The 55,270-nt window shown below is 35.4% G+C and overlaps 12 protein-coding genes and 1 pseudogene across 15 annotated transcripts; 11 read left to right on the forward strand and 2 right to left on the reverse strand.

The window, feature by feature from the left end:
- Positions 1 to 2,690: 2,690 nt before the first annotated feature.
- Positions 2,691 to 3,980, reverse strand: LOC114723697 (uncharacterized). Its single transcript, XM_028909924.1, has one exon. It carries the CDS (start codon positions 3,671 to 3,673, stop codon positions 2,891 to 2,893), a length of 783 nt encoding a protein of 260 aa, XP_028765757.1. The 5' UTR covers positions 3,674 to 3,980; the 3' UTR covers positions 2,691 to 2,890.
- A 3,627-nt stretch (positions 3,981 to 7,607) lies between these two features.
- LOC114723708 (40S ribosomal protein S25) lies at positions 7,608 to 9,481 on the forward strand. The gene is made up of 4 exons (XM_028909937.1): positions 7,608 to 7,703; positions 7,807 to 7,881; positions 8,057 to 8,191; positions 9,136 to 9,481. Exons 1-4 carry the CDS (start codon positions 7,701 to 7,703, stop codon positions 9,247 to 9,249), a joined length of 327 nt encoding a protein of 108 aa, XP_028765770.1. The 5' UTR covers positions 7,608 to 7,700; the 3' UTR covers positions 9,250 to 9,481.
- Positions 9,482 to 12,034: 2,553 nt separating this feature from the next.
- LOC114723707 (uncharacterized) lies at positions 12,035 to 13,055 on the forward strand. Its single transcript, XM_028909936.1, has one exon. It carries the CDS (start codon positions 12,060 to 12,062, stop codon positions 12,951 to 12,953), a length of 894 nt encoding a protein of 297 aa, XP_028765769.1. The 5' UTR covers positions 12,035 to 12,059; the 3' UTR covers positions 12,954 to 13,055.
- A 920-nt stretch (positions 13,056 to 13,975) lies between these two features.
- On the forward strand, positions 13,976 to 14,869 carry LOC114723699 (uncharacterized). The gene has a single exon (XM_028909925.1). The coding sequence runs from the start codon at positions 13,976 to 13,978 to the stop codon at positions 14,867 to 14,869; it is 894 nt and encodes a 297-aa protein (XP_028765758.1).
- A 1,260-nt stretch (positions 14,870 to 16,129) lies between these two features.
- On the forward strand, positions 16,130 to 17,002 carry LOC114723700 (uncharacterized). The gene has a single exon (XM_028909926.1). The coding sequence runs from the start codon at positions 16,130 to 16,132 to the stop codon at positions 17,000 to 17,002; it is 873 nt and encodes a 290-aa protein (XP_028765759.1).
- Positions 17,003 to 18,493: 1,491 nt separating this feature from the next.
- On the forward strand, positions 18,494 to 19,175 carry LOC114723698 (uncharacterized; annotated as a pseudogene).
- Positions 19,176 to 20,547: 1,372 nt separating this feature from the next.
- LOC114723696 (uncharacterized) lies at positions 20,548 to 21,609 on the forward strand. The gene has a single exon (XM_028909923.1). It carries the CDS (start codon positions 20,578 to 20,580, stop codon positions 21,547 to 21,549), a length of 972 nt encoding a protein of 323 aa, XP_028765756.1. The 5' UTR covers positions 20,548 to 20,577; the 3' UTR covers positions 21,550 to 21,609.
- Positions 21,610 to 25,499: 3,890 nt separating this feature from the next.
- LOC114723701 (uncharacterized) lies at positions 25,500 to 26,336 on the forward strand. The gene has a single exon (XM_028909927.1). It carries the CDS (start codon positions 25,500 to 25,502, stop codon positions 26,334 to 26,336), a length of 837 nt encoding a protein of 278 aa, XP_028765760.1.
- Positions 26,337 to 29,784: 3,448 nt separating this feature from the next.
- On the forward strand, positions 29,785 to 34,240 carry LOC114723704 (glucose-1-phosphate adenylyltransferase large subunit 1-like). Of its 2 annotated transcripts, none has more exons than XM_028909929.1 (15): positions 29,785 to 29,862; positions 30,246 to 30,496; positions 30,659 to 30,781; positions 31,192 to 31,362; positions 31,622 to 31,714; positions 31,804 to 31,887; positions 31,968 to 32,023; positions 32,293 to 32,386; positions 32,589 to 32,774; positions 33,028 to 33,108; positions 33,269 to 33,355; positions 33,428 to 33,532; positions 33,611 to 33,717; positions 33,863 to 33,923; positions 34,053 to 34,240. In XM_028909929.1, coding segments are annotated over exons 1-15 (1,602 nt in total). In that variant the 5' UTR covers positions 29,785 to 29,861; the 3' UTR covers positions 34,155 to 34,240. The 2 variants fall into 2 exon arrangements, with proteins under 2 accessions (XP_028765762.1, XP_028765763.1); XM_028909930.1 differs by lacking the exon at positions 29,785 to 29,862 and adding an exon at positions 29,884 to 29,906.
- Positions 34,241 to 35,736: 1,496 nt separating this feature from the next.
- Positions 35,737 to 37,916, forward strand: LOC114723705 (protein RER1A). 3 transcript variants are annotated; one of them, XM_028909932.1, is made up of 4 exons: positions 35,737 to 35,834; positions 36,282 to 36,646; positions 37,120 to 37,300; positions 37,450 to 37,916. In XM_028909932.1, exons 2-4 carry the CDS (start codon positions 36,297 to 36,299, stop codon positions 37,501 to 37,503), a joined length of 585 nt encoding a protein of 194 aa, XP_028765765.1. In that variant the 5' UTR covers positions 35,737 to 35,834; positions 36,282 to 36,296; the 3' UTR covers positions 37,504 to 37,916. The 3 variants fall into 3 exon arrangements, with proteins under 3 accessions (XP_028765765.1, XP_028765767.1, XP_028765766.1); XM_028909934.1 differs by having other exon boundaries at positions 35,761 to 35,834; positions 36,286 to 36,646; XM_028909933.1 differs by lacking the exon at positions 35,737 to 35,834 and having other exon boundaries at positions 36,180 to 36,646.
- A 212-nt stretch (positions 37,917 to 38,128) lies between these two features.
- LOC114723703 (alpha-L-arabinofuranosidase 1-like) lies at positions 38,129 to 44,982 on the forward strand. Its single transcript, XM_028909928.1, has 15 exons — positions 38,129 to 38,190; positions 40,217 to 40,355; positions 40,430 to 40,484; positions 40,571 to 40,761; positions 40,849 to 40,983; positions 41,072 to 41,212; positions 41,296 to 41,365; positions 41,470 to 41,615; positions 41,706 to 41,804; positions 41,894 to 42,333; positions 42,431 to 42,487; positions 42,585 to 42,777; positions 42,884 to 43,027; positions 43,164 to 43,255; positions 44,802 to 44,982. The coding sequence occupies exons 1-15, from the start codon at positions 38,129 to 38,131 to the stop codon at positions 44,980 to 44,982; spliced, it is 2,145 nt and encodes a 714-aa protein (XP_028765761.1).
- Positions 44,774 to 51,399, forward strand: LOC114723706 (adoMet-dependent rRNA methyltransferase spb1). Its single transcript, XM_028909935.1, has 11 exons — positions 44,774 to 45,530; positions 46,133 to 46,180; positions 46,273 to 46,431; positions 46,531 to 46,577; positions 46,815 to 46,971; positions 47,065 to 47,126; positions 47,237 to 47,444; positions 48,173 to 48,262; positions 49,225 to 49,367; positions 49,470 to 49,596; positions 50,263 to 51,399. Exons 1-11 carry the CDS (start codon positions 45,057 to 45,059, stop codon positions 51,253 to 51,255), a joined length of 2,508 nt encoding a protein of 835 aa, XP_028765768.1. The 5' UTR covers positions 44,774 to 45,056; the 3' UTR covers positions 51,256 to 51,399.
- Positions 51,400 to 51,667: 268 nt separating this feature from the next.
- Positions 51,668 to 54,199, reverse strand: LOC114723709 (isoflavone reductase homolog PCBER). Its single transcript, XM_028909938.1, has 5 exons — positions 53,926 to 54,199; positions 53,314 to 53,448; positions 52,749 to 52,986; positions 52,445 to 52,648; positions 51,668 to 52,225 (listed from the first exon to the last, which is right to left on the reverse strand). The coding sequence occupies exons 1-5, from the start codon at positions 54,106 to 54,108 to the stop codon at positions 52,059 to 52,061; spliced, it is 927 nt and encodes a 308-aa protein (XP_028765771.1). The 5' UTR covers positions 54,109 to 54,199; the 3' UTR covers positions 51,668 to 52,058.
- Between the last annotated feature and the right edge of the window lie 1,071 nt (positions 54,200 to 55,270).

Here is a 55,270-nt window from a genome sequence, read left to right on the forward strand (position 1 = left end):
AACGGACGTGCTTGTCGAGACAATTAAGAATTGAAAAAATATTTTTAAGATCTGCCCAGAGAAAAAGGAGCGAAGCAATTACTTAGCAAATCAGTAAGTGGTCTAAAGAATCTGTGGGGGGAAAATGGAGAATCAAAGCGACTCTTCTTTATTAACCTTTTCTTTGGCCAGAAACTTTTCAACATGTTAGGTCACCTGCCACCAATAAATTATGCACAGGTGATTTTCCGTCAAGAAGCCGAAGCTTCATGGTAAAAGCTATATACTACTTCCTCCGATCCTTATAACTTTAATTTTTATTTTAATTAAATATAAGATTTCAATCCACTTTTCACTCATATTGTATATTTTTTAAGGTAGTTTTTCTAATAATGATAGTTTTAGACAATGCATTTGATTAAAAATATTTTTAGAAAAGACAATATCTATTTATTACAAATAACTAACTTAATTTATTTTCTTATTTTCTTCAAATTAGTCAACTAATTCTTATAATTAAGATTGGAGGTAGTATGTAAGGCTGTGGAATAAGAAATGTAAGGTTTTATCATTCCTTTGATAGTGTTTGATTCTTCTTTTATTTTACTTCAAATAATTAATCCATCTCTTATTCCTCTAACCTCAATTACAATAATTATGAATGATCCCTACTGCGCAAGTTTTCCAGAGCTTTATATTGTATGTTTATATATGTTGCCTTTTAGCGGCAGAAGAATATCAAATCACTTTCACGTGGTTACTACTTATCCATATGGAATGTGGTTCTTTGTTGTGGGCATGTGAGGGCAAAGAGAACTCAGAATATATATCAAAAAGCTGAGAGACTTTCAGATTCCAATTACGCCAAACTTGAAGATTTGAGCACAAACAAGTACACAAGACACTTTTTATATATGTTTATGTTTTAGTGGTAAACAAACATCTGCTCCTCCTTCGTTGTCCTCCAACTTTGATTCTTACAGCACTCAGCAGAGTTCTCTCACCCACCAACTGTTTCTGAGTTTGGTGCTGCAACTTTATGTCTCACCAGGACGATTGGTAGAAGAGAGAATAAGATGAACGAAAATTACAGAAAGACCAAAAAAAGGATCAAGTTGGGTTACCAAAGCCACAGATTATCATCCATATACATGGATTTACAAGTTTTAGTTTGTTCGGGTCACGCCCATGAAACTGCTGCTATAGCAACTACATAACAAATGTCTTGCACTTGTTGTTTGAGTGTGAGTTTAATATAGAATGGAAGGAAGTTGCGAATTATCTTATAGCCTGATAATATGAAAGCTCCTCGCTAAATGACAGATTATGAGTTCGGACCCCAGAGAAAAATGAGTGGGATGGAGTTAAGAATTCAACACTTGTGTTTACTAGTGACCACAATTTTTACTGGTCTAATTAAATCAAAGACATTAGGAAAGAGAAGGAAAAGGGGTTAGCGTGAGACAGTGAAAGAACTTACACACACAAATCCGCGGCCTCTTTCTTGTTTCCCTCTGAATGTGGTTTCAGCTTCTTCCTTTTTGGTTGAAGATGGATTTGCTTTTACAGATGGGACAAGAACTGCACCGTTCCAGAATCCTCTAATGGAATTGCTTTCCTTCTTCCTACTTGCCTTCTTTCTTTCTTTTCCTTTTTTCTTCTCCTTTTTTTTAATCATTATGCCCGCTCACTTTATGTTACAACGAAGGAATGGCATCCATGTGTATTATGGACAAATTTCATTAGATTTTCTTTCCACCTAAAATCACAATAGAGATTTTTTTTTTGGTTAATTTCTTTTTAAATACATGGATATATACATAAATACCTGACATCAGTAAAAGAAGCTTTATGATAATACTCTTGAATTTGAAACGTTGTATTAATCAAGCTTATTATTGGGATTTTCTTTTCTTTGGTTCCAAATCAGGCTGACTCTGATCTTAATATCATATTAGAGTTGTACATTAACCATACTTAAAAGACTTGTCACTTACACCAAAATATTTTAAATTACGCCGAAAGGATTTATCATATATTACTATCAATTTTCTAATCATGTGACTATCACACACCTAATAAATACTACCTCTTCCGATCTTTAATATAAGAACCAGTTAAAATTTAAATTTGGTTTTAAATATATAATCTCAGTGTACTTTATCTCCCAAATTTGTAATTCATTCTCTTAAATATCCCAATTGATTACATATGTTAAGGGGTTGCTATCTAAAGGTAATTGTCATGAAAAATGATACTTTAAAAAAATCAGCTCATTTGTTACAAACAATAATTTGACTAATTTTTTTAAATTTATTTAAATTAGTTAAATAGCCCTCAAAGACCGTAATACCATTCACACATCTCGTGGTTGAACAGGGAACACAAAATTAAGATTACAACTCCGGTTAATCTTTTTAAAAAATGTTTTTCTTTCTTTATCCCTATATAATGGACTATTTATTTTGATAAATCGAGATAGATAATTTAAAATAACTGGAAAAAAACCTCAAAGTGAGTGATAAACCTACTCAAACCCAACAATTAGGAGAGCATTATACCGTCTATTTAAAGCAGAAACATTATGACAATAGGGGATCACCTTGAGTAAAGTATTTTGAGTATATTGTAGATTGGAGAAAGACAAACCTTAATACTTAAATTTGCAGCGAGGGAAAAGGTGAAATTTAGACTAGATCATGCACGTGAAATTATAAAGACAAACTGAGCTGTCTGGGCAGGGTACTAAACTTCAACCTTTACAGCCGATTTGATTCATAAACTGTTCAAACCATCTTGTTCATTTCTATTACATCTATATCGTATTTATATAATGAAAAAGCAGAAAGAAAATCATAAGCAAGTTCATCCCAATTACAGTAAGCAATATACACAGTGGTGATGCTGAGTTTTAAGCTACGTAAGACTCTTCTTCCATTCGCAGCCTCTGTTGCCTGGCAATGAAAGCCTCTATAGTGAGACGAAACTCCTCATTGCTCATACCATCCTCTGGATACGAACCCTTCTTCCTGCTATTATCTGTCTCTGATCTTCGAAGCACAGGCTTGGATTCCTCACTCCCCATCACACTGAGTAAATTCCCACTCTGACACCTTCTGTAAACTGTCACTTCCATGCTCCTGCTGGTGGTGTCCTCTGTTTTCTTGCTTTTATTTTTCTCTGCTCTGATTATATGCTTGGGGCTCTGATTTTCTCGGTATTTGATCTGATTCCCTTCAAGTCTCCCGGTGGTTACTATCTGCTTTTCTGAGGAATTATTGGGTAGATCTTCATAGATTTCTGGGTTCTTCATGCCATACTCTGTTTTCAAGCTTTGTTTCTCCAGGCTCCTTGTGCTGTTCTGGACGAACTCTTGGTAAAAATCAGGCTCTAAACTTTTTGATTCAGAGTTCTGAGCTGAGAACTGACCGGAGAGAGTGAAGAGCGCGACGATTATGACATTTCCAATCAGAAAGACAAACCGAGGGTCAACTATGAAGACTGAAACATCTCGAAAGTACTCGCTGGAGTTCTTGACGGCGATCGGAAGCTGGAAAGAGAGCCTCGAAATCAAAACCAATACAACACACACTTCAGCAAACCGAAAAAAGCTTGCAATCTTTTGAAGCTGGCGATGTTTATGGATTGCCTTCGCCTTCTCTGCTCTAAGGTTGTAGGATTTGATTGAACCCATGTCTGTAGGAAATTTCAGAACAAGCCAGGGATTATTTTCCAGGAAGGGATTGGACTTACAGGTTTTCTCACTCAAAAGGGACTGGGCATTTGCTGGTTTCAGCAGGAAGGATCATATATTCGGAAGGAAAGGATTCAGAAACTGCAGTTATAAAAAGCACTGCAGCAATTTTAAGGCTTGAAAGCATGGAATAAAGTAAAATGAAGGAACAGAGTGAATAAGAAATGGAATGTGCTGTGTGTTTGAGAATGGAAGAAACAGAGTTCCTCTGTTTTCAAAGTGGGAAGTAGCAGGATGCTCTTGTTCTTATTCCATATTGGATTTCTCCGAATGGATGCTCACGGGTTTTATTTATAGAGACAGCAGGGTCTGTTCCCTTTTACTTTTTTAATAATATATTCAATTATCTACTTTATTTTTCTCTTTTTGTGTCAATCAACACTTCCTTTAACTAAGTTTGATTAGCAAGTGTTTAGAAAAATTTAGAAGCATGTCTAATAGATTGCTTTCTCTTAGATAACTCAAAATTCACTTAATTATCTATTTATTCATTTAAACCTCCAATGGAGATACTATTTGATTATAATGCTTTCTATTTAATTCAATACATTCAAATTCTAATTAAAATATTATTCAAATTTAAAATTAATTACTTTTTTTTTTTTCATTTGAGCCTTTGATTGGAATTTCATTTAATAATGATGCTCCCATTTAATTCAATATATTTAAATTTTAATGAAGATATTATTAAAATCTAAATTAATCATTAATTTTCTATTTGACCTCCAACTGAAATCTTATTTAATTATAATACTCTCTATTTAATTAAATATATTCAAATTTCAATCAAGATATTATTTAAATTTTAATAATTGAATATATTTAGATCAAATAATGTCATACCCGATACATTTTTAAACAGATTAAGTATTATAAGATTTTAAGAATATAGTTGATAGTTGATAATTGATTGATGGTTAATAATTGATAATGACAAGGATAGTTAGAATTTATACCTCGAAAAAGTTGTGTTTTTTACTTTTCAATTGGTTCCATCTCAGAAAAATGGAGGCAGATATTTTGCTCGAACATTTAGCCTTTTTCTATTTTTATTTTTATTCTGAGTCCTTTGGGTAAGATTCCTCTATTTTTAGAAGAGGGAACTTGCATAAAGCAATGAAGAATAAGCGGAATTAATGAAAACAACAAATTAAAACGTATATTGATGATCTAATTTTAGTATATTTATAGATGGAAAGGCACTATGTACTTTGAGGTTTTTTCTCAACAAAAATTGTGTTAATTTGTTCCTTCACGAAATTTCATATTATGTTTATTTTCATGGCATTGAAAGTCCAAGGAGAGAGTTTATTTTTTTTTTGAAAAAAATGAACTGAAAGGATGATAATCCATCTTTCTAATTTGATTTATCAATTTATTCAAAATTACACATTATTTTTAACTTCTTCACTAATTAACCAATGATTAAAGATTCCTTTTGAATAAATGAAAGATGTTGCGACTCCTTTACTTTAAACAACTGCCAAGAAAAAAATGGTTGTAGGGTCATGATGGCTCCAATCCTTTTTATTTGCTTAAATGGCTACGTATTCTAATAATAGAATGGTTCTAATGTTGGTTTAGGTAATTGAGGTACATAAAATAAATACCATAATCCCTCTTGCTAAATGCCCTAACTATTATCTCCAGCACTCCAAGTTGTGGAACAGTGTACAGTAAATCATCTTAGCTTATGAATAATTAACTATACAAATATATTTATGTTTACCCTCTATATATAACTACAAGGTAAATTCTCATAATACATACACATATACTATTTCCAGTTCTTAATATAAGATCTTGTTTAATTTTTATTTTGGTCCTAAATATAAGACCCCAATCCACTTTGTCTCTCATATTTATACATTTTATTCCAAAGTAACCATTCTAACAATAATAGTTCTAGTCAATACACTTGATTAGTAAGGATATTTTAGGAAAAACAACACTTATTTAGGATAAATAACTAAGTCAATTTATTTTTTTAATCTCTTCAAATTAATTAACTAACTCTTATAATTAGGATCGGAAATAATATTTTATAGAGAGAGTTTTTTTCTCTCTCCCTCTTCAAATGTCGAGGGGACTTAGGTAACGCAAATCCGGGTCAATTGACAACCTGCTTTGATCAGAGAAAGTTAAAAGTTACAAAGGTTAGCGGGGAAAAATGAAAAAGGCGAGGTGGCAGTTTGTGATTGGAGGGCATGGCAGGTATACTAAGATAGAAACCGCCAGTACTCGCCTCTCTGATTTGAAATGCATTTCTTACTTAGTAAGAAAATGCCACGTACTCCTTTTGCCTTTTGCCGCCTTTATTTCTTTGAATTATAATATAATATATTCCTTCGGCACTTTGAAAAAATAAAGAGCCTTTTAAATGGTCCCTCAGCCTCACTAACTCTTGTGGCTTTCCCCCAGCATTAGAAGACCCCACGGCAGCCTAAAAAGGATGAAGCTTTTGGATTCAGGCGTAAGGTGGCTGATACAGTTTTTAAAATTATTTTTGAAAGAAAAGGGAAAATCCAAAGGCCTCAGAATCTGTACATTTATCTCTCAATTTCTCTTGTGGATATGGTTTCTGCTTCTGAATTATTGAACCTAAAATCATTCCCACATATACTTTTTTTTTGTTGCCTACCCAGTTCACCGGAGCTTTGTTCCGACTAAATCAGGATCTGACCCGTGTCGCGTACCTGGCTGTGGTGGGTGAGTCTTCCAACGGAAATTTCTGCATATACTGAAACTCGAATTCAAGACCTCGCTTAAACGATACCAAACCGCTTACTACTTGAAGCAATCCTCGTTGGTCATTCCCACAGATACTTGCTTAAACCTCAAGGAGCGCTAGCGTGCGGAATTGAAAGGGCCCACTTTATTCGTTTCCCTGTAGCAACCGAACTAGAGTCCTGCATATCCATGCAAGCAGCAGCCCAATCATCTCTCATCTGGTGGCCATATATTAACAAATAATATTGCTCTTTCACTTTGGTGTTTCCTGGAATTAGCTTCCTAATCATCCAAACTTATTAGATCTGAACTATTCAGATCTAATTTAGATTATCTAAATTTAAGTTTTTTAATTTTTATTTAGTTAAAATAATTATTTTAATGTGTATAAAATCTAAAACAAATGCAATCTTTTAATTATTATTTTTTAAGAAATAATTTTTTAATTAAAAATAACTAATTAAAAATTTTAAATCTATATTATCTACATCTAGATAGTTCAAATTTAATGAGCTTGGGATACACCCAAACTACGTTTGTTTTTTCCTAGTGCTTCGCTTTAGGACTTGGATTCTTTTTTCTAAATCAATAATTTCTGATTTATTGCATCTAACTAATTCGTGACTATTGAAGATCAAGACTCATTGTTTTTCTATACAAAAAGAAATTGCACGGAAGAGAAGAGAGAAATATATGTGGATGATATTGGCCAAAAAACAAATATGTGGCTGAAGGTAAATTGCCGCTAGACCTTAGATTTGGGATTCTCTTTCTTTTTTTTTTTTTTGTTGGTTTTTTTACCAGCTTAGATTTCGGATCCTCTCCATGGTTGACAGGATCTTAAGCATGATAATGGGGCCCCAATGGAACCCAAATAAATACTCACATGGGCCCCATGTCCAAGTTATCTGATAAAAGAAGCTCAATTTAAAAGTTAAGTCCAATAAGAAATATCTCCCCTTGGATGAGTTCTAGCATGATAATGGGCCCAAAGTCGAGCCCAAATAAACAATATGGGGCCTGTAGCCCAGATTATTTCATTGGGCACCTTCCCATATACCAAAGCGGCAAAGCCCATCTGCTCAAGAGTCCAATAAGGTAGTTTGATCAGCTGGCATCTCTGTCTTATAAGAAAAAACCCTAGTTCACTCTCATCCCAGACGCCTCCCTATATCGTCGCTAGCTCTGCTGCTTTCGCCTCCGAAGACAGTTTCCGTCCGACGCTCGAACCGCTTCGATGGTAAATCGTAGTTCAATCTTCACTCTCAATTATCGCTATCCGGTTACGCTTTTATACGTTGCCTCTCTTTTTCTATAATGACGCGGTCGGTTTTCGCTTGTAGGCTCCCAAGAAGGATAAGGGTCCTCCACCTTCCTCCAAACCCGCCAAGTCTGGTGGTGGCAAGCAGAAGAAGAAGGTCTGGTTTTCTTGTTAATGCTTTACTCCGTTTTGTCTTGAAACAACATTGTTGGATGGGGTTTGGATCGACTTGTCTTTGTTATCCTTAACGAATTGGAGCCTTCTTTTCTTTTTATCTATTAAATGCTAGAGACGGGTTTGTGTGATACTAATATGGAGTTTATGATTAACAGAAGTGGAGCAAGGGAAAGCAAAAGGAGAAGGTGAACAACATGGTGCTCTTTGACCAGGCCACCTATGACAAGCTCCTCTCTGAGGCACCCAAATACAAGCTTATCACTCCGTCAATTCTCTCTGATCGTTTGAGGGTATTGTTCTCTTACTGCTTTTATCCTTTGAGGCGTTATATCATTCATATCGGTGAGATAGCTTGTATAGATGCTATTTGGTCCATTATTGGTATTGGTTTTGGTAGAACCTCTGAACTGTCATCCATATACCCCTCCGGTCCTTAATGTACTCTTATATTAAGGACAGGAGGAGTACTATTTTTCCTGTTTACGAACGATTCTTCTGATGAACAGTTCTGGAAGATTTGATCTGTTGTTTGTGATCTACTAACAAGTTCCTGAGGATATACATATTTATTCCCTCAATAAAAATCTTATTGGTTGAAGTCCATTAGTAACTATAGGTTTTCCCTCTTTAGCTGCTAGTTGCTAGAGAGGTTGTTGATGAGAATATCCTGATTTTATGGAGTGATACGCTTTATCTAGTTAGGAGCTGCAAAAGACTGAGTGAGCTGCGAATATCAAAATGGTTAGAGGAAGTTTATAATTTGGTTGGAGGAAGTCAGGGCTTTAGTGACTTTATGTTGTCCACCATGCAGTATGGTTTGTTGGATTAGGTTTAACTTCACTCGCGGTTTTGGTCGTGAATTCAAGATATAACGCTTTCACCTTTTTGCTATTCTATACTAGTTTAACGTCTGACTCTATGCCCACACGTGTTTTCACAATGCATTGAAATAAATGGCATTGAAATGTATTACGTACTAGTTGTGATGGATGCAATCATTGGTTGATGGTTGGGCTATGATATCAAAATCAGGGTTAACGTATGTCATTGTGTTAAGCTTGAACTACACTGAAAAATTACAAATCCTGTTGCAAGAAATTTATGCTTTTGATAACAGTTACAGCCCCCTTAACCCACATGATCATGAACTATATTAAATCATTACTGGCATCTTCATTTTTTGCTGTGGATGATTGTCACTCACCTCTTGAGCACAACTATATGTACTTCGCAGATTAATGGATCGCTCGCAAGGAAGGCAATTAGAGAATTGATGGCGAGAGGTGCAATCAGGATGGTATCCTCACATGCCAGTCAGCAGATATACACTAGGGCCACTAACACCTAGATGTATCTCACATGTTTTTTCTTATCTCGTAGTAGTCTTGGTGGATTTGGCCAGGAATTTTTGTTTTCCATTTGAGACAAGTTCTCGTGTTATATTTCATCAGCGCAGTTCTTGATATTTACTTAGTACATGTTTTATTTATTTAGATTTTTGCTGTGCCGTTTGCGTCGCATTGAGTGAAATGACTTTATATTTTATTTTGGCGTCTATTTTAACGAAGTTGGATCACCAATGTCGTAGCGGTAAATTTCTTTTGCTATTTATTATTGAGTAGTGGCAAGTGTCACCGCTTAGTTTTGGGTAGTTAATGTTAGTATGCTGTTTCCTGAGGTACATCGCCATAATTGCAAGCTCCCAGCAGAAATTCGTAATTCTCGGGGGAAATTGCTTAGAGTCAATTGATAATTAAGGGGATGTGTGGATGAACCAAATAAGAAATGTGACGAGAGTTTTGTCAGTTTTGTCTTGATTTATGATTTATGCGAAGTATTGGCACCTTCCAAGCACCTTAATTCTATCACCGGTGTGGTTGGGTAAAGCTGATTTTAGTTAAGGTTAAGAATAGTTCCAACTGTTCTGAGTGGCTTTACATATTGAGCTTCCAAATTTATTTGCCAGGCGGCGCTTCCCGCCTTTCTGCAAATTTTATCAGGCTTAATTGGAGCAAAGCCAAATATTTTTTACATTAATTGATATTAAGCTTTTAATTTAAGGTAATGATTAAAATCATAGTCATATCCTCACATTATTGTGGTAAAGGTGTTTGCTTTGATATCAACTAAATATGAAAACCTTAAAGATCAGAGAAGGTTAGTTGTTGATTATAAGCCTCTCTCGAATCTCGATATGTATTTAGGAGACCATAAATTTTTTCTTCCAAACATGAATCCATTGGTTATTGGAAAAATGACCAAAAAAGTAATGAAAAATTACTAAATATTAAATAAGAAATGTTAATAAAAATTCGTTGTCATTTGTAAGTTTAGTATTGTTTGTATCAAATAAAGTGTTGTTAAAAAACTTAATTAGAGATTTAGTAATTTCTTGTATTTTTTCCCTATTTCTCCCTTTTTTCGAGTTTTTATTTTTTTTGAATTATGAGTCGCTTAATTTTTTTAGAAAATGAAATGGTGGAATGTAATTTATTTATTATTAAGATAAAACTAAAAGATTATTATACTCAAAACTGTCTTTTTATCTTTATATATAATTTACAATTATAATTATAATTTGATTGATTTTGATTTTATTTAGAATCATGTGGAAAAAGTAATTCGCTCGAGTTACGCCATCAGCTAAATATTATCTCTCTTATAAATTAATAAATTATGAGTATAAAAATGAGATACAATCTGTGTATCAATTCTCGTATAGACAGTTTCATATTTTTCTGCCAGATATATCATATCCGGTCTTTAATATAAGATCCATTTAACTAATTTGATTAGATTAAGGAAGTTAGGTAAGTTAGTTAATTATAAGAAAAGTGACACATTTTTCTTAAAACATCATAATCATCTTTTTAAATATCTTCTCCTTTTTCTACTTGATTATGGTTGAGGAAGTATCCATAGAGGTAATTTAGAGAAAATTAATAAATATGAAAAATGGGTCTTATATTTAGAACTAAAATCAATTTAAGAATTAGATTCTATATTAAAGACCAGAGGAGTATATACTAATTTATTCTTTTTTTTTTTTGGGTGGGCGCTGGACAATGTATTCGTTCATGCGTTAGTTGCGTCACCCAACATTAAGTATTAACAAGCTAGTTTCACGGTGGCGCGCAATGTTTATTTTGCTCTGTCGTCTTGTTCATAATCTTTATACCATTTCTTTGTCTCACTCCCATCATCTTGATTCTCCTTGCCCTTCGTTCTTTTCAAGCCCATCATCATCTTGCAGCAATCAGAATGAGTACTGCGGCATATATCTACATCTACATCAATGTCCTGTGGTCCTGTTCTTTATGGATTCTTCACGCACTTTTTCCTTTTTCTTTCCAAAATGGCCGATGCTTTAGAGCATTGAAACAAAACAACAAACGTTGGAAGATGGAACATGTTATACTTATGGAGTGATCTCCAACTTGTGTTTGTGTTGTCTGCCAAACTCGCTTGATTCTGAACGGACGACGCCAGAAGAGGAATCGATGCCGCCAAAGCCTCGATTCATCCTTCCCTTCCAAATTTGAAGGTTCGGACTAGTTGTTTCCTCTTCATCTCTTAACTAACGGATTATATACACATGCTGGAATCTCAAGCATTGTGCGTGCCAGTACTAGCCTTAGAAACTAGAATTAACCATAATAATAACAATAAAGAGAATATGTATAAGATGAGAATGTCAAAGGGGACTCTTCGGGAATGTATGGAACTAAAAGATAAGGAATTAATGCATGTGTTATACCTTATTATTTTTTTCCTATCAAATAAACAGGTTTACTCGTGTTGCCCGTAAGTTTGACTGAGAAGCCTTTTCTGATTCGAGAACAAAAAGTCTTCAAGATTTTTTGATCGACATATTGATATTAATGCCAATAACTTTAAGACATTCCTTTTTCTCTGAAAGCTCCATGTATGGCAGATTCTCTATTGAGAAAAACGCCTGAGTTGTGAAAATCACTGAACTGAAACAATGCGCGGACAGTGACAAGATTCCATGCTGAAGGATAGTGAATGACAACTCGCTGACACTTGAGGAGGAATATCTTCCTCTTGTCTCCCTCAAAGGCTTTGCTTATTTATATACGTAGAATATGGCACCAGAAGGACTTAACAAAGAGCTCCTTCATCTCCCAAGTAACTTCCATGGCCGCCATGGCTGCAAACTTCAAGATTTCTCTGCACTGTCGCTCCAAGAGTGAACCGTCTGCCCCTCACCCTCTTGTACTACAGCTTGTGGAGAATTTGCAAAGATTCAAGTCTTCTGAAGCAAGCTCTTCTTCATCATCATCTTCATCAATAATATGCCAAAATCTTATTGGCTTGCAGGACTTGCATGACTGCATTAATCAGGTGCTTCAATGGCCAAAAACTCAGCAAGGCTTAGCTCGAGGATGCTGCGAAACATTGGTTGAGGAACTGCTATCCGTAAGACTCTTAGATTTCTCTGATGCTGCCAAAGAAGCACTCATAGAATCAAAGGAAACCATAAAAGATCTCCAATCAGCTATTCGCCGGAGGAGAGGTGGCCAAGTAGTGGTTCCCATGAGGAAATTCTTGTCATGGAGGAAGAAGGTGAAGAAGGCGATTCGAAAGACCTTAGAAAATTTGAAGGGATATAGGAAGGACACCAGTTTAACCTGTTCATACAAAGAATGTGATGAGTCTGTGCCTATGATCAGAATCTTAAAAGAAACAGAACTCATCACTTTGACCCATCTTCAATCTTTGTTATCTTTTTTCTGTACCTCAATTGGACAGTCCAAGCATAGTAAATGGTCATTAGTATTCAAGTTAATGCAGCCGAAAAGGGTAGCTTGTGACTATGAAAGAGCAAATACAAGTGAATTTGAAAACTTGGATACAATGCTTGAGTCTCTTCTCTGTCACAAGCATTGCAGTGTTGTGTCTACTGAGAGTTTTCAAAGTCATTTGGAAAATTTGGAATTGAGTTTGCGGGATCTGGAGGAAGAATTCGAGAATCTTCAAAAGGGTCTGATCAGAATTAGAGTTTCTCTTCTCAACATCTTCAACCACTGAGTTCATTTCTGAAATGAATGTAATTGTCATGTAATTTTGAATAAATGTGATTGTATTGATTTGTTATTTAATTTATGTGATCAGAGATTCAAATGTTGTATATTTCACTTTTTTCCCCCGATATCAAGTCACTCTGCAAGATAAGATAAAAGGAGAGCTGAGGGATTAAAAAAAAACTGTAAAAGTGGTTACCTATGGTTAAACATATTGGGTTTTTTTAACTTCTCTAAAAACAGATGTGATATTTGATTTAAACCTGAAGTTTCTAAACCTATTATGTTCTTTCAAGGCACCAAAAACAAAAAGAAAACATAGTATTGAACCAATGTTTTGAATCAATATTAAGCTAATGCCTTAGATTTTGTAATTGAACAATTGTCAAAACATATCATTGCCCTCAATGATAAGTCATGGACTTAAATTTCACAATCAAAATGCAATGAATGTTCCTTTTCTAAGGACAAGAAAATCCACGTATCGTTATCTTCCTCATTAGAAAAGACAGCATCGTAAGGTCAATAGTACACTACAGACAACAACTATATTATTTATACCCCCAAAGAAAAATTTTGCTGGCAATAATCTCTCTGTACCTTCCGTAGATGAATAATGTTTGGATATATCGTGGGACAGTGAAGCCTATCTAGTTCATAAAATCCATCACTTTCAATCTATGCAAAAGACAAAATACAAATATATCAGCACGAAGTTTCAAAGCTACGCCTTTGTCCCCATTGTGAGGATGTATTTGAAAGATTCAATGCACAAGAGAGGAAATATAGGCCAAATATCTTAAAAAATAGAAGTATGAGTTGTGAAGGTTATCTTGGGGAGACATAGCACTAACGTATCTTTGATCATTTCTGGCTCAATCTAGATAAGTTGGTACCTAATGGTACTTGTTAAAATTAGATTCTTGTCCTCTCCTTTGCTATGCCTCAATATATATAGATGAAAAGGCAAATCAATGATTCAATTTGAACACATTCAAAATCAACATCTTTTTTCTCTCTTGAGGAAAAATGGATGCCTCTCTTTTGAACCAAAAACCCCATAATCATGCTCGTTCTAACAGTTTGCCCTCAAAATCACACCCTCTCATTCTACAATGCAAAGAGCACTTGGCCACATTAAGATCATCTCTTTCCACATCTTCTTCTTTATCACTCAGCTTCAAGCCGAGTTGCCTACTTGATTTGCATGGTTTCATTGAAAACATAGTTCAACTCGGCACAACTCAAGAAGCATTTGCACGAGAACCTCAAGAAAAATGGGTAGATGAGCTTTTGGATGGGTCTTTAAGGCTCCTAGATGCGTGTACATCTGTCAAAGATGCGCTACTTCACACAAAAGAGTGCACCCGGGAACTTCATTCGATTGTAAGAAGACAAAGAAGGCGAGGTGAAATGGAGCTTCTAGTTGAGGCAAAGAAATTCTTGACCTCTAGAAAGGTGGTGAAGAAAGCCATCTTGAAGGCCTTGGTGAATTTGAAGAGAGGTGAAAGTAAATGCACTTCCTCTCTCACCAACAAAGACTCTGAAATGATGGCATTGCTTAGCTTGTTAAAAGATGGTGAAGTGATCACGCTTTCTGTATTTGAATCACTCTTGAGGTATATTTCGGGAACAACACAATCAAAAGTAGGAAGCTGGAAGATTGTTTCAAAGCTAATACACGGAAAAAGGATAGCTTCTTGCACACTTGAAGCAGAAGATGGTAATGAATTTGCAAAGCTTGAAGCTGAATTACAGTCCTCTTTGTTCCACACGGAAAGAAAATCAGAAAAAGTCAACGATCTGCAGAACCGGTTGGAAAAATTGGAGTCTAGAATCTATGAGCTTGAAGAAGGACTTGATTTTCTGTTCAGGCGTTTGATCAGAATCAGAGTTTCCCTTCTTAACATCCTTAATCATTAGTTCAACATGCCAGAGGCATGAAATTTTTGTAAATGCTATGGATTTTAGTTCCTCAAGTCCAGTTGTACATGAAAGACTTATTCCATCTTTTTATAACAAGAACAGTAGTAAGAATTTTTGTTACCATATGATGCTGCCTTCTTTTATTTCTAAGTATTCAATGTTGATAGAAATGGTTAATCCTTTCCTCATGTTATTGCAATTTACAAGTACTATCTGGTACAGTGCCCCTGAAGCAGAACATAATGTGGTGCAGACTTCCTTGTGATCTGTAATTCACATCAATCATGTCTTCCAATTTATTACAGTGTAATATAATAACTTTTGTTTATCCCAAAAAGAAACATATAGTTAAAATGCTATCCAATAACAACTAATGAATAAGATGAATACTAAAGTAATCAAACATAAAAATTCATTTACTACAGCATTTAATCGAACATCCAGTCATCGATATTTGTTTATCTAACAAACTGCATAAAAAAAAAAAAATCCTTTTGTTACGTGCATTTTGTGAAGGATAGTTAACATTTTGTTAGTTCAGGTAATTTATAACTAAGTCAGTTGTACATTCAGTTTGTATATTTAGTTGATACTCCATGTATATAAATACTCTTATTCATTAATGAGAAAGTAAGCATATTCATTTTCCCAAACTCAGTTACACATTTTATTAAAATTCTAAGCATCCATTAATTAATGATGAATAGGGAACACTGCAGAAACATTTCCACCCAGAAGCAACCATTGAGATCTTGAAGATGAAGCAATTTCTCTGGCCATCAAGCATTATTAAAATTAAATAATCCAGTTTACCCAATTGTAGGCAGACAAGTTCTTAGATTAATGGTATAGCAGTATTAGTAAATAGGCAAAACCTCCTTCTTCTGCGGACAAGATCCCATAAAGATGCTGCTTACTCCAGTGGCTTTGCCTATGTTCTTCATGTTTTGAGATTACCTGGAAGTTGTTAAGACCGGGGAGACACTGCAAGAGTATGCCATCTATGGCAGATGAACTCATGTGATTGCCTAGATAAAAAATGATGGATGCGCTAGGAAGCTTGGTGAGGGGAAAGCACAGCGGAAACAATGCTGTGGCAACTCTAAGATCCAAATAATGATTCTATAATTGCCTCCCGAATCTGTGACATTTAGAAAAAAAAATTATTCTTGTCTCCCTCATTTCTCTAGCTATATATGCAGAAGAAGCCAACCATTGTAGTTCATCTCCTAGCTTTCTGTTTTCTGATAAGAGAAAATGGCAGCCATAGAAACTAACACAAAAATCTCTATGCATATTCGATCCAACAGCTTTCCTTCTGCCCCTCACCCTGTTTTATCACAATTTGAGGGGCATCTAAACAGATTGAAGTCTTCTGAAGCCGCTTCTTCTTCCTCTTCTATAAGCCACAAACTTGGTGGCTTGCAAGATTTGTATGATTGCACTGATACGGTGCTCCAATTGTCAACCATCAAACAAGCCTTGGCCCAAGAATGCAACGAAAAATCAGTTGATAAACTACTTGAAGGATCTCTCGTCCTTTTGGATATCTGTTGCACAGCTAAAGATTGCTTGCTGCAGTCCAAGGAAACTATTCAAGGACTTCACTCAGTTCTTAGGAGGAGAGGATCTGAAACTTCTGGTTTCACAATTGAGAGTGGAAAATACTTGGCTTCAAGGAAGAAGATGAAGAAGGAAATTAAAAAGGCCTTGGCAAATTTGAAAGGGACCTTGAAAGATTCTTCTACAAATGAACAAAATGAGGCTTTGTCCATGCTTAGCATCTTGAAAGAAGCAGAAGCAGTCGCTGTGAACTCATTGGAGTCTCTATTGTTATTTGTCAGTGATTCAAAGAGACATCTAAAGCAGAGAAGATGGTCAGTGATCTCAAAGTTGATGCAGCCGAAGAAAATAACTTGTGTCTCTGAACAATCAGATATCAATGAATTTGAAGAGGTGGACGCAGCTTTGGAGTCTCTCATCAGTCACAAGCATTCATCTGTACAGAATCTTCAAACGCATTTGGGAAATTTGGAGTTATGCATTCAGGATCTAGAAGAAGGAATTGAGAGCCTCTCTAGGCAACTGATTAGAACCAGAGTGTTTTTACTCAATATCTTCAACCAATAGTTGAAAACAAAAATCAAATTTTTCCTAGTTGTCTGACAATTGTACATAGATGTGATTACATCTTACTCCTTTAATGATATATGCATATTCTTAGAGATCAAATTACAGTTACTTCATCTTCCACATCTCAATTCTCCATTTTTTCTCATGCTTAAAGCAGATTTTTTCTGGGTCAATACAATGTGCAGAATGATCTTTCAAAAATTTTAATTTTAAAAAACAATTAACATACCATTTTGAGGATTTTTTGAATCAAATTAAAATTTTCTTAACTTCTTAATGGTTTAATTCCCATTTCCCCTAGCCGTGCGCACAAAGAAGATGATGAGATAATAATTGAAAACCTTTTCAGTCCCGCATGGGGTTCAATTATTCAAGTCAACTTGACATAAATAAATCACCCGTAACAAATTTTATTGCCTACCCAAGCATAGTGATTGGTCCGTTCAAGTTGTATGAGCCATAATTGCAAATTTGCAATGAAAAAAGTTGTTCTTTAATCATTATTTCTTCGTACATCTCTTCTTCTCATTCATAACTAGAAATAATGATCGTGATTATTTGTCAACACGTGCAGTAGTCATCTCATTAAATTCTGCATGATATGTTACCTGCAGAAGACAGTTTTATATATGCAATTATTGCTTGAAAAATAAATAAATAAGTAAAGAAATTGGAATCTCACTCGTGTGTCCAATAAAATTGAAAAACACCTACAATTCTTTTAAGGGTGGGTCGAAGAAACATATAGGAGTCTGAGTTGGAGTGTTCCTGTGCAGGAGATATTGCACTGTCATCGTTTCTGATTTGTGCAGATTTGAATTCAAGATCAGATGGCCTTCATTGCATTATGATTTTCATTTCTTTTAAACGTTCATCTCTGTATTTTAATCCGAAGGCAACATTAATATTATTATATAGATAGCAACTCTTATTTAGACAAGATCCCACAAAGATGCTGATCACTTCAGTGGCTTGTCCTATATCTGTTCACTGTTTTTGAGATTTTAAATCTGCAACTTGTTAAGATGGAGGAGACACTGCAAAAGAATTTCATCTGTGTGGAAGATGAATCAGAGTGATTCTTTAGTTGAATATTTAAGAAATGAGATAGGAAGCTTGGTGAGTGGGAAACATTGCGCAAACAGTGCCATGGAAGCTCAAAGATCCAAGTCAAGTTTCTATAGTTGCCTGCTCACTGTATGACATTTGGAAAGCAAAATATTATTCATGTCTCTCTCATTTCTCTAGCTATATATTCAGAGGGAGCCAGCCATAAGAACTCAGATTAGAACAAAAGCGTCTATATCATCTCCAAGTCTTCTTTTAATTGATAAGAGAAAAATGGCAGCCATAGAAACTAACTCATCCTATTTTATCACAATTTGAGGAGCATCTAAACAGATTGAAATCTTCTGAAGCTGCTTCTTCTTCATCTTCAAGTTCTATAGGCAAGAAACTCAGTGGCTTGCAGGATTTGCATGACCTCACAGATAAATTGCTTCAATTGTCAACCATCCAACAATCCTTGGCCTCAGAATGCAACGAAAAATCGGTTGGTCAACTACTTCAAGGATCTCTAATGCTCTTGGATATCTGCTGCATGGCCAAAGATTGCCTGCAACAATCAAAGGAAAGCGTTCAGGAACTTCAGTCTGTTATCAGGAGGAGAGGTACTGAAGCTGGATGCAGAATTGAGGATGGAAAGTACTTGGCTTCAAGGAAGATGATGAAGAAGACAATAAGAAAAGCCTTGGGAAATTTGAAAGGAATCTTCAAAAATTCTTCGAACGACAAAGACAGTGAGACTTTGTCTGCACTTAGCATCTTGAAACAAGCCAGAGATGTAACTGTGAACACATTATAAGTTTTGCTATTTTTTATTTGTGATCTGAAGGGAGAATTAAAGCAAAGCAGATGGTCAACGATCACGAAGATGATGCAGCCTACGAGAATAGCCTGTGACTCTGAAGAATCGAAGACAAATGAATTTGAAAAAGTGGATGCGTCTTTGAAGTCTCCCATCAGTGACAAGCATTCATCCATGGAGAATTTTCAAATCCATTTGGAAAATTTGGAGCTGTGTATTCAGGATCTAGAGTTAGGAGTTGAGAATCTTTCAAGGAAATTGATTAGAACCAGAGTTTGCCCACTCAATATCTTCAATCACTAGGGGGGAAAGACAGAAATCTATACGACAGTTGGAAGTACCCAGATTCAAATTTTGTCCATAAGTGTCTGATAAAACGTACATTAATGTGATTACAATGTACTCCTCTGGTCCTTAATGTAGGACCTAATAGTTGAATTGATTTTGGTTCTAAATATAAGACCTATTTATCATATTTATCAATTTTTTCTAAATTACTCATATGGATACTCCCTCAACTATAATCTAGTAGAAGAGGGAGGGAGGGAGGATATTAAGAAAGATGATTATGGTATTTTAAAAAAAACATGTTATACTTCTTATAATTAACTAACTTACCTAACTTCCTTAATCTAATCAAATTAGTTAAATAGGTCTTATATTAAGGGCTGGATTATTACTATTTTACAGAAATATACTCTTTCTTGTTGATCATATTATAATTACTTTATCCTCTGCATCTTAGTTCTCCATTGGTTTTTTAATCTTTCTTAAGTAGAGTTTCATTAAGAAAAAAAATGGTAATATAATTAACTATTTGTAGTTCTCTTGAACCAAATTAAAAATTTCTTAACCAAATGGCCCAATTCCCCGCTCCCCCCTTACCCATGCTCACGGTTAAGATGCTGACAAAATGATTGAAAACCTTGGTAGTTCCACATTGGTTCAATTATTATTCAAGTCAACTCGACAAAAATAAAGCATTATAGTGATTGGTTCGAGTTGCATAGGCCATAATTGAAAGCTTTCAATCAACAATTTGGTTCCTCTCTCCTACTTATGATTTAAAATTAAAATAATTTCTATGGTTTTGTCTACATGTGCAGTTGATGAGTCTTCATCAATGCTGTATGATATGTTGCCTGCAAAAGACAGTTTATTTATGAGATTATTGCATTAGAATAATACATGGGGATCTCCCAAATCCAATAAAAACGGAAGAACACTATGATTATTTTAACCAACATGTAGGAGTCTGAGTTGGAGTGTTCCTGTGAAGGAGATATAGCATTATCACTAAGATAAAAAGATTCCTCATGCTTTCAATCACTATTACAAATAGGAACACTAGTATTATTTAAGTATAAAGAAATTGCACACCAAAGGGAGGGGGAAAAAAGATAGCATCTCTTCTCCAGACAAGATGCCATAAAGATGCTGATCATTCCAGCGGCTTTCCTAAAGTTGTTCACTAATTTGAGATTTTCAATATTGAAGTTGTTATGATGGAGGAGACACTGCAAAATTATTCTATCAGACGAAGATGAATCAAATTGATTCTTTAGTTAAATGTTTAAGATATGAGTTAGGAAGCTTGGTGAGTGGGAAACATTGCGCAAACAATGCCTACGAAGCTCAAAGATTCAAATCAAGTTTCTATAATTGCCTGCTTAACGTTGGACATTTGGAAAGCAAAATATTCTTCATGTCTCTCTCATTTCTCTGGCTATATAATCAGAAGAAGCTAACCACAAAAACTCAGCTTAGAACAAAACTGTACATATCATCTCCAGTTCTTCTGTCTATTGATCAGATAAAAATGGCAGCCATAGAAACTAACGCACACAGTTCTATCCATGTTCGATCCAACAGCTTTCCCTCTGCACCTCACCCTATTTTATCACAATTTGAGGAGCATCTAAACAGATTGAAGTCTTCTGGAGTCGCTTCTTCTTCCTGTTCTATAAGCCATAAACTTGGTGGCTTGCAGGATTTGCATGACTTCACACAGAAATTGCTTCAATTGTCAACCATCCAACAATCCTTAGGCCGAGAATGCAATGAAAAATCAGTTGATCAACTACTTGAAGGATCTCTCATGCTCCTGGATGTCTGTAGCGTGGCCAAAGATTGCCTGCAACAATCAAAGGAAAGCGTTCAGGAACTTCAGTCTGTCATCAGGAGGAGAGGTACTGAAGCTGGATGCAGAATTGAGGGTGGAAAATACTTGACTTCAAGGAAGATGATGAAGAAGGCAATAAGAAAGGCCTTGGGAAATTTGAAAGGAATCTTGAAGGATTCTTCCAACAAAGACAATGAGACATCGCCCATCCTTAGCATCTTCAAAGAAGCAAAAGATGTCACTGTGAACACATTAGAGTCTTTACTATTATTTATCTGTGATCCAAAGGGACAATTTAAGCAAAGCAGATGGTCAACGATCTCAAAGATGATGCCTGCTAGGAGAATAGCTTGTGACTCTGAAGAATCAAAAGCAAATGAATTTGAAAAGGTGGACGCCGCTTTCATCAGTCGGAAACATTCATCTGTGGAGAATTTCCAAAACCATTTGGAGAATTTGGAGATGTGCATTCAAGATCTAGAAATAGGAGTTGAAGGCCTATCAAAGCAACTAATTAGAACCAGAGTTCAGTTGCTCAATATCTTCAACCATTAGTCAAAAAAGAATAGTTTTACATGTAATTATAGACATCCATATTAAATTTTTCCCAGGGGTGTCTCTCAACTGTACAGAAATGATATACATGTTATTCTGTCAATGAAATATACTTCTTCTAAGGATCAAATTATAGCTACTTTATCTTACCCTTTCTGTCTGATCTTCCAAATCTCAGTTATCCATATTAGACCCAGAGAGAGAGAGAGAGAGAGAGAGAGAGAAGAATTGTTTTCTTTCTTTTGTCATTACATGATATACAGTAATCTTGCAGAAGATGAAAATGAAAACTGTTGTATAACCTATTCATTTTCTCCTCCCTCTTACACATAGATACAGAAGACGATAAGATTAATCATTGAAAGTCTTGACAGTCCCACATGGGGTTCAATTATTCAAATCAATTTGACACATATAAATTACCCTTTTTTTTATTATTATCTACTCATTCATTGTGATTGCTTCAAGTTAAGCCATAACAATGAACAAAAGTGTTGTTAGGAAAAGCCAATATTCTAATAATTATTTTATTAAAACACATGGTCCATCTCGCCTAACTTCATACATATAACTAAAAATAATTCTCATGATTATATTTATTTGTCAACATGTGCAGCAGATGAGTTTCATTTAGAGCTCATTATGACTTTACTTGCAATATGATATGCAATTATTGTGGGAAGAAAAGGCATGGAACTCTCCCTCGTGTGTTGCAATAAAAAAATAGGAATTATTTTAAGTTTGGGTTAACGAAATCATAGATTAGTCTGAGTTGTAATGTCCCTGTACTAGAGACATTGCATTAGCATTTCTGAAATTACTTGCAGATCTGAATCAAAGTCAGTTAATCATAATGTGATGTCATTCCCTTTTTCCCTCTTGAATGCGTCTACATTAAGTGAAAGAAAACGGAAAATGAAACATTTTCTTAAGGGAAAAAAATAATGCTAGAATTTGCAACAGCTACAAGCTGATCAGTTTACTCAAGATGAATAAGAAAAAGACACTTAGAACAACATTTTTGCTTTTTTTTAATCCTTTTATAAATGAAATAATGGCCTGTGTTGTTGAGGAAAAACTACAGAAATATTGTCACTCGGATAAGAAATATTGCCATCCAGATATGAGCAGCCACTGAGATGTGATACGAAGAAACTTCGCCAGCCATTAACCATAATTGAAATTCATTCATTAAGTACATGCTCCAGAGGCCAGACAAGTTTATAGACCAGAGGGTAAAATAGTATTAATAATCGGATAGGACATCTTCTTCTGCAGACAAGATCCCATAAAGATGCTGCTTCTCTGGTGGCATGCCTTGTTGCTCTTCAGTGTTTTGAGATTTTAAACCTAGATGTTAAGATGGAAGAGACACTGTTATAGTATCCCAGATGTGGCAAATGAGTTCTTGTGATTCCCGAGGTTAAAGCAAATGAGAGATAAGCTAGGAAGCTTGGTGAGAGGGGAGCCAAGGCGCCAACAATGCTGTGGCAGCTCCAAGATTCTAGTATGGCCTGATTACTTTGTGAAATTTGGAAAGTAAAATATTCTTCTTGTCTCCCTCATTTTTCAGGCTATATATGCAGAAGGAGGCAACCATTGGAACTCATCTCCTAGCTTTCTGCTTTCAGATAAGAGAAAATGGAGGCCATAGAAACCTACACAAAGAGCTCCCTCCATATTCGCTGCAACAGCTTGCCCTCCACATCTTACCCCTTATGTCACAGTTTGAGGAGCATTTAAACAGATTGAAGTCTTCTGAAGTGGCTTCTTCATCTTCTCTAAGCCATAGACTCAATGGCTTGCAGGATTTGCATGATTCCACTCTTAAGTTGCTCCAATTGTCAGCCACCCAACAAGACTTAGCACGAGAATGCAGCCAAAAATCGGCTGATAAACTATCAGAAGGATTTCTCTTTCTATTGGATATCAGTGGTAAAGCTGAGGAGGAAAGCATTCAAGCACTTCAATCAGTTATTAGGTGGAAGAGGGGAGCTGAAACTTCTGAATTCAAAATTGAGGCTGGAAATTACCTTGCTTCTAGGAAGAAGATGAAGCAGGAAATAAGAAAGGCCTTGAGAAATTTGGAGGGAATCTCGAAAGATTCTTCAATAAACAATGACGATGATACTTTGCTTATGCTTAGCATCTTGAAAGAAGCAGAAGCAGTTAGTATGAGCTCATTGGAGACTTTGTTGTTTCTTTATTTGAGATCCAAAGGGACAACTAAAGCAGAGAATATGGTCATTGATTTCCAAGCTGATACAGCTTAAAAGAGCAGCTTATGAATCTGAAGAGTCAGACACAAATGAGTTTGAAAAGGTGGATGTAGCTTTGCTGTCTTTTATCAGTCCCAAGCATTCACCAATGGAGAATTTTCAAACACATTGGAAAATCTGGAGACTTGCGTTCAGGATCTAGAAGCGGAAGTTGAAAGCCTATCAAGAAATATCATTAGAATCAGAGTTTCTCTTCTGAATTTCTTCAATCACTAGGTAGATTCAGGCTAAAAAAAATCACTTGGTAGAGAAAATTTAAATGACAATATCATGGATGCAGAAGTTCAATTTTTGTCCATGGGTGTCTCGTAATTGTATATAGATGTGATAATATCATATTCAGTTACTCAATACATAGAAAATCATACTATAGCCACTTGATGCCGTGTTTCCCTTTTTCCCCTCTTTTACTGTGCATTCTCCACATTTAATCCTTCAATTTCTCTTGAAAATTTCCCCATATTTCATATCTGAAATAATTGAAAGGAAAGTGAACGTGGATCAAGAACAATTTCATTTCATTGATAGAACAACATCATCAGCTTACTAAAACGGAAACCTCCCTTATAATGACATTTTGTCATTTCCTATAATTCACCTGTTAATATGACAGCCTACTTTAAATTTTTCATTTACTGACAAAGGATTTATTTATGCTAAGAATAAAAGAAATGAACTACGCATTAGGAGGACTAGAAGAAAATTATTATAATCAATTGTTGCGTGCACTTTGAGTTCATGAAAAATTTGAATTATTGCCTAACCGTCAAGATTATCTCTATTTTATGTTGATAATTGAAAATTTTCAAATCATAATGTTGTCTGTCCACGTTCTCATTTTGCATGTGCTAGCTACAATCAACAACGTGATGTCTACCTTTGATTTAAGATCAAGTCAATCGAAAGGTCATCAATAATATTACTGTTGAGACAAGCACTGCAGCATATGTTGCCCAATGAGAAGCATTTCCTGGTTTACAAGACTTGCAGGATAAACCATTACTGAAAGGAAGGCAGATCCATGGACCGGACAGTGAATTCAAACTCAAATGACAGCGAATTCCCATTACCATACTCTCTTGTATGAGAAGAATTACTTTTGCAATTAGTGGTATATTAGTGCACTTGCTGTGATTATTATTATATCTTACTCTTCATGGTACGGAATCTGGAATATGCTTTGAAGTTGCTTGAAAATTGTGACATACTGAAACACTTAACCAACGTTTCAGTTTTCTGTATTAGCTGTAAGCACGTGTGAAGCAACACTAGCTCAACGTCAGAAACAAGTGTCTGTTCTCCAAAGGAGTGGCTAGCGTAAACACAGCCATAGTTTCAGCCGTTGAACATGTATACACATACCAAGACTAGTCACTCTCATATCTTGGAGATTAAATAATCATACATGTGAGGGAGCCAGAAAAAAAAAAAAAAAACTTGCATGAGTTGGGAAGATTCCTTGAGGGAGACATTGTTCTGACATACAAGAGCTCATGTTTGGATCCAGAATTTAAACTAACTTGAAATTCATTGAGATTTGATAAGAGGAGATTCCATTTGTCCCTTATGCCCGTAGTATATATGGAGCCACTTCCAGTTGTACAGGCACATTCATAGACTCAATTTCTCATCATTCAACCATAAGCCCTTTCCCTTCTCTTGAGTGAAAAAATGGCACCTTCTTTCCATGCTCGTTCAAACAGTTTGCCCTCTAGACCACACCCTCTCGTTTTACGATGCAATGAACACATAGACAGATTAAAGGCTTCTTGTGAAACCTCTTCTTCATCATTGCTTGTCCATAACATAGAGGGCCTGCGAGATTTACATGATTGTCTTGAAAACTTGATTCAACTTCCCCTCATCCAACAAGCCCTCCTCCAAGAGTGTGAAGATAATTTATTAGATGAGCTTTTGGATGGATCATTAAGGCTCATAGACGCATGTACCGCTGCCAAAGATTCATTGCTTCACACAAAGGAGTGCAACCGCGAGCTACGATGGATTATAAGGAGAAAAAAAGGAGGCGATTTGGAGGAAGCCAAGAAGTTCTTGACTTCTAGGAAGGTAGTGAGAAAGGCCATCCTGAAAACCTTGGGAAACATGAGGTGTTCAACTAGAAAAAGCAGCTTTTCCCCTACAAACTTGGCCTTGGTTAGCTTGTTAAAAGAAGTCGAAGCTGTCACTCTTTCTGTTTTCAAGTCTTTGTTGAGCTTTATCTCTGGATCAACACAAGCAAAATCAAGCAGATGGTCTTTGGTATCAAAGATCGTCCACAATCCCAAAACGGTAGCAGATGAAGAGAATGAATTTGCACAAGCAGATGCGGCACTGCAGTTTTTTGTACTTAGCTTGACCAGCAAGTCAGTGTCAGAAAACACAAGTAATCTGCAAGCTCAGCTGGAAAAGCTTGAGTCTCGAATAGAAGATCTTGAAGAAGGGCTTGAGTTCTTGTTTAGGCGTTTGATTAAGATCAGAGTTGCCCTTCTTAATATCTTCAATAACTAGGGGAACAAATCTGGGGCATGAAAACTTTTGTAGAACTGTAGATATTCACATGTACATGAGAAAAAGATTAATTGTAGCTTTCTTTTTTATCATCAAAGCATACTCTTAACTCGATCTTTGGTCGCATTATATGATTATATCATTTATTATCTCCCTTTCTAAAGCGCATAATTATTTGACAAAATTCTGAGCTACCAGAAATTGAACTCATCTATATCTATGATATGCACTTCCAATTTTCATTACTAGAGGCGTGTTATTATTCAGTATATGATCGCAGAACTTGGTTAGCTATTTTATTTGTGAAATGAAGGATTATAAGATTTTTGGCAAGCTCAGAAAATGTAAAAACTTCTTGAGATTCCTTGTGTAAGGATAGATCCAGAACCTCAGATGGAATACGGGGGAACTTGTTACATCATTCATTAACCTTTCCTCTGCTACCAAACATAATACAACAAAAAAAAATTTTTTTTTTGGGTCAAATGCCAATCACAAAATCAAATTCTACTACCAAACATAATACAAAAAATTAAATTCATGGAACTCAAATCACAAGCATTTATCCCTAAAAGAGATCTGTGCTACCTCTACTGAATCATTTAAACAACTCGGCAGGCTCACCCATGGGTTATATCAGTAAGAGATGGGCATGTCCTTTCAGCTATTGAAAAGAACTAAGGTCCCTTTTGGCATGAAACAATAAAAATGAGGAATAAGAACTAAGATTGCTATTAAAAAAAATCACTAAAAAGTATTTAGTATGAAAAATTATTTGTTACTTGAGATTAAGTAAACTCATGAAGGTGGGATTGGGAAATACTACTCCCTATTTCCCAATCCCATGTACATGCATTAGTCTAATCCCATATAACAAATAATTTTTTTATGTTAAACACTCTTTTAATAGATTTTCTTAATTCTAATCCCAATTCTTACTTCTCATTCCAATGCTTCATACCACCTAAGAGCTAAGAGCTTGGCTTAACTCGTAATCAAAGAGAAAGCCCAAAGAACACACACACAAGTGAAGCAGCTCTTGTTCCTTCAAGAGAAGCATACCGAGTAGTCCACACGTGCATAAGAGTAACATTTTAAAGTTGAATGGAAGGAACCCAGTTTTCTTATAAAGATGACATTGTTAATGTTTGTTAGGATACTTGAGCTTTATGAAAAGTGCAGAACTTTGGCGTTTTCAAGTTTTGGGACCATCCATAGGACTTATAAAATATTAGGAACCATGAAATTAATTAACGTGTTTACAGATCTTGCTCCCCTTCTGCAGAAGTGAAAATGATTATAGTTCAATATATAGTTGTTAAAAATTCTTAACTACTGATTGCTTTTTCCTGGAAAGTGGATATCGACGCTAAGACTTCGAATTGTTTATGACCAGGAACAAGTCAAAGGATGGTGAGCTCTTGGCCCACAAAAATCAAAGGCAGGGGTGATTCTAAAATAATGGAAGAACTTTCCCAGATTTTTTGTAAACTGACGTCCATGGGAGCGGGGTCTAGTTCATTTCTTGAACCATTTTTTTTTTTTGAAGATCTTCATAAAACTGATTTCCATTAATTTGAAGATGGCATAGGATGAACACGCTGGAGAAGATGGGATAGGGGATGGAGCAATCAAAAGAACTTAATAATTCCAGTCCAACTAAAATGGGAATAAAAACAAGAAGGAAGGATAGAAAAAGGCTTCGCATCAGTTCAGGGAGGAAGCCAAGATGAAGAGCAGAAACAAAAATGCTCGAATCATTCACTCAGTCCTACCGCCACAAGAGCCTTTTCTTTGTGGAAAAAAACAATATCAAAAGACATTGTTTTTTAATACTGTTAAAAACAATAATGGGCTAAAAAAATTTTAAACATCTATAATTTCTTTGTGAATACATTTTTAAAGTAAAGTAACATCTAATACCCTCATCTTATTTTTTATATATACTTTAATTTTATGTATAATACACCTAATATCTTAATATTATTTTCTTAATACATTTAAAATCTCGAATGTTATGTTTTAGTTATATTTAGTAATACTAGATGTCTTGTAAATAATATTAGGATGTTAAAAGCATAAAAAAAAATATAATCATAATATTAAATGTATTATAAATAAGATGATAAATTAAACGAGATGAAAGCATATTCAGAGATAAGATGGTAACATTGGATTTGAGTTTACGCTGCTTTTTCTTATTGGATCCTCTGCACCCACTTCCTTACAGGACAAAAAGTGCACAAGCCTATATGAAAACCCAGCGGTATGCATCCAGAAAACTGAGTCCTCGGGATGTGAGTTACTGCCACTGCCCGTCTTGGAGTGAGCTCATTTCTTGTGGACACGTGTACGGTGGGAGGTGACTCACCATTTATCACTTCGGGCCAAACACAGCCGCATATGGGGGGCCACCCGGCGTCCTGGCTTAACCAGGCGCGGTGGCCTCTCCTGCAGTCCAAAAATAAACAGAGTCTTCCTGAGGGTCTTTTTAACCCTTTTTTCGCGAATTTAAAATTTAGTTAAAACTATATAATATTATGAACTTATCAATGATTTTGATTATTTTCTAAATTCAGTCCCTTTCTTTCTTTAATTTATTTCTCTCTCTCCATGAATATCACAGTAGAGGTAATTTTAGACAATTTGTAAAACGCTCCATAATAAGGACAAAGATTTTTTTTTAAAAAAAAGGCGGTTGTAATATGGACGATAGGTAGTAATATCTCTGTAGAAATATTCTGGCAAAAAAAAAAAAAGTGTCTCTGTGGAAATAATTAATTTTAAAAAGATAGTATTGATAGTCCCAATTTATCATGCCTTGCTCAACTTTGCCACTTTCCCTTTTTCGGAAAAAAAAAAAGAAGGGAAAAAAGAAGCGTTTACATGGTTTGCATTTTCTTAATGCCATTTGGAGCATTTTAATCAGGAATATTTTCTTTTCTTCAGCGACTTTGCTTCCTGCGTCGGAACATTATCTTTATGTTCTTTGCTATTTTCAAAAAAATTACAATCAAATTCTATAAAAAAAATAATTATTAAAAAATCTTAATAACAATTTCAACAGCTTATAATAACAAATCTTACAATGAAAATAATAACCTTTAAAACTTGTTTTTTAATTATTTTTTTAATCTAGAATCTCATTATGATTCTGTCTTGTCGGAATTTGACACAACAAATTGCCAATAAATACTGACGTGGCATGATCCTTTAGTTTATTCTGAACGCTTGCTCCTTATGAAGTTATTAACGCAGCAAAGGAAGTTTTTTTCGCAAAATAAATGAAAATGATTTCACAGTCCAACATTTCTTTCCATAAATTATATATTTGATAAAAAAAATAGAAGACAATAGATATTGATTTTTCCCTTTCTGGGATTCTCGCGGGAGCTTGCAGGCCAAGAAGAAAAAATTTAACTTCTTCCACATTTAACTTCATTACGCGAAAAAAAATAAAAAAATCATCACTTGATCGCATTTCACTGCGAAGTACTCTGTTCCTGGCTTCAAATTACCATTTCCAGTAATCACATTGTCCCTCTCATTGCGTTTTTGGGTTCCTCATATGTGCTTGCACACTTCACACCTTTTTTCCATTCAGCCTTTGGTTTGTTTGTTGTTTGTCTTCCTGCTTTAATTCATTCAACTTTCTTGGTGAAGACTTCATATCATCTTTAGCTTATGGGTGTTGCTTAGAGTAAGATTTTCTTTGCTAATTTATTCTCTGAAGTGTTACTTTGAGCATCTGAAACAACTGTGTCTCCTGCTTTTGTGGTGGTATCTTTGTGTGTTGTGTACTTTTCTTGGCTTAGCTTGCGTAAGGCTTGGGCATCAATTTTTTCTTTTTCTGGGAATTTCATTTTATCTCTGAAAGGACTGACTATGATTGTTCATTTGTACTAGCAGTGGCCAACGCAATGGCTTCTTCCGTCTGTGTGAGCGTGAAAGCTAATACTCATTTTGCGAAAACAAGAACAGACAATCATCTTCTTCGTCAGGATAATGGGTTTTGGGGAGAAAGAATCAAAGGAAGCCTGAATAACAGTATGTGTGTGAATCAGTTTGTGACGAGTTTGAAAACAGGAGAGAAAATGAAGAAGGCGAAACCATGTGCTGTCTCGGCGGTTCTGACTTCAAATAATGCCCACGAATCCGTGGTAAGTTGAATTCAATTCTGGGTCTGGGATGGTTTTTCCCCCAAAATGGTGTAGAAGATCAGTTTTCTACTTCCTCAGTGTTCGAACTGTGGAAAAGAAATGAGATTTCTTTCTGCAATTTCCTGTAATTTGTGTTTACTCATAGTTGGTTTCAATTTCCAGGGATGGAAAGTGCCATCAGTTCTCAGTCGAAGGGCTGACCCAAAAAATGTAGCTTCCATTATATTGGGCGGAGGCCCTGGGACTCATCTCTTTCCTCTCACCATACGATCCGCAACACCAGCAGTAAGTGAATGCGGTCCGAAGTTTATGGCTTTTGTTTTGTTGCCTGACTATAAAAATCGATACTAAGCAAGTCGGATATTCTATATCACGTAGTCATCAACGAGAACGATATAAAAGACCGAGAGCGAGAGCGATGTGAAAGAATATGATGACATATGGTGATCGTTTTTTAATCTTTTAAGCTCATCATCTTTTTTACTTTACCAGTTTATTATGCAATGTCACTTTTGTGACCTCAGAAACATCACATTTATATTGGATACAACGTGATCCTACAAATTATATCAAGACGCTACATATTTTGTCTTATCATGGCGTCTAACTGTCTCTATCGTGTCCCTCCCGTCTTAGTGTATAAGCTTAAGGGTTTTTGAAGTTCGTTGTTGAGATAATATGGCATCCATTTGCAGGTCCCTCTTGGAGGATGTTACAGACTAATAGATATCCCGATGAGCAATTGCATCAACAGTGGCATCAACAAGATATTTGTTCTAACCCAGTTCAATTCTGCATCTCTGAACCGTCACATCGCTCGCACCTATTTTGGGAATGGCATCAACTTTGGTGATGGATTTGTGGAGGTATGTTTTCATGGAAAGGGTGGGTCAAAGAGACAGTGTTGGCCAATGGCCATCATTTAGATTAGATGATTTTTAATGAAATGATAAATTATCCGTGAGTTGTAGAATCTTGTAGTATGTAATTAAGAGAAACTCTGTTCTACCTGCAACTGAGATTAATGGGCAAATACAAGTCACTTGAGAATTCTTCAATTTTTTGGGTGTTCACGTTTGCAAATTTCTATTGAGTGTTAACCAAGGCAAACCCATGTGAGGACAGGTCCTAGCAGCCACTCAAACTCCGGGAGAAACAGGAAAGAATTGGTTCCAAGGAACTGCAGATGCTGTGAGACAATATACATGGGTGCTTGAGGTGAGCAAGAAATTTTATATGTCCACTGCCTGCACTTTTTATGTATTTTTTTTCATTTGAACCGGACAATGATAGGTTGACTGTTGTAGGATGCCAAGAACTCAAACATTGAGAATGTATTGATCTTGGCAGGGGATCATCTATACCGAATGGATTACATGGACCTTGTGCAGGTATACCAAGCAATTGTATCCTAAAATATTACTATCTCTTCATTTCTTCCTTTTCTGATCTATTTATAACAAATTAACAGAGCCATGTTGACACAAATGCTGATATTACAATTTCTTGTGCTGCAGCAGGCGATAGGTGTGTTGAATCTCTTAGACTCGCCTCCTCTTTTTTCGTTTTCTTAAATGATTTTGTGTCTTCTATTTTCCATCTATTGCTGCTTACGAACTTCAGCTGATGGCTAGTTTACTTCTTTTTTTTTTTAACTCTAAATTTTTGTTTCATTGGGAAAGAAAAAACTAAGAATGAGAAAGGGGGGTTACTGGCTTCCTGAAAAACACTACAACCAAAAAAAAATTCAAATTTTATTTTTACCTAAGAGTCATTGCAAGTTTCCTGCTTTTCAGCCGTGCATCAGATTACGGATTGGTCAAAGTAGATGGAAGAGGCCGCATCATTCAATTTTCAGAAAAACCAAAGGGTGTTGATTTGAAAGAAATGGTAAATTTTTTATTCTTTTCTGGGTATTTCTGCTAAAGCTGGTCACTGCCAGGAGCAATTCAGTTTCAACATGGTCTTTTGCCTTCTTTCTTCAAGCAAGGAGCCTCCACTTAACCAAGTTTTGCATTATGTTTTCTTAATGTGATTATGATCATAATTTATTTATCTGGCTCCAATATGCCGGCTTCTTGTTTTCTTGCAGCAAGTAAATACCTCTCTCCTTGGGTTGTCACCCCAAGATGCATTGAAGTCACCGTATATTGCATCCATGGGGGTTTATGTATTCAAGACAGATGTTTTACTTGACCTCCTCAAATACAGGTACCCGTCATCCAATGATTTTGGATCTGAAATCATTCCTGCTGCTGTGAAGGAACATAATGTCCAAGTAAGATGGATTCTAATCTCCAATATGCTTATCTTCCCTAAAATGTTTCTGTCCGTTCTGGAGGAAATCTTATCTGCTACTTTTGAGGAACTGATTTCACTAGCATTTAGCACCATGGTTAGTGCAATTTGCTTTATGCAAGTTCTCATAGCTAACCTTAAGTTTTTGGAATCAGCCAAGCTTGTTGTTATCTGCTTGTTGCTAGTTGCTACCGGATTACTGTGCACGTGACCCAACGCCTATTGTTTCACAGGCATTTTTCTTCAGGGACTACTGGGAAGACATTGGAACAATAAAGTCGTTTTGCGATGCTAATCTAGCTCTTACTGAAGAGGTGTGTTCAAGATAATAATGGCTGGCATTTATATTTAGTATTCTTCTCATTGCATGAATACATGCATTGTGTATTTCTTACAAACTATGATAAAGATACATTGGCATCACTTCTGCAAGTTATGTGAGGCTGTTATCTTATTTGTTCTATACTTATGCAGAATCCAAAGTTTAAGTTTTATGATCCTAAGACACCCATTTACACGTCTCCTCGATTCTTACCACCAACAAAGATCGATAATTGTCAGGTATGACATTGTACCTTAAAGCATGTTACTAAGCTCATTGGATGTCTTCTTATGTTTCGTTTTGTCTTGCAGATAGTGGATGCAATAATCTCCCACGGATGTTTCTTGAGAGAATGTACAGTCAAACATTCCGTTGTTGGTGAACGTTCACGTCTGGATTATGGCGTTGAGCTTCTGGTAAACTGCCATAACTTTTTGACTCTGCACAGTACAATCCGATGTAAGATTCATCCCATCTAAAATCACCTTTTACAGGACACTGTGATGATGGGAGCTGATTATTACCAGACGGAATCTGAAATTGCTTCTCTGCTGGCAGAGGGAGAAGTCCCTATTGGGATAGGAAGGAATACCAAAATTAGGTAATCTGACCTATTATTATTTCATCATACTATTGACGTTTGACATTGTTAGGGAATTAACATTGATCAAAATTCATGCAATCATTTCTCAAACTAGTAATACTTTATATTCACATCTAATTGCTACTTGTTACTTTTGTTGAAGGAACTGTATAATTGACAAGAATGCAAAGATTGGAAAAGATGTTGTTATCATGAACACAGATGTAAGCAAAGTCAACTGATCTCATCCTCCTTTTACTTTTGATTCAGTTTCATCGGCTAGATTTCCAGCTCTGTATTATTGAGGAGCACCTAGTATGATCTTTACCAATTCAAATGCTTTTTGTCTGTAGGGAGTTCAAGAAGCAGATAGACCAGAAGATGGATTTTATATTCGCTCAGGAATCACAATCATAGTTGAGAAAGCACGAATAGAAGATGGCAAGGTCATATAAATAGTCTCTCACTCTCTTGTATTAGTCTCAACGACTGGTTGCAAGAGTTGCAGGGGACAAAAACACATTCTCATATGAGAAACACTCTAATAGGTGGAGTAGGAAGAATCGCATTTGCAGAGTCCTACCTTCTACATTGAAGCCAGCAGAACACTTTTTCGCTATATGTAAAATAGAAGATTCCACAGGGCGAGTAGATATAGAATCAATAAGCCAAGGAGATTATAGCTCGTGGCAACAGTATTTGTTTTAAGAAAAACTCTTGAAGTTATGGGTGGTTCAACCTCTGTCTCTCACCCTGTCCCTAAACCCCTTGCTCAAGTCATGGGTTATGTTGTGAAACGAAAGGAAGATTTAACAAAACCTGATATGAATAAGGAATGCTATATCTGTCAGGCTGCTTTCTCAGTTTATTGCTGACAGTGGTAACAAGGCCATTTTTGCGTAGATGTTTAATCGACCAAGGATAAGTGATTGATGCACTGTACTCTTCACGGGAACGGTGCCCTGATGGGAGGATGTTGCCTCTTTCGGAAGTTTAATTTTTCCTCTCATTCTGACTTCCATTAGATAACTTGTTTTGGTGATTAAAATAACCAAAATATTTATTAATAATACTTCAGGGTTGATATACACTATTATACTAATCTCCTATTTGGTGAAGTTTGTATTAATGAAGGTGTGATAATATAGGATTTACTCTATACAAGATACTCCTCCGGTTTTAAATATTAGACTTTTTTTGTAGTGTAACATTACAAAAAAGATCTTATATTTAGGACCGGAAGGGTAAAAACAACTAATCAAATCATGTAAGTAAATACTACCTCCGATCCTAATTATAAGACCTAGTTGACTTATTTGAGGATATTAAGGAAGTAAGTTAAGTTAGTTATTTGTAATAAATAAGTGTTGTCATTCCTAAAATATCCTTGCTAATTAAGTATATTGACTAGAACTATCATTATTAGAAGGATTATCTTGGAAAAAAATGCATAAATATGAGAGACAAAATGGATTGGGGTCTTATAATTAGGATCAAACACAAAAAGTCAAACAGGGTCTTATAATAAGGACCAGAGGTAATATATTAGTTAAAATTAATTAAAAATAATAAATATGTAGGAGGTGTGATTTTTTTCCCTAAACATATTATCAAGACTGTTGCTGTGAGATTGGAAGAAGTATCTTTTGAAATAGTTAATATTAAGAGCATCTCTTTAATATTCGCTTGTAATATGAGAGTCTGTACACCGTATGGTTCATAAATAGATTGGGTTATTTATAAATTAAGAAAATATTGATTGGTATGAATTTTATTATATATATATTTTTTTAGCTGAAGAATTTTATTATATATATTGATATAACAATTCCATTTTAATATTTTGTAATAACAGTTAACCTTCAGTTAAGACGGATGTAGCCAAGTTCTTGAAGAAATCAAGAACTGCGCATATGAAAAGCACCGCGAATTTTTATAACAAACGGCATAATACCTGTTTGAACTCAGAACGGTCAGTCAATATTTACAAATGAGAGACCAAACAAAATAAAAAATGAAAAAGGGAAACAATTTACCGAGAAATTGGCATTTTTGTAGATCTGCACATTTTCACTTTTTCGGTTCTTCCATCAGTTCTCTTCGTTCCCGAGCTTCAACGCTCTTCGCAGTTGCAGGTCAACTCCTATTCTTTACTATTGTCCTATTTCCTTCCTGATTCTGTATCTATGTTCTCTTCCAATTCAATCATTCTGTTGCTTTCGGACGAAAGTTAGGGTTCCTAAGATGGAAACTTGAATGGGGAAATAAATTTTCGCAGACCTTGTTTTCAAATAATATATTAAGCTCTTTCGGCAATTACAGCTGATTAGTTTCGCCTTCTCGCTATCGGATATGTTAAATTTCGTTGGTGTGGGTCAATACAACACAAGGCCTTTCTTATATCACCCGAAAAAGGGGCTTTCTTTGATTTGTCATTCTTGAACTTTACAATTCTCGAGGGCTTGTTTGTTTGTTATTAAGTATGGGCTCTAATGCACATTAACAAGTTAAATGATTTGTCAGACGTGATTCATGTTTGTCGTTCTATAAATGGTTTGTTCTAAACACGAATCCTTTATCAGCCAGTTGTGAATTGAATGGAGGGAACTGGAGGCGGCAGTGCCGCGGCTGCTGCACCAGTGAACCAATGGTGGCAAGACTTGTCCAGGATCTTTCAACATTATCTGGATATATCCACACCTCATACTACCTATAGATGGATTGGAACTCTGGTTTTGGCATCAATCTATGCTTTAAGGGTATTTTATGTCCAAGGGTTTTACATTGTATCTTATGGTCTGGGAATCTACCTGCTGAATCTGTTGATTGGGTTTCTCTCCCCTTTGGTTGATCCAGAACTGGAAACCTCTGATGGACCTATGCTGCCAACAAAAGGTTCTGACGAGTTCAAGCCATTCATTCGCCGGCTTCCAGAATTTAAGTTCTGGTAATTTGGGCATTTTATTTTCAATTTTAGCCTGTTAGATAACATATTGCATTACTATCATGATTGCTGAGAGATTCATTTTAACCTTTCTGGCTGACAATCAGTGGCCCTCTTTTAGAGAGCCTTAATGAAACTATTTAGGGTTTATAATTTTTAGTTACTGCTTCAGTGCCTGTCTTCTTGGTAATTGGTCTTCTAAATATGTGAGGTTTGACATGTTATGACTGTGAATGTCGAGAATTTGAAGGGGGAAAACGCAATTTCTCAATGGGGATTGGACCTAATGATATAATACATATAGGAAGAATGTTGGGGCATATTACCAAGGCCTTTTCATGTGTATCCTTTCTATTTGGTCAGATAGATAATGTGATTGTGGGGACTGACTTGCCAGATTGCTTGCCTATTTTCTTATGGAAAATAGTTTGGTGGAGATGCTGTTGATGGATGACAATTTTTTGTTTTGGTTACAGGTATTCTATCACAAAGGCATTCTGCACAGCATTTGTCATGACCTTCTTTTCTATTTTTGATGTTCCTGTCTTTTGGCCTATATTACTCTTTTACTGGATTGTTCTCTTTGCCCTCACAATGAGGCGCCAAATTGCCCACATGATCAAGTATAAATATATCCCGTTCAACTTTGGCAAGCAGGTTGAGTTTCGAATCCTTAAAATTCTTTTGCAGCTTTGTCCTTGTTCTGATGTCCTGTATCAGTTTAACATAAAGTCTAGGACGGGCAAGCTTTTATTCCTTATATCATGTTCTCGAGATAAAGCCCCCTTTCTTTTAAACTTTTGCAGAAATATGGTGGTAAGAAATCCTCTGCAAGTAGCAGTGGCGCACGCCCAGAATGAAAGCTTTGCCGTGTCATGATTTGAAACAATACAAACTTTCTGAATAGGTGAAAAGAAATGTAGGTTGGTAGTTGAACTTTCACCCTTCAATTGAACTAATATGTAGCCAGATAGGGATGTGCAAAACCCTGGTAATCTGATCCAATCCAAATAAGTCATGTGATGAAATCAGATCAGACCAAACTAGACTAGTTGGTTGGATACTTGGATTGGATTGATTTCTAGACCAATTGATCAGACCCCTTGGTTTGATTTGGTTTGGTCCGAGTGATTATTTTTTAAATATTTTGTATTTTTGAATGTTGTTTTTTTTTTATTGTTGTTTAATATTGTTCGAGATTCTTATGAATTTATGATCAAGTTTTAATGTATTAGGATGAGTTTTATATGATTATGGCTATTTTTTATTCTCTTAACTTTGTTTAACCGTCTTCCCATCAAGAGGGGAAAACAATAAAAGAAGAAGAAGAAGAAGAAGAAGGCAAATTACGGTCTTAGACTAGTCTTTCTTGCTGGATCAAACCGGACAACGGGCTTCTCAACCCAATCCATCCAAAAATGACAAACCAAACTTTGGGGGGCTTTGGTCCAAGCCGTCCGTTATCCCCTTCTAAATAAGAATATCATGGATGTCAATGTCCGGAAGAAAATTCTGTGGTCTGCATTTGATTTTGTGATGCCGGAAGAGTAAGCCTGTGTTGGCGGTCTCAAATCAAATTTTAGCCTATGATTTTTTTAATAATAAAAATTCACATTGATGAAATTTCAAAATTTAGTTGGACCATTATTAATAATGAAACACATGGCAAGATTTGATTGAGCAAATGGACCTAAATATTAAAATCCTTTGATTTGGGTAATGCGAAAATTTTCAAAAACAAAAAAGAGCATAATAATAAAACTTGGAAAAAAAAGTCAGGATTCACATTTGAAATAATTAGCTCAGGATGGATAATAAAATTTACCTGGATTTACATCTAATCCGAATCCATAAATTTTTATCAACCCAGATAATAAATTTAGTCAAAATGCAAATCCAAATCCAAATCCAAATGTAAATCTAACTTCCATACAGGGTTAATTTTTTTAGAATAATCTAAGGTCAATGTTTCACGGCTCAGTTTTTAATTTTGTGTTTATGTAACTTATTCCCCTATCATAACTTTCCAATTATCCTAATTTTTTTCGTAACTAAGTCACTCATCATCATAACTTCCCGATTATTTTAATATGATTTAACTATTAACTTTAAAATTCGCATATACAAAATCTTTTGTTTGGGTAATACATAAAATGTTTATATAAATATATATAGAGAGAGAGAGAGAGCATTAAGATTTGAGAAAAGGGTCAGTGTTGACATTTGAAATTAGCCAAATACAAACACCGAGTCAATGTCTTTAGAATAATCTAACGTCAATGAATCGGGCCTCAGTTTTTAACTTTTAACTTTTTTTATTTTCAATCTTATAGAAAAGATAGTAAATTATATCGCGTTTGGCTGCAGTCGTAGGGCTTAATTTTTATTTAGTGATATTGAGTTGGGCCAAACAAGAAATAACTTAGTGATATTGAGAATTCTGATATATTTACATATCTTCGTTCACAAAATAATATTTATTATTTAGTGATTTTTAAATTTTATGATATCGTATTTTCATATTTGTATGATATTCTTTCTTATCTACCACATCCATCTAAATATTTTGATTTCGGTAGCTTGTCAAAATAATTAGAAATTTATTTTGTAATTCCAATTATTTTAAAATTGAAAACATGATAAAATTTAATAAAAGTTTGGTTTTTAAACAAATTGATTTTCTTGTAAAAAACTGAAACCAACATACCCAGAGAATTAAAATTAATACACACACATACTAGTGTGTGTTTGTGTAATATGACTGTAGTGCATGGCTGCATGAAATTGAGTCGAGCAATAGAAAATATCAAAAATGACCCTTCTTTCATTTTTTATTTCATAAACACCTCTACAGTGATGTGAATTCGATGACAAAAATTAATTACTAATTTTAAAAGTCCCAGTAAGAGTGTTTAATTTTATTTTGTGAACTACATGAATTTGATAGTTTAATCTTTAGATGATTAATTTATATGTGCCGTGCATGTGTGTGTATAAGAAAAAAATAGACGAAGCCAATGATAAATATTAGTATTATGAAAGACATGAACAATTCTATAACAGAATGAAATCAGTATTAAAAAAAATGGAAATAAATCCAAAAGATCTAAATGATTTCATAAGAAGGGTTTTAGATCTAATATTCGATCCATCAAACTTTTATATAACACATTTTTCAAAAACATTTATTTTAATTTTAATTTTTCTTCATCTCTTTAACTCCATCAATAAAAAAACTTATGTATATTATAAAAATTAACCCCATTCATGTTTTTTTTTTAAAAAATTAACCCCATCAATACCGAACTTACACACGATAAAAATTACCTAGATTAACTGCTTGACTAGTTCCAGAATATCTTGGAGATTTTGTAGAGACTCATTATCTGATAATTTTATGATTACATTTTTTTAATACAACGGTATATCCATATCTCGATCCTAATCCTAATCTCTATATATTTTTTCGATAAGACTCCTCGTCTCTATATAAACCGTGCAGAGAAGAGTGAAAAAACCACAAGTAACTCAAGTGACTGAGAGAGATAAGAGAGATGGCTTTCTTTATTAAAGCTTCATTTTCGATTCTCTTGCTTGTTCTTTTTCTTTTGCTTTCCACGTTATTGCTGATGATAATCCAACCCCTTCCTTAGTTGTCAATGCTCAATTTGGAAGGAAAATTCCAGAAACATTCTTTGGAATATTTTTCGAGGTGAATATGCGTTCCTGTGCATGGATTTCTATACAGATTTTGAATTGTAAAATAGCTGATTATTTGTTTCTTAGGAAATTAATCATGCCGGAGCTGGAGGATTGTGGGCTGAGCTTGTTGACAATGCAGGTAACTATTTCAATTTTGTGTTCCTTCAGAGTTTTTATATATTCCTTTTATTATTTATTAATCATGTATTTGTAATTCTTATCAAGGTTTTGAAGCTGGGGGTAGTCAAATTCCTTCAAATATATTCCCATGGTCAATTATTGGAGATGAGTCAACTATACGTGTGACAACAGAGCGTTCATCTCCTTTTCCTCGCAATAAAATTGCAGCACGATTGGATATCATGAAAAATTCGTTAGTGGGAGTTGGTCTCTCTAATCCTGGATTTTGGGGCATGGTGAGACTATAATTCTAATATTTCATTTGTATTACTATTTCTCATATATTACCACTATTTTGACCCTTTTTTTTTTTATATATTTAGAATGTTGAGAAGGGAAAGAAATATAAGGTAACTTTTTATGCGAGATCACCAAAACCAGTTGACTTGAAAATTGCATTTGTGGGAGCAAATGGAAAAGAGTTGGCTTCTGCTAACATTAGGTTAGTAATAATAACGGTTTGATTGCAAAATAACTGTCTTCTTATATATTTAGCACGTCATGTAATTTAATGTTTTGTTTTTTTTTTTTTTTTTTAATAGAAAGCACCTTCCAAATTGGAAAAAGATACAATTGGTTCTCAAAGCTAAGGCATCGGACTTTAATTCAAGTCTTCAGATAACAACAACCAAACAGGGAACATTATGGTTGGATCAAATCTCAGCTTTGCCTTTAGACACACACAAGGTTTGACATATTTGATTTTAAGCATATGTATAATAACACCTTTTTTCCTTTTTCTGTTACTCATTTTATTTCTTTTGGTATAGGGACATGGTTTTCGAAAGGATCTTTTTCAAATGGTTGCAGATTTGAAACCAAGATTTCTTAGATTTCCTGGTATGCATAAATATAAAATAAATTACATGATAAGGATTATTTAAAATAACTTATCATTTGGATATTATGACAACTATTTTTTTCCTATTAATTTCATGTATTAGGCGGTTGCTACGTAGAAGGAGATTGGTTGAGAAATGCATTTAGATGGAAAGACACCATTGGACCAAGAGAAAAAAGACCTGGTCACTTTAATGATGTATGGGGTTATTGGACTGATGATGGCTTTGGATATCTGGAATTTCTTCAAGTATGTTTCTTTTAAGTTCTTTCTAAATATGGTTCTTCTATTTTTTACACTACACGTGTATTCATATTATATCTTGTTATTTTTGAATAGCTTGCGGAGGATCTTAAGACACTTCCAGTATGGGTATTTAACAATGGTATCAGTCATCATGATCAAGTCAATACATCCAACATCGGTCCTTTTGTGCAAGTATAAATTTTAATTTTTCATATCTTTTTCAATAAAAGTCCATCTTTTATTGTTTATCCTAAATATGATTATTATTTTTCATATTTTAGGAAGCTTTAGATGGAATTGAGTTTGCAAGAGGTCCTGTCACATCAAAATGGGGCAAATTAAGAGCTAAATATGGACATCCCAAACCCTTTGATTTGCGATATGTTGCTATTGGAAATGAAGACTGTGGCAAGGATAACTATCTTGGAAATTATCTCAAGTTTTATAATGCTATAAAACATCATTATCCAGATATAAAAATGATCACAAATTGTGATGCCACTGAAAGTCCCTTGGATATGCCTGCTGATTTTTATGACTACCATAAATATACATCTTCCCATGATATCTTCTCATTGCATGACAAATTTGATTATCAAAATCGTACTGGTGCCAAAGCCTTTGTTAGTGAGTACGCAGTTTGGAAAGATGATGCTAGAAACGGCACTCTTTTATCTGCCCTTGGTGAAGCTGGATTTTTAATGGGTTTGGAAAAGAATAGGTTTGTTATTTTTTTAACTCTCATAATAATTTATTATTTATTGATTTGTATCTTCATATTCAAAATTTCTATTAATTGTTCTCACGTTTTAATGCAGTGATCTAGTCGAAATGGTTAGTTATGCACCACTTTTTGTGAATGCAAATGATAAGCGGTAATGTTTTTATTTTTTTTATTTTTAATCAAATATATTTATTATTCGTCTTTATGCCTTAAGATTAAAAATAATTGTGATTTTTATAAATTTGTAGGTGGACCCCTGATGCTATCGTGTTTGACTCTCATCGAAGCTATGGTATTCCTAGTTACTGGTTGCAACAGTTATTCACCACATCAAGCGGAGCTACGTATCTGGATTCAAAACTCGAAGCTCCATCTACACTAATTGCAACCGCGATTCGTTGGGAAAATCAAGAGACTAAGAAGAGTTATTTAAGGATTAAGGTAATGTATAGATAATCATCTCTCTTTAATTTAATCAAGTGATTAAATAATTAATTACACGTGCCACGTGCTTCACTCTTATCTGATTTATTTTGATAAATGATAGGTGGTGAACTTTCACGGTAACTCAACGAGGTTTAATATTACTATAAATGGCTTGGACGATGACGTGGATTTTAGTGGCGCAACAAAGACACTGCTCACATCTGGTAGTGTATGGGACGAGAATAGTTTTGATAAGCCCAGAAAGGTATACAATAGTTTAATTTCTTCGTCACCTCAACATTTTATTGGAGAATATTAATATAAATAAATGCATTTGAAAATTATTTTTATATATTTCTAATTATTTTCTTTCTTTCTTTCTTTTTTTTTTTGTGGTGTAGATTGTACCAGTGCAGAGTCCACTGGATGATCCCAGCACAGAAATGCTAGTTACACTTCCAGCAAATTCCGTCACAGCATTTGACTTGCCTCTGTCTTAGTCAATAGTTTTTCTTCATTATTTCAGAATTATTTCAGTTTTTTTTAATCTTTTTTTTGCCGGTCTGTTATTTTTATCTTTTAATGATAGGATTAGGATTTGATTCAAATTAGATTAGGGTTTGGTTTTTTATTTGAATTATTTTATTATTTTTAGGACTCTTAGTAAAGTTTTCCAGTTGTATTCAAACTTACTGAATAAAGCATTTATATTTTTCTAACCTTCCCTCATTTCTCTTCCTCTTCCCTTTTTCCCCCTTCCATTTCACGTCGCCAAATTATTACTTCTCATTTATTTTATAATAAACAATAACTGATTATTTATAATTTTTTCTTGTTCTTATATAGTCTATATGGAATAAAATAATAAAATTTTCCAGAGTAAAAAGTTAATTAGAAATAATTAAATTGGTGCTTATCTACTTCTTAGAAGTTAAAACATCACGCACCATCTAACAAGTTGAAACTCTAATTTCATGAACTGTACAGATTCGAAGGGCTTTTGTATTTGGAATTAAGCTAACATGTTAACATTTTTTTCCTTCAACGACGAAATGGTTACACTGAGATGAACATAATAATTTATAATTGGAAATATTGTTCTTAGTTCGAAAATTACATCCAATGAATATTTTGAACACCATCACCTCACCTTGAGTAGATATAAATCTTGTTATAAAAAAAGACATAAATCTAAAAAAGGTAAAATCACATCTTTAGTTCTTTTTTATATTTAATCTTATATAATGTTTATTCATTCTTAATATCATTAATAAAAAATGCGCCGGAGAAAAAAATTATAAAAATATCAATATTAAAATTTTATATATTGATAAAATATTATCGAATATTGACCAATTAAGTTTAATTTTTTAAAATAAAAATAATTGTCACAAAAATATTACCTGAAATTAAGGAAGGAGTTAGAATTAGAACAGTGAAAGTTGTTTTATAAAATTAAATGATCAAACTAAAATTTCATAGAAAAGATCAAAGGCGCTCTTAAGTAAAAAGTTAATATATTAGTTGTCATACTTTACCTTGTGCAATCCAGGGCTCCAATTTTATCTTCTAAATTAGAACTCAGTTTTTTTTTATGGCCGAAAAAATTAGAACTCAGTTTTTCGGCCAAAATTATACAATTATAATTTTTAAAGAATGATAATGATAATTTAATTAAGAAAAAAACTTCAGCGTAATGATTTAATTAATTATTAGAGTGTCAGATTTTTAGGCTTTTTTTTTTCTGATAAATTTTTTTTAAGGATTTTGAATGGGTTGTTTGGAGAAGGTGTGGTTTGACCGTTTGAATGATCAGTGATGTTAGAGGAAGCTATGGGTTGGGCCTGTGATTTGCTATCGCAATGAATTCACGGCCCGTCTGGAGGCGGGTTGTCAAGCCCATAACCACTTCGGGCTAACTAGCCCAGAACCCGCTCCGCGGGTTCTGGACTAGTTAGTTAAATCTTAAGGGCGTTCCTTGATCGTTGTGACGCCGTCGCTGTTAAGTCCTACTAAACCCCTAGGCGTTTCCTTTGTAGCTGTTTTCGTTCTCTCCTCCTCAGCTCCGCCACAACGTCTCCTGGCAGAGCTGCAGCACTACTTTCGGCTTTCGACAGCACTGCTGCACCATCTGATCAATCTCTCTTCCTCCTTTGGCTTCGTCTGACTTTCCTTCATCGCATTCGCACCGATTCGCAGCGCGCCACCTCCTCCGTCTGAATTTATCTTACTCAGTTCCTCCCCTGACGTATTCTTATTGACTCAGGCTTCCCTTCTAGGGCTGAGCCGAACTTATGGGGAAGGCAAAGGGTAAGCATCGTTTGGATAAGTACTACCACTTAGCCAAAGAACATGGCTACAGATCCAGGGCTTCATGGAAGCTTGTCCAGCTCAATTCTAAGTTTCGGTTTCTTGAATCTGCCCATGCCGTTCTCGACCTCTGTGCGGCGCCAGGTGGCTGGATGCAGGTGGCCGTCCAACGCGTTCCGGTTGATCATCTCGTCCTCGGTGTCGACTTGGCTCCGATTGCACCTATTAGAGGTGCAATCGCTATTCAGGAGGACATAACGAAGCCTGAGTGCAAGGCGAAGATTAAGAAGTTGATGAATGAACATGGCTGCTCGGCCTTTGATGTAATTCTGCACGATGGATCGCCCAATATTGGTGGAGCATGGGCTCAGGAAGCCATGAGTCAAAACGCTTTAGTAATTGATTCGGTCAAGTTGGCCACTCAGTTTTTGGCACCCAAGGGTACATTTGTCACCAAGGTATGTCACCGTGGTTGCTTCACACAATGACATTATTGGATAATATGCAATTCTAAGATGAGGAATTCATGTAGCCAGTTTAAGGGAAAAGATTTCTGAGCAAAAGAGTTGCTCCCTTGTGGACATTTTGGAATTAGGTAGTCTGTGCAATATGAACTTTCTAACGGTTTTCATCCATTCTGTTGCATTTCTGTTCAAACTTTCGGCTTGTTACTTTTTGGTTACACTTACAGGGCAAGACGGCATGTATATAAATTGCACATGTACATATTTTTTCCTGCTCCCTTATCTTCCTTTACTGAATTATGCCTGTCGGATTTACTTTATAACAGGGCTAAAGTTCTTACACAGAAAAATATATTTCAAAAGGCCATTTTCCTTTTACTAGTTTTCAATTGTTACTTCAAATTTAGCATCTACTTCTGATGATGTTCAAAGATGGAAAAATCTAATACCAGCTGTTAGATTAGTTTAGATTTAAAGTGCTATATTCCCCTTCCTAACTTAAGAAGGATTCCTTGGTATGTAGACTTAGGTTATGCAGATATCCTGTTCTTGGTTTTGTCAGATTGTCTCTAATTACTATTTTTCCCCCGCATTAGATTTTCAGGTCACAGGATTACAGTTCCATTCTGTATTGCATGAAACAGGTGATTTTTAATTTGTTTTATATGCTTTGGTCATATAGTGTTTACATGACTTGTTCAAAGTTGTCTGATGCTAGTAGTTTTTGGCACTTTAGTTATTTGAAAAGATTGAGGTGGATAAACCAGCAGCTAGTCGTTCTGAATCTGCAGAAATATATGTTCTTGGCCTTAAGTATAAGGCCCCTGCGAAGATTGACCCACGTCTTCTTGATGTGAAGCATTTGTTTCAGGGTTCTGTGGAGCCTCAGACAAAGGTAATTTGTTTGAGGTGTTGGAACTACTGCCTAATTAATGACTACATTTTTCTTATTACCTGTTTATTTCTCATTTCATTTTATTGATAATTAATGTAGGCGGTGGATGTTCTTAGAACAACAAAGCAAAAGAGACATCGTGGCGGGTAATTCCCATACCTCATAAGTAGACCTTTTAATGTTTAGGCCTTGAAATTGGGTAATCAGGTTGCTAACCTGATCAAGTTTGACCTTGCATGAAACTAACTAGTATGGTATTATGAGAAAAGGAGCAGTTCTTGATTTATGCCAATGAAATAGTTAGATTTATTCATTCATGTTAGGTATTTAATCCATTCATGCTGTCTATGGCTTAGGTTTTGATTGTTATCCTTTGTTTCCAGCTATGAAGATGGAGATACGACATTAAGGAAGGTGTCTTCAGCTGCAAATTTTATCTGGTCAGATTCCCCTTTAGAGATCCTTGGTACCGTCACTTCCATAACCTTCAATGATCCGGCTGATTTAATAATCAAGGATCATGACTCAACAACAGAAGAGGTATTTATTTTTTGTGCTCAAACATTCTATAACAATTTGAAAACCTATCAACGGATGTTTATATCAAATAAATTGAATGTATTTCTGTGGCAGGTGAAAGCTCTCTGTGATGATTTACGGGTTTTAGGGAAGCAAGACTTCAAGCATCTGCTAAAGTACTTATTTTACTTGTATCTTTTTCTTTTGTGTTTTTAGCATACTTGAGAAAAGCTCAATACTCATTTTGGTTCAACTTTTTTGGGGTTGTATTTTATATGATATGTAGGTGGCGGATTCACATAAGAAAAGCTTTGTCACGCACGGAAAAGAGTGATACTCCTATGAGGACTGAAGTGGAAGATGAGAATAAGAAGGATGATGATAATAAGGAGGATGAAGATGATAAAATACTTAATCAAATGGAGGAATTGACTTATGCAATGGACCGCAAGAGGAAACATGAAAAGAAGCGTCTGGCCAAAAGAAAAGCGAAGGTTTGTAGAGATTAGACTGATGACACGTAATGCTAAATAAATGTGTTCCTCTCATTGCATATTCATAAAATCATGATTAATAATCTGCTTTTGCTGTTTATAATGTGATTTTAAAAATATATACATAATCTCTGGTTTAACAATTAGTCTTGGAGCTTTCTTGGTTTGCATTTTCAATGTAAGAGTTATTTCAGGTTCTTTTTTAAGTTAACGTCGAGTTCTGCTTTTGGCCTGATCTTGTGATGAGTCTTCATGTGGACATGCTTTATGAATCTACCTAGGCAGAGGATTTTGTTCTTTCCTCTTTTTCTTTCTCTTTTCCTTTTTAAGCGTCACATTTTTTAAGTGGCCTTAACCAACGTTAAATATGTTCCTTCTTGGTCAGTGCTGAAAAGTAGAATGATGATTTATAACCAGTAGAAAAACCACACAGGACCCTAAATCCGTTCATCTCAATTCCCCTTCGCCCTTTTAATGGAAAAGAAAGAACCCATTTTATATGGCGTTGAAGATTGATATATTGCTTTGTTTGTAATTCATCTTCTGGTTTAGGCTTGAGCGGTAAGTCATTCGGGTGCATCAGACTGGCTGACACTCCCCAGTTCCTTCTATAACCTTTTACTTATGTTTAGTTTAACAAGTTTAGTTGTGTTTTCCTCGACAGCCTTGCTTTTGATGAGTGGACCGGTTTGAGCTAATTTGTTGATCAAATCAATTGTCTCTTTTAGGAGAAGGCACGCCAAGCAACTGGGATGCAAATCGATGCATTAGAAGATGGTTATATTGATCACGAGTTGTTTTCTCTTTCATCTATCAAGGTATGCTTTCACTATCCAAGCTTTTTGGTTTACAAAATGATATTAGATCTATTGACATACACCCATTAAATTTTCATTTTGAACCCTTCGGTTTTTCCTCTTTAGGGATGCAGAAACCTCGTGTTGTGGGTCTAAATAAATATTTGCCAAGAATTGACTTTGGCAACAGGGAGGATTTGGTTATACACACAACTCATTTGAAAACAATCACAGCCAACCCCTTTCTAGACTTAATACAAGTTTCGTTCTACCTATGAAGCATGGACGCCTTCTTACTTTAATATATATATATATATATTAATTGAATAGAATCTAAAAGCCTGGTTGTGTTAATTTACAAGATTTGATGTAGAAACTACCTAATAATCTAAAGCTACGTGTGTTCCTCATAGGGGGCTGCATATTCCTACGCATTGTATTGTTGTATGCTAGCAGTATCATGTCAAATATGTCGCACCCAAATGGTCTCCAAGCTCTTATATGTGCCTAAGCCCTGTTCTTGACATTCCAAGCGTATAATACTTTCATTTGCTGGATCAGACGTCATATTCCTATCACCAAAATCTTCTTCTTCTTCTTCTTCTTCTTGCCAACTATATCATGAAAATCTAATGCATTATCTGTGCTCTACATGTTAACATTACCTGGAGTTGGGCGTATTTGCACTTCATTGGATATTGCCTAATTTTCCTTTTTTCTTTTCTTAAAGTAAGCCTAATACTTTTTACTTGGGCACATGTTCTCCGAGGTCCTTACCCATTTTCCTGATGAAAAATGAGAAATAGGTTATTGCTTACCTTATGGGTTGGGTCATTTTTGCTGTTCATTATTGGAATTGTTTGTGAGTTTTATAACGTGGGCTTTATGATATTTACTTGAATGTTGAATTATTTTATTGGATGTGAGAAGCTTCTATGATTTGGCATTACATTATTTGCTTGGCTGTTATGATTGCACTCCAGGGGAAGAAGGATCTAGTAACATTATCTACTACAGAATATGATGGTGATGAAGATGAATTGAAGGATAGTGATAATGAAGAAACAAATGATGGTCAAGAGAATTCATCTAGTGACGTAGAAGATTCTGATGAAGAGCATAGAAGGTGATAGATGAGTCCCCTAGTGTTGCTGTTATTCTGTTATGTAATCACTTACGTTATTTCATTTAACTTGTCGTATCATAACTAATATATCTGGATACTCAGATATGATGAGAAAATGGAAGAGTTATTTGATCAAGCCTATGAACGTATCATGGCTAAAAAGGAAGGTACCGCAAAGCAACGGAAGCGTGTGAAGAAATCCTATGAAGTGGAGAATCAACTGTTGGAGGTATGTAACTCTTTTCTGTGATTATGGTTGATCTTGTACTTTGAATGTTCTTTGCGACTTGATTCTTTCTGGACGAAATTTTAGGGATATACTTGGACTTGGTATGGTTGTTCCACTACTCTGTTGTGTTTGCTTAATATTTATTTTGCTCTCCTATCATGTCATATGTCATATGTCATGTCGCGGTTGTGTAATTAGTTATTTTTTCTTGAGTGGTGTAGAGGAGATATAAAAATCTGACATGATAAGTAATAATTACTTTGTTTATTAAAAAAAAAAAGTAATAATTAATTTACCAACATAGAAGTTTTTTTCTTATCATAACTAATGACACAACATTGGTGAAAGTGTTGTCTAGTCATCAGATATCTAAAATGGGAAAAAAAATGAGCATGGACAATGTTAGTGAATAAACGAAACTGATTATTATGATATCCAATTATTTCATATATGGTGTGATCTAAATATGATTGATAATTCGAAGCATGATTACACATGAATCTGTCTTCGAGATCTGCATTGCTCAGCTGGATAGTCCTGGAAAAGTTACATAGCTGAAAAATTAGTTGAGTCTCGATAGTTTTTGTGAAGCGTATGTATTTATGTTGATGGGATGAAAAATTATCAATTCATGTAAACTAACGTTAAGATTTTTTGGCCGTGCAGGATGGTGAGGCTGATAATATTGTTCACTCCAAGTATGATTCCGATGAAGAGCAAGGAGATCAAGAAGCAAATCCTCTGATGGTTCCTCTTGATGAAGGTTTAGAGCCCACCCGAGAGGAGATAATGAAGAAATGGTTTAGTCAAGATGTCTTTGCCGAAGCTGTAGAGGAAGGAGACCTTGGAAACGAGGGTAGTGAAGATGACATGGATATAGCTGAGCATGAGGAAAAGCCTTCTGTTACAAAGGAGGCAATAAAAAGCAAGACAAAGTCTTCTGCTGGAATGAATAACCTTAAATCTCAAGCACCCAAGGTAGAGGATGATTTTGAAATAGTTCCCGCTCCTGCTACTGATTCAAGTGATGACTCATCGTCAGAGTCGGAAGATGTTGATAATTATTCTGTTGAGGAAAAAGCCGAGATATTAGCTTACGCAAAGAAGTGTCGGATGAAAAAGCAACGGGAACGGATGCTAGACGATGCTTACAACAAGTATATGAATGAGGATGAGGCGGGATTGCCCAAGTGGTTCGTGGAGGAGGAAAGGCGCCATCGCCAACTAATAAAGCCAGTGACCAAAGAGGAAATTGAGGCAATGAAAGCACAATTTAAGGAAATCAATGCTCGACCTGCCAAAAAGGTTGCAGAGGCCAAAGCACGAAAGAAGCGTGCTGCAATGAAGAAACTTGAGAAGGTACGAAAGAAGGCCAACGCTATATCAGAGCAAGCAGATATATCTGATCGTTCCAAGGGGAAGCAAATCGAACGGCTATATAAGAAAGCTGCGCCAAAGAAGCCTCAAAAGGAATATGTAGTTGCAAAGAAAGGGGTCCAAGTTAAGACAGGCAAGGGGAAGGTCCTTGTTGATCGGAGGATGAAGAAGGATCTTAGGAAGCGGGGAACGGGTAAACCTGGAAAAGGAAGTTCCAAGAAGGGCGTCAAAGCACCCAAGGGCAAAGCATTTTCAAAGGCTCCGAAACAGGGTAGAAAGTGAAATCAAGGGATATTGTTGGGCAAATTTTGACTTACAGATTGGACTGTTCTCTTCTCGTTGCATTTGACCTTCTTTCTATTTCTATTTTGGTTACTTATTATTCTTATTTTACCAGTAGATTATTATATTTGTTTTGTTACCATATTCTCAATTTCATTTTAATATTTAAAGAATAGTAAAAGCAGAAATTTTCTCAAAATATTATTATTTTGCCTGATTTGCTTTTTCCCCCCTCTAGCCCTTTTTAAGATTACATTTATTTTTATATTTCTAAATTCTATTAAAATGTAAGAAATAAAGTTGTATAAGAACTGGGGCAGGCAGTGGCAATGGGTCGAGAAAACGGTAGTCCGGTTGTATGTGAATTTCGTATTTTGTAATTATTGATTGGCCAAAAAAGTTAGAAAATTACTAAATTAAATTGTTTGGAACTACTTATTATAAGTATGTTCATAGAGATGATTGAAAAATTACTTGTCACAGAAAATTGACGAGTCATTGGAATGGTGGATATATGCCCAAGCAACTGTCAAAATGTTTCGAGGGGATTGGTAGATCCCTTCTTCCAGTTGGAAATGATATCCTCGAAATATCCGGCAAACAAGTATGAAGATGAAAGTAAAAATCAGTAGTTAAAAAAAAAGGATAAAAGTGACAGATATCTTCGCGCATGTTTTGTTCATAAAGCAAACTACTGGGGAAACGTGCATCTTTCAGCATCACCATTCACTACAGCTACATGATGAATTATTTGAACAGTAAATTCTTCCCCACGTACCCGAGAGCTCAATTTTTTCCCCCCCTCAGACAAACTGATTGAGGTATTCATCCACAGTGGTGTACTTCACATCAGGATAGAGAGCCGAAGCCTCCACTCCAAAAGATGGCTCAATTTCGAAGTTAGTGTGATCTCCCTTCACAAACACGGAGTGCCCAATTGACAGTATCACGTTGGCGGGAGGACGGGAATCTGTCAAATACAAGAAATGAGTCGCTACTGTCAAAACATGCACATCCTGACAAATGAGGAAGTTCCGTGCCCAGCATTCAAAGTTCAAACACAATCCAACTCTTGAAACAATCACATCTCAAACTACTGATGAGGCAGAATTTTTTTCCTTGGATTTTGAGGCAGAAAATATTTCACTTGAACAAATTTGAAGAAACAAAATTAGCACTAAATCATTACCTTGAATTTGCTTCAAGAGTTGCTCCTCTGGAACGTAGACCCTTTCCAAAGTTTTGCCAATCTTCTTCTCCCAGAGAGATACAAGGTCGTTGAACGAGTAGGTGTTGAGAGGGGGTCTGATGTAGAGAATTTTGTTCAAGGTTCTTGGGTCGTCCACAGCTTTGATTGTATAGGTGCCTATATCGTCTTCCTTGTTAAAAACAGCTGTTGAGATCAAAAGAAGGTTAATTGGAATCTGCTAATGACAGTAATTAATGTTTGTTTCTATAACTGATTGATGTAAAACTTAGCTTTTAGTTCTTACCTTTGGGGTTTCCATCCCCCAGGATGACAACTTTATCTCTTGGAGGTGCAGTGGCACCAGGCTGTGACAGATTGGGTAGGAAATAACCAGCGAAGAAGTTGCAAGACACATAAGTAAAAGGAATTCCCGCAGCCTCAGTGGCTCGGCGAATTTTGGCCTTACTAGCAAACGCAGTTTTCGCAGGTTCCACTGCATGAACTCGATCCACATCATTTCCAAACTCTGAAGGAAGGAATCTCTGTGCAACCAAACAATTGCATTTAAACAAGAAGCTCCAAACATTCATTCATATTTTTCCAACCACAACATTTCGATCAGTTTTATTACACGATGTATGAACCCTCTAATCTTCTAATGACTTACACTAACAAGAGAAACCTTCATGCAAAGAATTGTCACTCACTATATAGAATTTTTCTAATTCATCCAAAACGCGCGACTCACCATTTTACCAGGTACAGAGATTAAAGATGAAATTGCTGAGATAAAACACTAGTTGAACAGAGTATTTATATAAAAAGAACATACTGGAATATTGGAGTATAACAAAATTGAAAAGCTGTACCTTGATATTTCCTGCTTCTTTGATGGCAGAAATGATTTTATCTTGATCAGCTATCTGCATGTGACCTACAGTGGAGATCACCACATCAACTTCCTTTATCGCCTTAACCAAGCTCTGGTGATCATAGAGATCTCCCTGCGTATATAAGATGAACACCACATTCACCCTCCATCAGAAAGGCATTTCCTAATGTGTGAACGAGAAATAATCGAAACGAAAATAGTATTCAAATAATATTATCATGAAAATAAGCTTCGTATAACCAATCTCCCAACAAAGACGTTCGTACTAAATAAGCAGTGCAGAAGAATATAAGAGCCGCCAAAACAATCGCATATAATGTAGTATAGCAATTTCAAACAAAATAAATTAGAATTGACGATTAAACTCATCAAAAGCCGTTTGCAACAGAGTGAAACGGCAGCTGCAGTTCCAAAACCACAAGATAAGCACGAAAACGCACATACACTTCGTTCAACACCAACACGCTTCGTTCTCTCCCATGTTTCCCGTTTCAACTTTACCAAACGGAGAAAAGCCGTATTCACTGTTCTGTGAAATACATAGTAGAAAAACAGGAAAATAATCAAGAATGCTTGAGGATTTACGTACATGCACTAGGTTGACGCCCAAGGCCTTGAACTTGTCAAGGATCGGAGATTTTGCGGGGTTGGAGAGAGTGGACTCTCGGATGAGAACGAAGGTTGGGTGGCCGGCTTTGGCGCTGGCTTCGACGATGAACTTTCCTATATATCCGGTGCCTCCGATGAAGAGAATCTTGGAAGTCGTAGCCATCGGAAAGTTTCTCCGGTCTGAGATACAGAGCGAGAGGGGAAGGATGCTCTAACTGATAAAAGATGATTCGCGCCTTGTGGCGTGGTATGTCCAGCAAGTGATGGCAGCAGGCTTTATAAAGGCAAGGAGGAGAGCTTAGTTCATTTCTTTCGGGAGATAAAATTACACACTAAGCCACATATTTTCTTATAAATTAATATTTGCCATAATGCAAACAAGAATGTCATCAAGCGCGAACCTGAAGTGAAAATTAGACCAGATACATTGTTTACTGTAGAAACGGCATGAGGATGACATGATGTGCACGGGAGTCCTGAAAGAATTAAATGTTCAGCTGCAAGTTGGGAGTCCAAAATGTTTCTTAATTACGCCTTAAATTTCTTTGATTAAGATGTCGGTTTGAGTTTTTGATGTAGAAGATGGTGTGATCATTACGGAAGCATGATGCTTGCACATGTGTCTAGATGATAATAAAGTGTCCAGATTCGGCTTCTTGTTTGTGACCAAGCTTGTTTGCTACTCCTCCGGTCTTTATTATAAGACTCAATTTGACTTTTTATTTGGTCCTAATTATAAGACCAAATCCATTTTCTCTCTTATATTTATGTATTTTTTCCAAGATAATCCTTCTAATAATGATAGTTTTAGCCAATATACTTAATTAGCAAGAATATTTTAGGAATAACAACACTTATTTATTATAAATAACTAACTTAACTTACTTCCTTAATCTTCTCAAATAAATCAATTGGGTCTTATAATTAGAACCGGAGGAGTAATTCCACAAGCAGTCAGTCACGCGGTCCTCACCAGCGCAACTACCACTGGGACAATTTTTTCCCTGTTTTTTTTTTAAGATAAAAAAATTAAATTAATTCAAAATAAATAAGTGGTATTTTTCTTTTTTCAAAACCTTACCGAGATTATACAATCACAATTGAGCAGCGAGGCCGGCGTCTAGAAACCGAAGCAGTGGATGTGGGGGAAAAAAAAGGGGGGAAAGGTGGACGAATTTTCTAGAATGAAAGGGAGAGCACATTTCAGGCCAACGAAAGAAAGTGGGAATGTACGATGAGAGCCCATCACTGAAGTCGATCTCGCTGTCCAAGGAAACAATATCAGATTTCTTTTTTCAATAATACCACATGCAAAATCGTGGCCC

The sequence above is a fragment of the Neltuma alba genome, unplaced genomic scaffold (assembly GCF_004799145.2).
Source record: "Neltuma alba isolate B1F8T4 unplaced genomic scaffold, ASM479914v2 tig00012149_pilon, whole genome shotgun sequence".
Taxonomy (NCBI): domain Eukaryota; kingdom Viridiplantae; phylum Streptophyta; class Magnoliopsida; order Fabales; family Fabaceae; genus Neltuma; species Neltuma alba.

Coding starts and splice junctions, on each gene's coding strand:
- LOC114723709 (XM_028909938.1), bottom strand. CDS start 54,108: ATGGCTACGACTTCCAAGATTCTCTTCATCGGAGGCACCGGATATATA. Junction 53,449..53,925: donor TGGGCGTCAACCTAGTGCAT/GTACGTAAATCC, acceptor TTATATACGCAG/GGAGATCTCTATGATCACCA. Junction 52,226..52,444: donor ACTCTTGAAGCAAATTCAAG/GTAATGATTTAG, acceptor TGTATTTGACAG/ATTCCCGTCCTCCCGCCAAC.
- LOC114723707 (XM_028909936.1), top strand. CDS start 12,060: ATGGCCGCCATGGCTGCAAACTTCAAGATTTCTCTGCACTGTCGCTCC.
- LOC114723701 (XM_028909927.1), top strand. CDS start 25,500: ATGGCACCTTCTTTCCATGCTCGTTCAAACAGTTTGCCCTCTAGACCA.
- LOC114723697 (XM_028909924.1), bottom strand. CDS start 3,673: ATGGGTTCAATCAAATCCTACAACCTTAGAGCAGAGAAGGCGAAGGCA.
- LOC114723705 (XM_028909932.1), top strand. CDS start 36,297: ATGGAGGGAACTGGAGGCGGCAGTGCCGCGGCTGCTGCACCAGTGAAC. Junction 36,647..37,119: donor CTTCCAGAATTTAAGTTCTG/GTAATTTGGGCA, acceptor TTTTGGTTACAG/GTATTCTATCACAAAGGCAT. Junction 37,301..37,449: donor CGTTCAACTTTGGCAAGCAG/GTTGAGTTTCGA, acceptor AAACTTTTGCAG/AAATATGGTGGTAAGAAATC.
- LOC114723706 (XM_028909935.1), top strand. CDS start 45,057: ATGGGGAAGGCAAAGGGTAAGCATCGTTTGGATAAGTACTACCACTTA. Junction 45,531..46,132: donor AGGGTACATTTGTCACCAAG/GTATGTCACCGT, acceptor CCCCCGCATTAG/ATTTTCAGGTCACAGGATTA. Junction 46,578..46,814: donor CAAAAGAGACATCGTGGCGG/GTAATTCCCATA, acceptor CTTTGTTTCCAG/CTATGAAGATGGAGATACGA.
- LOC114723708 (XM_028909937.1), top strand. Junction 7,882..8,056: donor GTGGCAAGCAGAAGAAGAAG/GTCTGGTTTTCT, acceptor TATGATTAACAG/AAGTGGAGCAAGGGAAAGCA. Junction 8,192..9,135: donor TTCTCTCTGATCGTTTGAGG/GTATTGTTCTCT, acceptor TGTACTTCGCAG/ATTAATGGATCGCTCGCAAG.
- LOC114723696 (XM_028909923.1), top strand. CDS start 20,578: ATGTCTCTCTCATTTCTCTGGCTATATAATCAGAAGAAGCTAACCACA.
- LOC114723700 (XM_028909926.1), top strand. CDS start 16,130: ATGGCAGCCATAGAAACTAACACAAAAATCTCTATGCATATTCGATCC.
- LOC114723699 (XM_028909925.1), top strand. CDS start 13,976: ATGGATGCCTCTCTTTTGAACCAAAAACCCCATAATCATGCTCGTTCT.
- LOC114723704 (XM_028909929.1), top strand. Junction 31,888..31,967: donor ATTACATGGACCTTGTGCAG/GTATACCAAGCA, acceptor ACAAATTAACAG/AGCCATGTTGACACAAATGC. Junction 32,024..32,292: donor TGTGCTGCAGCAGGCGATAG/GTGTGTTGAATC, acceptor CCTGCTTTTCAG/CCGTGCATCAGATTACGGAT.
- LOC114723703 (XM_028909928.1), top strand. CDS start 38,129: ATGGATGTCAATGTCCGGAAGAAAATTCTGTGGTCTGCATTTGATTTT. Junction 41,213..41,295: donor TGCCTTTAGACACACACAAG/GTTTGACATATT, acceptor CTTTTGGTATAG/GGACATGGTTTTCGAAAGGA. Junction 42,334..42,430: donor ATGGGTTTGGAAAAGAATAG/GTTTGTTATTTT, acceptor GTTTTAATGCAG/TGATCTAGTCGAAATGGTTA.